General features: G+C 38.8%; 6 protein-coding genes and 1 long non-coding RNA gene across 8 annotated transcripts; 4 read left to right on the top strand and 3 right to left on the bottom strand.

The window, feature by feature from the left end:
• LOC18780470 (mitochondrial acidic protein MAM33) lies at positions 7,407-9,890 on the top strand. The gene is made up of 2 exons (XM_007211885.2): positions 7,407-8,069; positions 9,435-9,890. The coding sequence occupies exons 1-2, from the start codon at positions 7,546-7,548 to the stop codon at positions 9,616-9,618; spliced, it is 708 nt and encodes a 235-aa protein (XP_007211947.1). The 5' UTR covers positions 7,407-7,545; the 3' UTR covers positions 9,619-9,890.
• LOC109947620 lies at positions 36,536-39,027 on the top strand. Its single transcript, XR_002270396.1, has 2 exons — positions 36,536-36,788; positions 38,807-39,027. It is a non-coding gene; the product is annotated as an uncharacterized LOC109947620 (long non-coding RNA).
• Positions 40,487-42,973, top strand: LOC18779779. The gene is made up of 3 exons (XM_020558203.1): positions 40,487-40,822; positions 40,958-41,623; positions 41,726-42,973. Exons 2-3 carry the CDS (start codon positions 40,979-40,981, stop codon positions 42,758-42,760), a joined length of 1,680 nt encoding a protein of 559 aa, XP_020413792.1. The 5' UTR covers positions 40,487-40,822; positions 40,958-40,978; the 3' UTR covers positions 42,761-42,973.
• On the bottom strand, positions 44,712-49,370 carry LOC18779309 (premnaspirodiene oxygenase). The gene is made up of 2 exons (XM_007212645.2): positions 47,923-49,370; positions 44,712-45,630 (listed from the first exon to the last, which is right to left on the bottom strand). Exons 1-2 carry the CDS (start codon positions 48,889-48,891, stop codon positions 45,013-45,015), a joined length of 1,587 nt encoding a protein of 528 aa, XP_007212707.2. The 5' UTR covers positions 48,892-49,370; the 3' UTR covers positions 44,712-45,012.
• LOC18779457 (cytosolic 5'-nucleotidase 3) lies at positions 51,832-58,211 on the bottom strand. 2 transcript variants are annotated; one of them, XM_020556152.1, is made up of 10 exons: positions 58,065-58,211; positions 57,840-57,978; positions 57,483-57,543; positions 57,251-57,383; positions 56,902-57,025; positions 56,592-56,648; positions 56,396-56,492; positions 55,557-55,767; positions 53,391-53,451; positions 51,832-52,427 (listed from the first exon to the last, which is right to left on the bottom strand). In XM_020556152.1, the coding sequence occupies exons 1-10, from the start codon at positions 58,142-58,144 to the stop codon at positions 52,416-52,418; spliced, it is 975 nt and encodes a 324-aa protein (XP_020411741.1). In that variant the 5' UTR covers positions 58,145-58,211; the 3' UTR covers positions 51,832-52,415. The 2 variants fall into 2 exon arrangements, with proteins under 2 accessions (XP_020411741.1, XP_007211875.2); XM_007211813.2 differs by lacking the exon at positions 51,832-52,427 and adding an exon at positions 52,612-53,048.
• LOC109947127 lies at positions 63,824-64,638 on the top strand. Its single transcript, XM_020556615.1, has 2 exons — positions 63,824-63,972; positions 64,054-64,638. Exons 1-2 carry the CDS (start codon positions 63,841-63,843, stop codon positions 64,492-64,494), a joined length of 573 nt encoding a protein of 190 aa, XP_020412204.1. The 5' UTR covers positions 63,824-63,840; the 3' UTR covers positions 64,495-64,638.
• LOC109947311 lies at positions 64,817-67,759 on the bottom strand. The gene is made up of 2 exons (XM_020557251.1): positions 65,413-67,759; positions 64,817-65,295 (listed from the first exon to the last, which is right to left on the bottom strand). The coding sequence occupies exons 1-2, from the start codon at positions 67,757-67,759 to the stop codon at positions 64,817-64,819; spliced, it is 2,826 nt and encodes a 941-aa protein (XP_020412840.1).

Raw genomic sequence — 67,952 nt, 5'->3', positions numbered from 1 at the left:
GTGGTGAGGTGGTGATGAAGTGGAGGTCGTGGTGGGGATGGCAGTTGTGAAGGTAGAGATAGATGTGGTGATGGTGGAAGTGGTAGAGGTTGAGGATGAGGTGGTAGTGGCGCTAGCATGGTGGTGTTGGTATTTGTAGTGGAGGTGATGGTTGTTTTAGTGGTGGTGGCGGAGTATAAGGAGGATGATGGGGTGGAAGTGGTGGCAGTGGCAATGGCGGTGGAGGTGGTAAAGGTGGTGGTGGAGTTGGATGTTGACAACGGCGGAGCCAAGAATTTATGTGTTGGGGGGCCAACATATAAACCAAACAAGAGATTAAAAAATTTCAATTTTTCAACCTTAACGATGTTTAGAAAAATAAAAGGCAAAAAATAATTGTTTATTCAATTAGGTATCAAAATAACACTCGTCATTCTTTCATATCTCGAAAACCATCTATGATTGAGTCAATTAGGTACCAAGCTAGTAATTGATTTCAAATGAGAATCCCAACGAATATCACCAGCACGTTGTAATAAGGTGCCAATTTGGTTCGTTCCTTTCCCAATCTCGAGCTCATCAATTGCAATCATATGCTCAATTTTAGTAGCTTGAGCATTTTTTAGTTCATCATTACGCTTGCATGAAGCACCAACAATATTGACAATAGAAGTCAATTTAGTGAAAAAGTGGTGAACATGAATAAAAATTTGGGTAAAAGTCTACTTCCTATTTGATAAAATCCACACCCCCCAAACTCCACCCCCGACCCCCACCCTTAGGCCTTCACATACCTCCGTCACTGGATGCGGAAGTGGAGATGATGTCATTTAAAGAAATTAAGGATGATATTTTGGGAATTTTAAAAATGCTTTAAAGGCTTATCTCTGTTTTTTTAAAGCAACTTTGAAAAGCAACTCATAACCTGCTTTTAAAAGTTGCTGTCAAAAGACTACTGCTTTTAAAATAATCGAGATATTTTATTTTTACCAACACCTTCTTTTTTGTTATAAAATGAACGGGAATATATGCGAATATTGAGCTGCACGTAAAGTAGATGAGACACAGTATTTAACGAGGTTCGGCTATGCCTACATCCCCGGAGAGCAGCAGCAGTAACTTTTCCACTATGTAAAATAATAGGGCTACAACTTTGTGTTTACAATATGTATGGCTCACTCAATTTTCTCTCTTGGAGAATTTCTCTCTTGCTCTCTTTCCTCTCAACTCACTCACCTTCATTCTTCCTTCTCTTCCTCTTCTATATGTGTGAACTTCTCTTGATGGAGGTATCTATTTATAGGCCTAAGACATTGGTTGTTCACCTCACAAAATAATTGGTAGACAACATCATTAATATTCTTCAATCAACAACATCATTAATATTCTTCAATCAACAACATCATTAATATTCTTCAATCAATTGGGTAGTGGTTTGATTTGGTGGGTGTGTGATTAGGTTTGGTGGGTGTTAGTTGGCTATGTGGGCTTCACCTATTCTTCTTTACTTATTCTTCTTTACAACACTCCCCCTTGGAGACCACATGTCCCTAGATTGGTTGCCTCATTAAAACCTTGCTTGGAGAAAAACCCAATAAGGTAGAAAACTGATGGAAGGAAGAAAAAAAGTACAGCAATCTGTATAGCATACTTCTGGATGCTCCCCCTGATGTCTTCATGACTATCTTTTGGAGTGAGAATCTTTCGGAGTGAGTAGATGATATAGCCATTAATAATTCTCGTAGTTGAGTAAGTAAATATATTTCCAGTGAGCTATCTCTATGTAAATCATAGAAATTTTCAAAGTCCACGTTTCTAACAAAACTTGGGCTATTTGTAAGTTCACTTGAAAGAATATGCCCGTACATGGTGTTATGCGAAGATAGCATCAAATATACCTCATATCATCCCAAAATGATGGTGATGGAGTTGAGCCCTATCTGAAAAATATGATGTCCGGTCCAATATACTTCCGGAAAATCATTAAAGTGTCCAACGGATAATCCTCATAAAAATGCTTCAATACTTTCTTAGTATAAGCAAGAATCACGTTGGCATAATGCTCGATCCTTAAGTCGAGACAAATATTTCTTGAACTCTGCAGAAGCTTTAATGTGTTGCAATCACATTATAATCAATGTACTCACTGAGGTAATTTATGCATATTAATATTGAGTACTAATTTTGTGCTTCAAGCACATGTCCTTTAGGGACTTGCTTTATGCAATGTCAATCCTCTCAACGGATTTTGTTTAAAAGGGATTAAACTTTATGACACATTATATAGCTTTTACCCAGCTATTTATATATCTTTAGGAAATCGCTTCTGGCGATATGCTCCGTGCATTTAATAACCCTTAAAGATAATATGTTGGTCTCCGTAATTGTGTAATAAGAGGGGGCACAATTGAATCTGTAAATATGGAGAAAACCCAACATTCCTTGTTTCTGCCAAAAACAGTGTGTCATACAAAGTAGGTATATTCCCTTTTATTCCGAACACCCAAGTATAAATTTCAGTATTAACATCTTTTGGGGTTCGTACTGTGGGTTTGTTCTTTCACGTTCATTCTCATCTATAATGGAATTACCTCATTCCATTTTGGCCAATAATATTGTCGACATTTAATAATTGAACGTGGTTCCAATCAACACAGCCCATTGATGATTTGAGTAGCTACTCCAAAACCAAAAATTGTCATTCATCAATTCATGATCAAAAATTGTCATTCATCAATTCATGATCCCACCATTCTCATTTGCATGCGCATGCATCAATTATAAGCATTTCTTTGCTTTTGGGTTCCCAAGCCACTTCAGGGGGCTTTTATTATGTGAGAATGTGGATTATAACCTCCAATGGAGTGTTATTTTACATAGGGCGTGAAAAATCTCCATTTAGGGAGTTGGAACATTTAGAACCCATATATCTGTCATGCTGCAGGCATGCCACAGATTAATACATACATGTCAATTAATTTCTGGGACCTTAACCCATATTATGGCACTTTAACCCATATAATTTACTACGCATTAGGCGTGCATAATATCAATATTGACATGTCAAAGGATTGTCCTTTTGGGACTTCAATCCACATCATTTGCTACGCAACAGGCGTGCATAATATTGATCACTGCTATACCCATATTCTGTTCTTATGGGACTTTAATCTGTGCAGTGTATTATCAATGTATCCAACTTACAATCTGTAAAATTTGCATTAATAATTCATGGATACATACAAGCCATTCTTTTGGAACGGACTTATCTTTCAAGATAAAATATCAAATAAGTATATAAGCATAAAATAACACAAGTATTGCTTACGTCCTTAGGTGGGAGAAACTTTTCTCAAGTATCATTCAAGCTTGTATCGACCCAGTAAATGTAGCGCTTGATGATCTAGTTATATCCTGCAAGAGTAAAATTACAACTCTTTTCTCTGTCAAAAACAAATAACCCTCAGAGAGTTACAAAAAGAGAAAAAATGCAAAAAATTGTGATATTGATTGCAAGAGAAGGTAAGCAATCAGGGAAGGAAGCTGGTGGGAGCAACCAACAAGCTCTCATTTCTCCTAGTCTAGAAGGACCTCAGGAGATTAGAGCATAAGGTCGCCTTCACAGTTCCCGGATGTGGCGAAAACGTGATCAGGGATAGTCTCGCTTCCTGAATGGATGATCAGAGATAGTCTTGCTTCTCGGGCATATTAAGTACTCATTGATAAGAAAAATAAGTAGATATCGCATCACTAGGTATGGAGTAAACTGGATGTCTTCTACAAAGAAAATTTCGTTATTAACACATTTATACACAAATACAATGAATAGGTAGAACCGGTGAATTTCAAATTAACCATAGGAAAATTGCGAGATTCTCGGGATACTTTTGAAAAAGTAGCTCCGTGAAATCCGCAAAGCAAGATCGGCTTTTGACGAAAATAATACTTTGAAAACACCGAAAGTGCCGACAAACATTAATGGAGGCCATGTGAAGTTTTGGAATCTGGAAAAGAAAAAGAGAATATGGGGATCCGAAAAGATATTGGGATCCTGAAAAAAAAACCTGTAGCCATATTTCCTCCTATAGATATTGCCTTTGCAAAACTTGATTTGGAGCAACTGCGTTTCAACTTAACTTCCTTCATTTCCTGAAACTTTAGTTTTCTTAAGGCTTTCTTCGAAACCTTCTTAAAAATGGCTTCCTCTTCTTCCTGCCCAAATTATATCAATTTAAATGATACTCCCACAACAACCAGTGACGCCCAAGTTTGGCGTCCATCCTTTGTATCTAAAAATCGTCATCTCACAGTTAATGATTCTGTGATGATGAATGATGCTACTGCTGTCATAGTAGCTAGGAATTTCATTACTCCAATGGATGAAATGTTGTTGACAGGGAGATCAGAGGAAGAGGCTATTGATGACTCAATGGCCTTTAGCATTCAGAGTGCTGCTTCTGTTTCTAACATGGCTGATCGTTTGCGTGCCAGAGCAAACGAAGTTGAGAATTTAACAACTGAAAATTCGTCTCTCCAAAGAATGCTTCATGAGTCTCAACAGGAGGTTGAGAAACTTAAAGGAGAGAATAATGCCTTGTTGAAACTGGTGAGTTCGTACTCTGTTGATACACTGAGAAGGCTAGACATGCTGCAGGTCTCCAATGAAAGAATTTTGGGAGACCATGAGAGGCTCATGGCTAAGCTTAAGAGACGTCGTCCTCTTCCTTCAGAGGCTTCCGGAACATAATGTATTTTTATAGATTTTACAGGGCCTGCACCTTTATTGCAGGAAAAAAATCTATCTGTTGTATGTTCCTGTTATAATAATTGCGCACATTCTTAAACTTGCAATTGTGGTTTTTACGTCTTTTCAAAATGACGGTTTGGAACCTTGTGCCTTGTAGGTTCAAATAACCACATCGACTCTCCCGAATTTCATATTTCAATGTATGGAACTTTTGGCCTGTGCAAAACACAAAACTCAGAATTTATTCACCCTTTTCAAATGGACATGAAATATGAATTGAGTAAAAGCCACGCTAATATCTTATATATTTGGGTTCATGAGCTTCCGGCCCAGATATAACAAAATGTGAGGGGAGCCTCAATTCATCTTTCTCTTATGCCAAAGAAATATGTGGCGTACCACAATATGCAATAATACCTCAAGGGCTGTCCATTTAATTGTTGGAACTTCAGGTTCTCAACACTGTTAGATTTTGCACCTCAAGTCAAAATCACATGTTCTCATGGTATGGACATTCAATCCCCTTAGATTTTGAACTTCAGGCCAAAATCACATATTCTCATGGTATGGACATTTTTACAATTTTCTGTACATATTTCTGGACTTCAAGCTCTTACATAATTGTCCATGTTTTGAGGAACTTCTGGCATCTCATTTAATTGCTCATCCATGAGTTTAAGGAACTGTAGGTTCCCTTTTTTTTTTTTTTTTTTTTTTGAATAGTGATGGTTTACCCAAAATGATTAATATTTATGTATACGTCACTATTCATATATCCGGTATTATTCATCAAGTCATGAATACGTATCTATTCATGTGTACAATACATTTGCCAGTACAGTTATCATCCATGTGTACGGCATTATGAACCAATACGGTACTGTTACATCATTAAGGAACCCCAGGTCCTTATTTACATGTCAGGGATCAAGGACCCTCAAGTCCAATTACATGTTTACAAATATAGTACCGGAGAGACTGCCAGCTCTCATATTAACATCATCATCAAGGATCTTCAAGTCCTGATGTAATTGTATGATGAGGATCAAGGAACTTCTGGTCCTGATCTGCATACTGTAAAAACTCATCATACAGCACATTTAATCCATAAAATAAATTACTGGTAAATAAATTACTGGTATGGACGATAACCCCGCACCACACTTTAAATAAATGTAAATGTGCGGTAAATTAAATTCATAAAGTTAAGGTGCTTGTATGTGCATTAATTCTGCTCCATACATTTAAATAAAAGTAAAGGCGTGGACGATAAACCCGCACCACCCTTTTAAATAAATGTAAATGTGCGGTAAATTAAATTCTTAAATTAAATTGCTTGCTGTATGGACGTTAATCCCGCACCATACTTTAAATAAAATTAAATGTGCGGTAAAGTAAATGGTGCTTGTATGGGCACTAGTTCTGCTCCATACATTTAAATAAAAGTAAAGGCGTGGACGATAAACCCGCACCACCCTTTTAAATAAATGTAAATGTGCGGTAAATTAAATTCATAAATTAAATTGTTTGCTGTATGGACGTTAATCCCGCACCATACTTTAAATAAAATTAAATGTGCGGTAAAGTAAATGGTGCTTGTATGGGCACTAATTCTGCTCCATATATTTAAATAGAAGTAAAGGCGTGGACGATAAACCCGCACCACCCTTTTAAATAAATACTGTTGTATGGGTAATAAACCTACACCATACAGTAAATATAATATATTATATTACTTTAAGTAAAAGTAAATTTGCGGTAAAGTAAAGGCAATTATTGGTGGGTTCTCATCAACACCATGATCAAATAGTATAGCAGATAATATTATTATCGTTTGTGGAAGGCATCATGCTTGTCTCTTAAATCAAATGTTTTCCACCTGTAATCTGCACACAGTTGGTTTGCTCGCATATCTCTCTTACAGACCACAGCTCCTCCACTACTTTTCTTCCTTACATCAACATAAGGGTTAGTAGTATAGATAATAGTGCAACACAAAAATTATACCTGAGAGCTTCTCGTGCTGATAACGTGTTATAAAATGAACTGGAATATATGCGAATATTGAGCTGCACGTAAAGTAGATGAGACACAGTATTTAACGAGGTTCGGCTATGCCTACATCCCCGGAGAGCAGCAGCAGTAACTTTTCCACTATGTAAAATAATAGGGCTACAACTTTGTGTTTACAATATGTATGGCTCACTCAATTTTCTCTCTTGGAGAATTTCTCTCTTGCTCTATTTCCTCTCAACTCACTCACCTTCATTCTTCCTTCTCTTCCTCTTCTATATGTGTGAACTTCTCTTGATGGAGGTATCTATTTATAGGCCTAAGACATTGGTTGTTCACCTCACAAAATAATTGGTAGACAACATCATTAATATTCTTCAATCAACAACATCATTAATATTCTTCAATCAACAACATCATTAATATTCTTCAATCAATTGGGTAGTGGTTTGGTTTGGTGGGTGTGTGATTAGGTTTGGTGGGTGTTAGTTGGCTATGTGGGCTTCACCTATTCTTCTTTACTTATTCTTCTTTACAACATTTTTATATTTTTAAAAGACATTTTCTATTAAAAAGAGCTATACCAACATCTTAAACTGCAGAACTTGGCGTAAAAAAATAATAATAATAAACTTAAACGGGGCCTAAAACTGATAATTTCATGAACCTAAGGTAACATTTGTGATAAAAAAAACCGAAAAAACAAAAATGCTTATTTGCATTTGGCAGTGAGAAGAAAGAAACAGGGTTTAGAAGCAAAGCTTGTTATTCAGCAGAGCGAAGCTGGCAACGCTGCCCTAAACCAAATGTGGAGGAAAGCCATAGCAACAACAGCAAGAGGCGTCGGCGCACTCCACCACCCATGGCGCACGATAGCACACGGCCACTCAACCGCGGTCTCCCCCTCCGATGCCGTCAACTCCATCCTCCTCCGCTCCCTCAAAGAGCACTATCTCGACGTCACGAAAATGAACCCTCCTCCCAAAATAAACCCTCCGTCGCCGTTCACCGTCGTCCAGGGCTCGCTCGACGGCAACGGCCCGGCACTCAAGCGGACTTTCGGCGACGAAGAGATCACCATATCGGTGATGCGATTGGCCAATATTGTGCCCGGCGATGGCGGAGAAGACGACGGCGCTGACGATGGCGATGACATCAACCAGTTGTTCCTGCACGTCGACGTTTCGAAGCCCGGGCAGAAGGAGTCTCTGCATTTTCTTTGTGGGTTGTATCCGGACGCTTTGGGGATTCACTCTGTATCCATGCGCCCCAAAGCTGATGCTGCGAGCTCTGTTGAGGACGGTTCCTCCTATACTGGTCCTGTTTTTGAGTAAGCCATCTTCCTCTTCTTGTTCAATTTTGGCAATTTGGTTTTATATTTAGTGTTTGTGGTTGCATTTGCAGAAGACCAAACCTGGTAATTAGCCTTTGAAAAAAGAGAAGAGCTACTATTTTGTTGTGGGTAATCTTCAACATAATGTTCTTTTGCTAGAAAATTTGGAAAAGAGATTGTTATAGAGTGAATCATATTTGTGATATTTCAGTGAGATTGGAAGCATATACATATGGAACTAGGAGCCAGATTGTAAGAGTATAACAAACTTCATTTGTAGCCTAGGATTTTTCTTCTTCTTCTTTTTAATAGGGTCGATGTGCCTTATATTTTAAAAGCATAAAATCGTGTATTATGTTATGAAAAAGGATTCAATTATGTGGTAACTCTTCTCGAAAGAAAGTAAAAAATCATGTGGTAACTGTCTAATAGGACGGCAAATTGGACTGATACATAAACATGTGGAAATCTATGCAAGCAAATATTTACAGAAAAGGTTTCAGTTCCCAGCTAGGGTGAACCATATGGTGCTACTTTCCAATGAGTTTACTTGAAGTTGTTTCTTTTGTTATGTTTTGTTAAAGCTGCCATTATAAATGGCATCAGCTTGTGGGTCTCGGAAGCAATGCTTCTTTCTGAAATACAGATATGCTTCCCACACTGGGCATGCGTCATTGTTGTTCTGCCTTTGAATCTAATCTCCTTAATTCCCTTTTAACTGAAAGGCCAATCTTTTGGCCTCAATGTAGTATGTTTTTGATAAAAACCTATGTACTTTTGGTTATCATATAGACTAAAAATTATGTAGATACACAGGAAGAAGGAAATAGAATTAAAAAGAAAGGAAGAGAAGAGGATAGCATACATCATTGATCTCAGTGTTCTTCACTGTATAAAGTATGTGGATTTTTGTTATTAATACATTGAGATTGCCAGTCTTGAAAACATCTCTAGCTCAACAGTGACTATATTTTTGAGACTGGAGAGTTTGTTTTCTGAGGTTGTCATTCTTTTGGAAAGGTATACAGCTGAAGTTCAGATTATCCTTAAGAGTTATATGTTTGGCAGCTTCTTTCGTGGTAAAATGTTATCTAACGATTCTAAGCTTACATTATACCACTACGTTACTCCTAACAATGTCTAATTTATATTGTGTACTGTTGTTCTTGAGTCATCATACTGTCACATGCGTTTTCTTGGAATGATTCATCCCTCAGTGCTGCTCCTTAATGAGTCACTGAAGTATCTCGCCTTCTGTTTTGTAAATCATTTTGGCTCTTTAGAAATTAAATCTGTAATGTGCTCTGTTTTATGCATACGAAACTGATGCATATATGGCTTGAACTGTCCTCCAATTGGCAGAGATCTTGATGAAAAGATAAGGGATGCATTTCACAACTACATAGAAGAGCGGGGCGTGGGTGATAGTCTCTTTCCATTTCTTCGAGCATGGCTATACGTTAAGGATCATCGTAATCTTATGCGATGGTTCAAGTCAGTGGGAACGTTCATTAATGAAAACAAGACAGCAGTTAAGGATTCTTAGTTTCATAAGGTGGTTTAGAAAGAAGAAAAAAAGGTATTTAGCAGTTTCAGTGCCAGTTTGATCTCAACACTAATTTATCCTGACATGGTTGGTTAGTACAGGTTAAGTTATTATTATTATTTTTTTTTACAGGACAGGTTAAGTTCTTTGGTATTACTGTTTTGTAACCAACATGCTAATATATATGTTGCTGTGTTTGAATTAGAGATGTTATGCATATTATGTAATTCCAAATCCATCTCATATTCGATTTCCCTCGTTAAAAGAATTAATCTATATGTTACCGCAGTGTAAGTTGATTAGTATTTTGGTGTTATTCATTTCTGGTGGTTTCTCTTTAGTTTTTTTGAAATGGATTTTTGCACAAATGCCATGCGGAGTATAGGGGTTGTGAGCAAATACCACCAAGGAAAAAGTTTTAGCAATGTCACAGAGACTTTGCCACCGGTAGCAGTATGCCTCCTCTGATAAAATCCATTTTTCCGTTAAGGTGATTACATGGAATACATAATCCAGACATGCATGGCTTTTGAAAACAGAGCTCTGCACAAAAAACCAGTATAAGCAGAGAAAGAAATCCATGACAGAAAGTAGATAACACCATAGCCTCTTCTTCCTTGATATTTGCTGATGACTTGTTCATCCATAACACCTAATTCTCAGTAGCAACCCAGCTATTATTTCCCTACCAAGCTCAGACAATTCATCGGGAGATCAATTTAATAAGCCCTGACAATTCTCTCTAATGTTTCCAAAAAAAACCATACAAACAAGTCGTAAATGTTTTCTACAATCAAAGCTCGGGCCTGCGTTTTTATTCTAAAATCACCATCAGCTTGGACCTTGAAGTGGGCTGGGCTAGCCTGCCAGCCCTTAGCTGAAGAAGAAGAACACTGTAGAAGAAGATGGACTACAAAAGGAACAGCAAAAATGGCCCCCTTTTTATTTTGGGAGCTTCACTATTATACCTAAAATGGAGACTGAAATTATATAAAAAGTTCCCACATAGAATGCACTTTAGAAGCACACCCAAACCCCATTTACTACATAAAAAATGGGTGTTGAAGTTCCTATAAATTACATGATTGCCACTGATTAACTTAAAAAAAGCCCAACAAAAAAACATATTAAAAAAAAAAACTCGAACAATTTATTTTAAAAAAAAATTGCAAAACCCAAGCAGAGGCTCTTCATAGAAGTACATTGTTAAAACTATTTCATAGAACTATCTTGTTAATACTACTATATCATAGAAGTACATGTTAATACTCTGCCATAGAAGTACATTATTAATACTCTATCATAGAACTATCTTGTTAATACTCTATCATAGAAGTCCATTGTTAAACAGAAATGAGATCCATAACCTAAATAGTAACAAAAGATAAATCGATTGTCAAAGTTTAAAATACATTCCTCAAATGAACTAAATTCTGAAGAGAAACACATAATTGAAGCAAAAAATCAAAAATCCCAAGTCCAAACTAGACGACGACTCGGCGAAATACCCGTCTTCCTCCACAACTAAAGATGACGAGTCGCTGGTGTTGTGTAGTAATTTGGAACAATCGATGAGGTCCTTGTCTATCTTTTCTGCCGAGACGACTTGTGGAGATCAAGATCGAGATCGAGGTTCCTTTGTTATCACTGTAAAATTCCACCAAAATCTCAATTTCATACCTTCATCCACAAATCTACAAGCAAAAACAAAAAGATGAAGAAGAAAGTATAGGAGAACAAACTTGGAGAGATCGAGATGATCCGATTTGGCGAGCTGAGGCTTGGTCCCTTGAAAAAGTGTCAGAGCCAGCAATGGTGAGGAGACATAGACATCCATATAATCCAAAAAGTCTAAAGAGAAAGATGATTTCAAAACAAGAAATGGAAGAACAAAACTGAAAATTGGGGTTGAAGATGAAGATGAGAGACTGGAGCTTGTGAAATGAGTTCTGCTCTGACTTCAACGCTAGAAAAAGGGATTAAAGTTCCAATTTTATGTTAAAAGGGTAATAAAGGCATTTCATCTTATTAATTAAATTAAAAAATGTACAGCTGTCGATTTTTGAATTTTTTTGGGTATATTTATAGTTTTTAAATGGTATAGTGTTTCTTTATAATACTATGTCTAAGATTGGGTATATAACTAAATTTTGTATTTTATTTTTATATACAGTAGCCCCTTGACACATGCTCACGCATGTGCCAATTGGTTTTCTTTTTCTTTTTTATTTTATTTTTAGAATTAATAAAAGATAACAGGGTAGTTATGTTCCATAAAAGTAGGATCTATTATCTTATTTTGTTTTTAATTTTAATTTTTTTAATATTAAAAAATGTGATTTACCATATTATCCTCATTTAATTAATAATTTCAATTCTTAATGTTTAAATTAACAAAGGGCATTTTCTAATATTTTGAATGTTTCACCATTCTCTGCCTTTTGCTTTATATATATAGATAAAGTCTTTATGACTTTATTTATCCATAGAAAACAGCCCATGAACACAGAAAACTTAGTATCGAAATTGAAAGGAGTTAAGTATGAGTTTCCCCTAGGGATGGCAATGGCCTGGTTCTCGATTGGGTATGAAAATACCATTTCAATTACTGTTCTCCATCGGGGGCTACCTCCTAAACTCTCCCCAAATTCTCTGTTTTTTAATTTTAAAAAATATTTACCCCACATTATATCATTTGAATTTCAGCTTAAATTATCATTCAACGCAATTACATTCAATTGAATTATAAAATTCAATTGAATAACTCAAAATAATCTCAATTCAATTTGAGAAAACTAACTAATTATTATATTATATATTAATTAAAAATAAATATATTATTTATCAAGTTGGGTATGGAGATGGGAATAAAAATTCGGGAGTCCCCGTATTTGACCTTGATTTTCCCACAAAATCTCTCGCTATTAGGGTCAAGGAACTGATGGGGATATGGCCCGGCTGGGATTTATAGCATTCCTAGTTTGCCCCCTTTCCTTCAAACTTTGACCACCAAAAAAAAAAAAGGAGGGAAAAAATTGCTTGAGGAAGCTAAAATCCTACCAGCCGTTGGATCTCATTAATCAAAGCAACGATTACCAGTACAGTCTTGCATTGGAGAATTCCTGCAAAATAAAAATCCTCAAAAATCCTACCATGGATCAGGTGCATGAATGCGCCAATTATATGGGCCATTGGATGAGCTATTGTGGGATGTAGGGTAATCTACACCATTGATAGTGAGTGACCGGTTAAATGGGTAGCTCCAGGTAAAAGGAAACCAAAACAATAATATATATATAAAGAAATCTGAACAAAAGAAAAGAAAGTCCTCATGCGACTTCTCTCTCTTCTTCTTCTTGGCACTCACAGTCTTTGTTCCATTTAGCGACGGATCCAAGAATTTTTCAGCAGAGGTGCAATTTTTAAAAGCTAAGAGCTCAAAACCAAAAAAAGAAAAAAAAAAAAAGAGACAACTAAATATCCTTATCATTTAAACAATACTAATGTTATTAATAATTAATTAAAAAAATAACATTACAATTACAATTGTTTCCGACGAGGTTTCATATCATGAAAATATCGCATTGTATTTGCATTACTAATACAAGAAAAAATATCTTTCTCAATGTAAACAACCAAGCTATCACTCAACCATTGATTCCCCATTTTGTTACGCAATGGTGTTTTCACAATATTCATAGCTGAAAAAGCTCTCTTAACTGAAACTATTGCAACGGATAAAACTAAAGCCAATGTAAGAAGTAAATACACATAGTTGTATAATACACATAGTTGTATATTCTACTCCTTCTTGTATTCACCAATTTTTTTGAAGGAGGATTTGAACTAGCCGGATTATTTGAAGGAGGGTTGGAACTAGCGAGATTATTTGAAGGAGGGTTGGAACTAGAAGGATTATTTGAAGGAGGATTTGAACTACCCGGATTATTTGAAGGAGGATTTGAACTACCCGGATTATTTGAAGGAGGATTTATACTCTTTCTCTAAAAGTACCTTTCCATAACTGTACAATTAAAACAAAAATAAGGGTTTTATATCTATTACTATGACTAACTGACTATAATTTATCAATTAAATAAATCAATCAATATCAAATTATCAATTTAATATACAAATAAAAATTAATTATACCTCGAATAAAGTGTCACTTAGCCTGGTATTCACTCGAGTTTGCTACTGATCTTAATAATATAGAGAGAGAGCTAAAAAGAATAAACAAAATTGGAGTTTGCTCAAGAAAAAAAAATGCATTCGACTTACTTTGGATTTGCGTACTCAGGAAGGAAAAAAAACGCAAGATTCTTCTGATGCACACACACTTTGATGAAATTGGGTGATGTTAAATTGGTCTTTTATAAAGAGATTCCCAATCCTACTTAATTAAGGAATTCCCAAAACACAATTGAATAAAGAGAACCCAATTAAGTAAGGAAATAAAAACCATTTGAAAAGCCCACAAAAAGCCCACGTTTACAGCATCAGTTTCCGGTTTTTTTCCCATTTTTTTTAAATTTTAAAACCCTAGTCCAAAATGACGTCGTTTTGGCCAAGTTTTAAAAAAAAATTTAAAAAAAAAGAAAAAAAAAAGCACCGCGTTTTAAAAAAAGCTTGGTCCAAAATGACGTCGTTTTGGCCAAGCTTTGTTTAAAAAAAAAACATGCGCACAGCAGCGCCGCATGCAACACCAGTCACTTGTGCATTTCATCGAACACCTTCTGTGCGTCGCTGGTCTGAAGCAGAGGTGCAACTCCAGCACCTCTAATGGATATTTCCGGCAGCCGGAGGTGCAGGTGCACCTCCTTGCACCTGCACAGGTGCGCCACTGGTTCCAATGTTACTCTCTTCTTCAGTTGAGCTTCTTGGTTTGAACGGCAACTGGTGGATATCGATTAGTTGATCTTGAAGTCACTGTGAGTACAAAAAAAATGCCAATTTGTTTTGAGGGTTAATGGGTTTTGGTTTTGCTAAAAAGAAACCAATTGTAATTTGGGTTTTTTTACAGATAAGAAATCCAATTTGATTAATCTCAATATCTTTTTCTTCTTTGATGTTGGATAGTGTTGTTGAAAATTTGGTCTCATTCCAATATCATTAGATAGAATTTCTTAATTGCAATGATATTCTAAGCTTCGATATTGAGTTCATCTTCGTCGGAATTGTTATATTATACTGAAGTTTGGTATAATGGTTAGGCGTGCAATTACCAAATCGTAAGTGTTTTTTTTGCAAGTGGTGTACGTACTTGGCATGCAATTGGCAAGATTTTGCACTTTCAGAATGCAATTACCACCAACTGAGTAGTATGTTAGTGCAATTAGTGTAGTAAAAATGCCATGATATTTGTAGCCTTGCATTTTGGTAAAAGAAATGAAAGAAGTACTTTGATATGTCATTTTTTAATCCAATTACCAATTGTTTAGTCCGATTTTGCAATTAGTCTGTTTCAATTTTCATAATGTAAATACAATATGTGATTTGTGGATGCAATCGACGAACAGGTAGTTCGAATTGCATTATAGTCTTGCAATTGACAAAAGTTCGAATTGCATTACTAGTCTTGCAATTGAACAACAGCTTGTTCAAATTGCCTTATATTCTTGCAATTGACAAACATAACAGTCTCATTTGCATTCCAGTCGCGCTGTTGCCATTGATGTGTATCCATTTATTTTCATATTAATATCTTATTAATGACAAATTCTTCATAATTAATTGTATGTTTATACTTCTACTAAATGCAATTGATGTGTATCCATTTATTTTCATATTAATTAAACCATGAAAGACATATTGCCTATTTTCAGGAAATGATGCATAAGCAAGAAAAAACAATGGAAATCAGGGTCAAAGCTCCATACCTAACAATGAAAGTTATTTTGTGGAGGCTGAGTCACTAGAAGAAATAGAAAATGTCCCATTTTTGCGGTATTTGGACGACAGTATAGAAGAAATTACTGAGATTAGCGGACACTGTGAGTATGATGAGTTAAACTTCCGAAATATAAGCATTGTTGATTTAGAGGGGAGGGAGTTTGCAAAATTTGATGAAGCGGAAAGATTTTACTAGAACTATGCTCTTGCGATTGGTTTAGCATAAGAATAAGACGTTTGAGATGTAGCGAGGGTGTAGTTGTGATATGCAAACAATGGGTGTGCTCGAAAGAAGGGATAGATCAAAGAAATGGGCGAATAGAGAGGATATGGTTTGCATACCAAAGAAAGATACTAGAGAGAATTGTCACGCTGCATTTGCTGTAAAGTATTGTCCTAAAAGGGATACTTATATTGTGAATAAATTTGTAAATGAGCACAACCACCGACTTGCCCACTCACATGAGGTGCCTTTTATTCTCTCCCACTGGTGTGTTACGGAATCCGACATTGCACAATCTATTTCTTTGAGAAAAGCCTCTATTAAAACCAGTCAGACATAAGAGTATATGATTGACCAAGTAGGCAGATACATGAAACTGTAAGAATTTATATAACAGGTTGGATTTCGAGCGTTGACAAGTAGTATTGGATGGTGATGCACAAGCAGCAATAAGCTACATGAATGCCAAGGCAATAGCGGACCTATAATTTTTTTTTCATGTTTAGTATAGATGAGGAGAATAGATTTGCAAATTTGTTTTGGAGAGACTCTCAATCTCTACACGATTTTTGTTGCTTTGGGGATGTGTTGATATTTGATAGCACGTATAAGACCAACGTATATGACAAGTCTTTAGTGGTGTTTGTTGGTGTAAACAACCATAACGCGACTACAGTTTTTGGTTGTGCATTTCTTGTTGATAAGGCTACTGCTACATATTGTTGGGTGCTCAGAACTTTTTTGACTTCTATGAAGGATAAAAAGCCTGTATCTATTGTCAAGGAAGGGGATGAGGCAATGCGCGTAGTGATTGATGAAGTTTTTCCTGACGCACATCATCGTTTATGTTCATGGCACATCATGAGGAATGTGAACTCCAATGTGAATAACCCATAAATTGAAAGGGATTTTAGGTATTGAGTGCATGGTGGTTTGACACTAGTGGCGTTCGAACAATATTCGCAGCATATGATAGATACCTATGATCTAAAAGGCGATTGGATTGAGATGATGTACCGTAAACGAAAGCGATTAGATGAAGCGTATTGCTCGGGGCATTTCTTTGGTGGAAATACCACCACACAACGTGTTGAGGGTATGCATAAGAACTTGAATGATGGAATTGGTAAAGACATGAAGTTAGTGGAGTGTATTTCGCGAATTGAAAGATCTTTATTGAAGTTGAGAAATGAGAATGTGAAGGATGACTTATTCACACCCACTCATTCTTACGCACCTCCAATCTCTAGAGGAACATGCAGCTTCTATTTTCACTCACGACATTTACAAGCTGATAAGAAATGAGATAAATAAGGAGGCAAGGTTAATTCTCGTGCAACCCGTAAGAAACAATGACGATCCTCGTGTTTACAAATTTTCCAAATTTGGAAGACCCGATGAGAATTGGACTGTGGTGTACTACCGAAAAGATCAACATCTTTAGTGTTCATGCAAATTATTTGAACCAATGGAATTATGTGTTGTCATATGTTTGGAGTTATGAAATGTGATCATATGGACCAAATACTTCCGGCCTTAATAATGAAGAGATAGATAAAGGATGCAAGATGCGGGAGTGAATTTGTAATCAAGTCGGATGATGTCCCGAACAAAATTGTTCAGATGGCTAGGTTTGGGTCATTAAGCGCCAATTTTAACAAGCTTTATTTTTATGGGTTGCAGACAGAAGTCGGTTACAAGAGGCTAAAGGCTGAATTTGGGAGATTAAGTAATTTGGTTGAGAGATTGAAGGAGAAACATTAACAAACTAGTCTTAATCTAGGATGCCATAATAATGTTGTAAGAGATCTCGTAGTTGTTAAGGCAAAGTGGAAGCAAACAACGAGAAGTGAAGGCAAAAAGGCTCTGTAATGCGGAGAGTGCAAAGGTACTGGTCACAACAAAAGAAACTGTCCAAATCGCATTATTGATGATAGAGGTAAGCAGAAAATGAGTTATACAAGTGACGGGAGTGACTTTCTTTCTAGTTTTGGTCCACAAGATGATACGACTGTTGGGAATAGAACATTGCCTTCCTCATTGAGTGCCAGTAATGGGACTAAGACGTTGTCCCCTTCTCATATGGCTAAGTGTCTGGTGGCTCCACTTGTTACACCTTTGATGGTTTCGCCTTTGAGACACTCGAGTATAGTGTATCAGAATCACAATTTGACAAGCAAGGCTCGCCACCTAGAGATTGTAATAGATTTTAGGTTCCATTTTCACCCCAATAAAATGACATATATTGTAGTACTTCCACTATATATATGGTTTAGGTTTTATGTACGAAATATGCATTACAACCATATTGTTCATGTATTCCCCCAACTTTTGGCATGACACTTATAATTAGTGTTATTTTGTACCTATGCTAATGTTATATATATGACTTTTGATACATTAATATTTATATATCTTTTTCATGATATTTTCTTTAGCTTTGTAACACCTCGACTCCAAATTTCTCCCTTGTTTAAATTATTTAAGTGAAATTACAAATTTACCCCTAAGGTAGGGATATTTTGGTCATTTTCTTACCCGGAAAGAGTTTGAGGTAGTGACTGGTATTTTTGGGTAGGTCATACTGAGATGAGTCCGTAGACACGTGGTGGGCTCGAATCGGAGTTGTAACGAGAGAGATATGGTCAAGAGAAACTCAGTGGCACAACCGTAAATATTTGGAAGTGGGATTTTTTTATAAAAATCAGATTCTCTCTCTCTCTTTCTCTCGTGCTCTCTCTCTCTCTCTCTCTCTCTCTCTCTCCCCGACGGTCTCTCTCTCTCTCCTCGAATCTCCGGCCGTAGCTGCGGACGGGACTGGTGCCAAAAGGACCGGCTCGGCCTCGGCGTCAGGACCCGGCCCTTCCCCGACATCGGCCGCCGCTCTAGCCGCTGGAAAAAGACGATTTTTGCCTGGTTTTCACTCGAACTTTGCCGGCTCCGATCTCCCTCCTCCGGCCGCCATTTTTGGCGATCAAGGTATGGAAATTCATCCATTTTTCATAATCTAGCTGCCTGTTGGGTAGGATTGGATCGATTCTTAGCGTAGGTAATTCGATCTACGAATTGAAATTCGGCCGATTTTGGGATTGAGATTCCGGCCACCTCTGGTCAGTTTTTGGGGTAGGTTCAAGAACAAAAGTGGCTCCAAATAGGGTGTCATACCTAGGGTAGGAGTTTGGAGCTGTGGTTTTGAGATTTTCCGGAGATGCGTTATCGCTTTGGGCACCCAGCGTTGCCGGCGCATGTGGCGGTGCGTGGGCGAGGGTAGGGAAGTTGCACTGTGTATCGATGAGATCCTTAGGTTGTCACGAGTTCGTAAGATTTCTTGGATCTCAATTCGGACGTCGTTTGACTATTGAACAGATACCGCCTATTGCGCGTTATTCGGGTTCGATAGGTTGGGACCGTTGGATGGTCTTGAATTTAATATATGTTAATCTAGGTATTTCTAGGATCGTGTAGGAATTCACGGATCGTGAATCGGAGCCCCGGATGTTCCGATTTAATAGTTTTAATTTTATGTTTTATAATAACCGTCAGATCATGCAATTGTGAGCGATCCGACCGTCCGATCTGGACCAAACTTGCAGGACGAGTGTCCTATACCTTGTAGAACCCATAGGAACTTTCGGATCAGACTTTGGAGGTCGTGGGCCCCATGGGCCCGTTTGACCAAGGTTGGGGTAGTTTCACCCTTGGTTGACAGCGAGTCTTCCGGAGTAGTCTCACCTTCCCAGAAGAATTTAAGTGACCGTAGAGACAGGTCTTGGGTGTTAGATGAATCATGATGATTATGTGGGATTAGGATATTAATTTATTATTTTAAATTGGGGGATTAACGAGTGCTAAACTATTGTTGAGATTTACACAATATTAGAATTAATATATATATATATATATATGTATATGTTTGTAAAGGTATAAAAGAGAGTCTAGAATGTCAGTTTGAAGTGCTATACGCACTACCTTAGGCACCTCCCCGGATTTTGGTTACACTACAAGTACCACCCTGTGAAAGTTAGGTCCCACATGGCGTAGGTTATTCGGCGTGCGGACAGGCCTCATACGTGGCATTGGTAGTATCGGCGTATGGGGAGATTACGTGATAATATGTTGAGGTCGCACGTGGCGTAGGTTATCCGGCATGTCGACAGACCCCATACGTGGCATTGGTTGTACCGGCGTATGAGGAGACATTGTGATATGATGTTCAGGTCTCGCATGGCATAGGTTATCCGGCGTTGAGACAGACCCCATACGTGGTGTAGGTTGTACCAGCGTATGGGGAGATATTGTGATAGTATGTTGAGCTTGCACGTGGCGTAGGTTATCCGGCGTGTTGACAGGCCCCATACGTGGCATTGGTAGTACCGGCTTATGGGGAGATTATGTGATAATATGGTGAGGTCGCACGTGGCGTAGGTTATCCGGCGTGTTGACAGACCCCATACGTGGCGTTGGTAGTACCGGCGTATGGGGAGATATTGTGAATAACAGAGAGATGAATGAATGAATTGTATATGTTTGGAATCGGGTTTTAGTGGGAAGAACTACATGTGGCTTGATCCCTCAGTGAAGGTACGTAGGCAGCCTAAGGTTATTAGGTGCAGCCACGAACATAGATGTGATTGTGTTAGGAGGTTAAAACCTCGTATGTTAAAATCGAAAAAGTTAAATGATGCATGTTGAAATTTAGTAGTCATAATGCATATTTGAATTTATCGTTTGCCTTGTTTAAGGCATGAATTGATTTGTTAGTGTGCTTGGTAGTTTGTTGAAAATTATTGGAAGGCCGAAGACCGTTTATGTGAATTGCATGAAATTATTTTGTGCATGCTGCCCGTTGGGAATATTAAATGTGTTTTAATGCAGGTTAAACTTTTGGGAAATGTCCAATTTATAGGGGAGACTCTGTCAAAATTTCGGCAGAAAGTCTCGGTCTTTAGTAAGTGGGCCCGGCATCGGGGTGATGTCGGGAATTCCACAGGATTCGCCACGGGTTTCGGGAAATTCGAGTCGGGTCCTTTCAAGCTTAGTTTTTGCATGATTAGAATGATTAGATGCAATAAATTCCATTGTTTTTATTTTATTTTAATCTTTAGCTTAGGTACTTAATTATGAAGATACATGGAAAATAAGAAAAATCAAATGACAGAGGTCTGTTTGTTGGTATAATTTTGCAACATCAAATGAGAATTACATATTGTTTGTTTGTCGCTTTCATTGGCAACGACATGCTTACTATTTCCGACACATTTACACATTTATTTGTCGCTCTCGGAAATAGCTAATATTTGGCCGGAAATATTGACGCCACATTTATTTCCAACAAATCTCATGCGCATGGGAAATAGTTGTGTTTTTTCCGACGGCATCTTCACGTTGTTGAAAGTTATAGGCTATTTCCGAAGGCAACAAGTGGTCGTTGAAATTAATTTTTCTTTTATCGAGCGTAATTAGTTGGCTTCAGGTGGTATATGTACTTTCGAGGGCAATCATTAGTTCTCGCAAGATGATGTATATTTGCAAGGGGTCATAATTGCTATCGAAAATGATTGTCTATTACCGATGACATGTATTTGCTCTCATAAAAAGTTTAACGCTACAATTTTCCACCATTTTTTTTTAGATTTACCGAAATCTAAGCTTCTTGTTGTTATTAATATGATTACATGATATTATATTATGTACGTTTACTTTCTTTTGATTAACAAAGGGCTTCAAAGTTTGGCTATTTTTTAACATTGGATATATGAATACCATTAAGCAAGAGTTAGTTTGTGTTATATGTGCTTAACTTTTTTTTTTTTTTTTTGGTACTACTTACTAAGTTAAACTTAAATGACGTATAAGTTTTCCATTTTAAAGAAATTATAGGTATGCATATGTTATTTATTTATAATTTTTAAGACAACGTACATTAGAAAGCTTAGAAATTTAGTATTTATAATAAATTTTGATTGATGTTTATAAAAAATAGGATCTTATGTTAGTTGTTTTTCCTATAGTTCAACTTAATGCTTTAATTTCGTGTACATGCTAAGTTTTACTTTAGTTTAACAATAGTGTCATGCATATATATGGCTATAAAAATACTATGTTGAGAAATTCTGAATAAGGACATTCCTAAAATAAAGTATCATATGTCATAGCATGGAAAGAGAACATGTAACACCCGGTCCAAAAAAATATTATTCAATTGATTATTTATTTGTAAAATTTCAATTTTGCAACTTGGTAAGGGTATTTTTGTTACTTTTTATTCCAGAAAGATTTTGGAAATTTGAGTAATGCTGTTTTGTAGAGCTCGACGATACAAGTCTGTAGACAGGCGACACATCCAATTTCGAGTTGTAACGGTGGAGAAAATGTCTAGAAACAGAAAGGACGTAATGGGAATTTTGAAGATAAATTTTCTGGTGGTACAGTACCCGCTACAGTACCGAGCCTTTTCTTTTTCTCCCCTTTTCTTCTTCTTCTTCTTCCCCGCGATTTCTTCTCTCTCGCGTTTCTTTTGCAACAGTCACTATACAGTGACTGTTCGATTTCCCGGCCACTAATTGACTCCGTCGTGCATCAGTTGAACGCGCCACCTTCAGGAATTCTCCGATTTTTCCAAATTTTGGCCGGCAATTTTTTGAGCTTTTCCGGCGATTCCGGCTACCGTTTCCGTCGAGTGAGGTATGGTTCTTCATCATTTTTCCGTGATCTAGGTGTTTATGTAAGTGGTTTGGATTGATTTTGGAGTTTTAGAAGGCAACCAAAACACCCAAGTTTGGCCGGCGGTTTGGGCCGTGTTCGGGGTTGCTCCGGCCACTTTTTAGCCGGGGTCCGAGATAAAAAATTGTTTCCCTTGTTAGTCTGATCATGTTGGTATATATCTTGATTAGAGTTCTGATAATTTTTCCGGTGAGAAAAAAAATTGATCATGTTGGTGTAGGTCTTGACTATAGTTTTGATAATTTTTCCGTCGTCGGAAATTTCTCAAGACACCCAACATTGCCGGTGAAAGACCGTAGGGTTGAGATTCCCCAATACCTAGAGTTATGTTACCTAGGTGATGGCGTCATGTTTCCTGGACTTTGTTTCCTTGTATTAGGGACTCTTTGTCTCCTTTTGTTTGTATGTGTTGTACTCAGTATTATATTAATCAATGATATCCCACAACTCAACTAACCAAGTGTTGGAAGTTTGAAAGCAAATGTCCCACATTGGAGAAAACAAAAAAATTCCATATGCTTTATAAGCATGAAACCTTAACATCAATTAAATAAGGATTGGTGGGCTGATGGGCTTGGTAGTGAAGACTATCATGGTTGGCTTGCTTGATTAATATAAATATTTAAATAATCAAGACTTGGGCCTCGGGCCTTGGGGCTCTTGGGGTCTCTGGAAAATAAAAGAAATATACCTAGCCCGAAAATAAAATAATTATTTTTTATTTTTCGGATTTCTTTGGCAGAAGTACCACAAGTCCTAGGCCATAAGACGAATCTCTTTTTCTTTAAAAAAAACTATCTCATATTATTTTAAAGTTACCAACTGTATTGGAGAGAAGCACACCAACGTTCGCCAGAATTCAAGGATCCGGTGCTGGACCCTTGAATTATAGATAGTTGAATCCTGGGAGATAGACGCCTGTTGAACTTCAAGCACTGAGAAGAGGCGAAATTCTGTCTTTAGGACATTGCAAATACGCAAGCCTCTATCTTCAATAAAAGTCAGTATTCTGTACTTAATTTATATATTTGCACATTTATACAGATTTCATAATTTTGCTACTGTTTATATTTTAAGAATTGTGCAATAATATAGTGATCCTATAGCATACAACATTTACTGATTATTTTTCTAACAATCTAAAGACAGAATTCTTTAATGGAAGAATCTATAAGTGGCGTGAAGATGACTGATATAGTCAATGTCAGCGGCGTCAAAACTCATGTTAAGGAACCAGAGAAGTTCAAAGGGGTGGATTTCAAACGCTGGCAACAGAAAATGCTGTTTTACTTGACAACACTGAATTTGGCTCATGTAGTCAAAGAGGAAGTTCCTGTGGCAACAGAGAATCCGATACCTGCAGCCAAATTAAATGCTATTGATGCTTGGAAACATTCTGAGTTTCTCTGCAGGAATTATATTCTCAGTTCGTTGGATGATACCTTGTATGATGTTTATTCTTCATACAAGACTGCCAAGGAATTGTGGGAGTCTCTCGAAAAGAAGTACAGAACAGAGGTTGCTGGTACAAAGAAATTTGTCATTGGGAAATTTCTGAATTACAAAATGATAGACTCCAAGTCAGTGGTTAATCAAGTGGAAGAACTCCAGATCATTATGCATAAACTGCATAATGAAAACATGATCATGAACGAGAACTTTCAAGTGGGTTCGATCATAGAGAAGTTGCCTCCTTCCTGGAATGATTTCAAGATCTATCTGAAGCACAAGAAATCTGACATGACCCTGGATGATTTGGTTCTGAAACTAAGAGTTGAACAGGATCACAGAATTATTGCGAAAGTGGATGGTGCTTCCTCTGAAGCCAAAGTCAACATTGTTGAAGGCAAAGTCTCTGCTGGAAAGCCAAAATACAATTCCCAGAAAATTAAAGGCAAGTCCTATTTCAAAATAGCACCAAACAGCAAGAATTTTAAGAAAATAAAAGGGAGTTGCTGGGTGTGTGGAAAAGCTGGACACAAGGCACAAGATTGTCGCCACAAGAAAGATGGAGTTTCTGCCAAGTCTGCCAATAATCAAGCAAATGTAACTGAAGATGTTTTGGCTGCTGTCGTGTCTGAAACGAATATGGTTTTAGATACAAAAGATTGGTGGATTGATACTGGTGCAACCAAGCACATATGTGGCGACAAGAGCATGTTCTCTACATACCAAGAAATTTCTGGTGGAGAACAACTCTATATGGGAAATTCCTCAACTGCTGCCATTGCTGGAAAAGGAAAGGTGCTGCTGAAATTTACCTCTGGGAAGGAACTAGCCCTTCTAGATGTACTTCATGTCCCTGATATTAGGAAGAACTTAGTGTCTGGTCCATTGCTCAGTAATAAGGGCTTTAAACTAGTATTCGAATCAGACAAGTTTGTTCTCACTAAAGGGGGAATGTTTGTGGGAAAGGGTTATTTGGCTGAGGGTTTGTTCAAACTTAATGTATTGGCTACAAATGCTATTAATAAAATAAATAAGGCTTCTGTTTATATTGTTGAGTCTTGTGATATTTGGCATGCTAGATTAGGACATGTTAATTTCCGTTGTTTAGATAGAATGATCAATTTAAGGTTGCTGCCAAACTTTAAAATTGATCACAACAATAAATGTGAAATATGCACAGAATCAAAATTTGCAAGGCAAAGTTTCAAATCTGTTTTTGGAAGATCTAATGAGTTGCTGGGTTTGATTCATTCAGATCTTTGTGATTTTAAATCAACACCAACTCGTGGAGGAAAGAATTATTATATTACTTTCATTGATGATTGCAGTAAATTTTGCTATGGCTATATGATAAATAGCAAGGATGAGGCTTTGAATATGTTCAAGACATATAAAGCTGAAGTTGAAAATCAATTAGAGAGAAAAATTAAAGCTCTAAGATCTGATAGAGGAGGAGAGTATGAGTCTATAGCCTTCTCTGAATTTTGTGCTCAACATGGAATAGTTCATCAAACAACGGCTCCATATACACCTCAACAAAATGGTGTTGCTGAAAGAAAAAATCGAACTTTCAAGGACATGATCAACTCCATGTTGAATAGTTCAGGGCTTCCACACAATCTGTGGGGTGAAGCCTTATTTACTGCAAATACAATCTTGAACAAAATTCCACATAAGAAGACTAATAAGCCTCCTTATGAAGTGTGGAAAGGTAGAATTCCTACATATAAAACCCTCAAAGTGTGGGGTTGCCTTGCAAAAGTTCAAGTACCCTTGCCAAAACGAGTTAAACTTGGACCAAAAACAGTAGATTGTGCATTCATTGGTTTTGCAAATAATAGTGCAGCCTATAGGTTCTTAGTGGTTAAATCAGAAATTCCTGATATTCATGTTAATACTATCATAGAATCTGTAGATGCAGAATTTTTTGAACATATTTATCCCTACAAAGAAAATAGGTCCTGTCCAACTAGAAAAAGATCACTTGAACCAACTCAAAGTGACATTCCTTCTTCATCAGGGGTTCATGAGAATGAAATGGAACCAAGAAGAGGAAGTAGAACGAAAATCCCAAGAAATTTTGGACCTGATTTTCTCACCTTCTTGTCAGAAGCTGAACCACAAACATACAAGGAAGCGATGACTTCAAGTGAGGCTACTTTTTGGAAGGAAGCAATTAAAAGTGAGATGGATTCCATTTTACAAAATAATACCTGGCAATTGGTTGATTTACCACCTGGTAATAAACCAATTGGTCATAAATGGATATTCAAAAAGAAATTGAAGGCTGATGGTTCTATAGACAAATATAAGGCACGTCTAGTAGCAAAAGGCTATAGACAAAAAGAAGGGCTGGATTACTTTGATACATATTCACCTGTATCAAGAATCTCATCTATAAGAATATTAATTTCCATAGCAGCCATACATAAATTGGAGATACATCAAATGGATGTTAAAACTGCCTTTTTGAATGGAGAATTAGATGAAGAAGTCTATATGGAACAACCAGAAGGGTTTGTGGTTAAAGGACAAGAAAAGAAAGTGTGCAAATTAATTAAGTCATTGTATGGACTTAAACAAGCACCAAAAATGTGGCATGAAAAATTTGATCACGTTATGCTGTCAAATGGTTTTAAGATCAATGAGAGTGACAAATGCGTATATGTAAAGAGTTTCAAGAACTCATGTGTCATAGTATGTTTATATGTTGATGACATGCTCATAATGGGTACTAGCAAAGATATCATTAATTCTACAAAGAAAATGTTGTGTTCAAGTTTTGATATGAAGGACCTGGGACTTGCAGATATCATACTTGGAATTAGAGTTCAAAGAACCAAACAAGGTTATTTTTTGACTCAGTCCCATTATGCAGAAAAAATACTTAGAAAATTTGGTCACTTTGATGATCCATCCGTTGTGACCCCTTTTGATCCATCAGTTCATCTAGCTAAAAATAATGGATATGCAGTATCTCAGCTAGAATATTCACAAGTGATTGGAAGCTTAATGTATATGATGAATAGTACAAGGCCTGATTTAGCTTATGCAGTGAGCAGGCTTAGTCGATATACTAGTAATCCATCTGATGATCATTGGAAGGCTTTGATTAGAGTGCTACAATTTATTAAAGGCACAATAAATTATGGATTGCATTACACAAGTTACCCACCAGTTTTAGAAGGATATAGTGATGCAAACTGGATTTCTGGTGAAAGTGAAACGAAATCCACTAGTGGCTATGTTTTTGTATGTGGAGGGGCAGCAGTAGCTTGGAAGTCAACCAAGCAAACGTGTATAGCACGGTCAACTATGGAATCAGAATTCATAGCTTTGGACAAGGCTGCTGAAGAAGCAGAATGGCTTCGAAACTTTATGGAAGATATACCGTTATTGCCTAAACCAATAACTGCAGTATGTATTCATTATGATAATATGGCAGCTATTGCAAGAGCCAAAAATAAGATATACAATGGCACATCAAGGCATATAAGGCGAAGACATAGCACAATTAGACAGTTGCTCAAAGATGGAATAATCTCATTAGATTATGTAAAGTCAAAGGAAAACATAGCTGATCCTTTGACAAAAGGCCTACCTAGAGAGCAAATTAAATATGCGTCGAGGGGAATGGGTTTAATGTCAATTTCATAATGAGCTAACCTAATGGAACCCTAACCTAGCTGATTGGAGATCCCATGGTCTAGGTTCAATAGGCAAACTGGTTGGGAATGGCTCAAGGTATGAACACACTATTTACTCATTCCTATGATCAAAGTGTGTTGTCTGCAGAAGTTTTTAGGGTATGTTTTATACAAAACATTTAATGACGTTAATATTTTGATATTCAAAAGAAGTATGGCAGAATACTTTTAATTAACGTTACCTATATAGGAGTAAATGTGGGGTCGCATTTATGAGAATTACATGACTACATTCTCTAAAGCTCCTATGAGACCGGGATTTGTTCAAGACCAAAATGAATACAACCGCATGAACTTAAGTGTGTAAAGATTTAATACATGTGTGGCGTGTTGTTTCGGTTTACTACAAAACAATGAACAGTTCAAGGCTATGATTTCCACTGATTCATTAAGTAGATCCGATACGTCTACACTAGGGAAAGTTCAAGTCCAAAAGACACTTTTCCTGATGTGTATTTTATCTAATTTCTTCTCCAGTTTTTGAGTTTGCATGTTTTATTTTCAAAAACAAATTTGCATTTCAAATGTGGGGTATTGTTGGAAGTTTGAAAGCAAATGTCCCACATTGGAGAAAACAAAAAAATTCCATATGCTTTATAAGCATGAAACCTTAACATCAATTAAATAAGGATTGGTGGGCTGATGGGCTTGGTAGTGAAGACTATCATGGTTGACTTGCTTGATTAATATAAATATTTAAATAATCAAGACTTGGGCCTTGGGCCTTGGGGCTCTTGGGGTCTCTGGAAAATAAAAGAAATATACCTAGCCCGAAAATAAAATAATTATTTTTTATTTTTCGGATTTCTTTGGCAGAAGTTAAATTCAAACCAGAAAGACTTATCTTTTTGTTTGAATTTGAACAGGTATAACGGATACTAACTGCTATTTTGAAGGGGTGTAATTCTATTATAAAACCACAAGTCCTAGGCCATAAGACGAATCTCTTTTTCTTTAAAAAAAACTATCTCATATTATTTTAAAGTTACCAACTGTATTGGAGAGAAGCACACCAACGTTCGCCAGAATTCAAGGATCCCGTGCTGGACCCTTGAATTATAGATAGTTGAATCCTGGGAGATAGACGCCTGTTGAACTTCAAGCACTGAGAAGAGGCGAAATTCTGTCTTTAGGACATTGCAAATACGCAAGCCTCTATCTTCAATAAAAGTCAGTATTCTGTACTTAATTTATATATTTGCACATTTATACAGATTTCATAATTTTGCTACTGTTTATATTTTAAGAATTGTGCAATAATATAGTGATCCTATAGCATACAACATTTACTGATTATTTTTCTAACACCAAGTGAATGTGGCTTTGCTCATAATCTTTCATGGTATCAGAGCCTCTGGCTAACGCCAACTAGCAATCCCTTCTCTGCCAACATTGAGAGTCATTGGCACTCCTCACCCGTAATGGGTGTTTGTTTCTCCTCTCCTCTATAATCAACATATTTTTCTTTCTACCTTAGCCGTTTACGCAGCTTCTTTTATCACTGCATTTTTCCTCATTTTCTTTCCCTTCCAGTATTTTTGAAAAAAAAAATGTCATTACCTTGTTTATGTTAAATTTCATCTCTTTTATCTGTATGGGCAATAAGTCCCTTGGCCATGATGGCCTGATCTGTTTCCTAGGGATAGTACGTCCGTTGATCACTATGATCTCTTTCCTCTGTGAGCTTCGTCACCGCTCACCGAGCCGTCGCTTTCCACCGCGAGCCTTGTCACCGGTCGCCGAGCCTTCTCCAGCAGGCGTTTGTCTTTGTCCCTGCCGAGCTACACTGCTGCTGTTGCCTTGCACAGCCGCCATCTATCCTTCTTTTGGCTCGATTGGCCACTTATCTCTGCTAACACCAAGCAGCCCCCCCATTTCTACGTTTTGAGCAACCTCTCTGTTTCTCTCTTTGCTCTCTAACGAACTCTCCTTTCAAATATCTCTCTTTCCAACCCCTCTCTTTGTATGAGCTCTTCTCTGTGTTTGAGTTTCTTTCATTTGGGTTTCTCTTCCCTGTTTGCTATGGGACAGTGGTTTTCCTTTCTTTTCTTTCTATTTTTCCTATGAGCTGACCTCCCGGTTTCTTCTCTCAATTTTTTTTTTTCCTCTTTCTTTTCTGGTCTCTGTACACCCGTGACACCACTTTTCTTTATTCTTCTTTTTCGGAGCCACTTCTTTTCTTCCACTCATTTTAAAATTTGCAACATGCTCCCTTTCCCATGCTTAACAGCTCGCCTTTTTTTTTTTTTTTTTCCCCTTTCCTTTGTGACAAGCTCTCTCTGTTTGTTTTTTTTTCTTCTGTTGCCCACTTGCTGGATGTCTTTCCCCCTCTCCTCTGGTATGTTACTGGGGTATTCACTTCTTTTCTTTATTGATTTTATAGTCTAACCTTTGCCTTTGCCAGGTCATTGGCTATCTCCTCAGCCCTTTTTATTCTCTTTGCCTCGTGGCCACTTCCATTTCCTTATTCCTACTCCCTTTTTTATTTTATGCTTTCTTTTCTCAGCACTTTGTGTTCTCTCTCATGTGCTCCTCTGGCACTACGCTCCTTTTCTGATCCCTTTTTCCTTTCTTTTATTATCTTCCTCCCACAGGCAGCTACACATTCTCTCTTCATGTTGTTGTTGCACAGCAAGCAACCGCTTTCTTCTTTTTCTTATTTGCCTGACGGCCCTTTTTCTTTTCTTTGTCATATTTTTCCGCTTTACACCTGATGCCTCTTCCATGCTCAATCACATGCTCTTATTTTTTTCCATACTCAATCGCATGTTCTCTTTCTTCCTCATGCTTAATCGCATATCCTCTTTTCCATGCTTAACCGCATGTTCGTGACTTGTTGGGTTTCTTCCCCTTATATATCGTCCTCCTTTGAGGCCTTTTTGTTTTTTTTTTTTTTTTCATGGTACAGCTGTATGTTGTCATCCTCCTTTTAGGCTTTTCACATATCTTGTCCTCCTCCGAGGCTTTTTCTTCATGGTATAGCCGTTTGCTGCCATCTTCACCAGCATGTTATGCTCAATGGGTTTCTTTACTCCACTACAACAGCTGTATGTTGCCACCTTCGCCAGTATGTTGTGTTCGCAGTGCTGATGGATTGTTGCCTTCCTACTTTGGACTACCAGTTTGTTCTTCAAATCTTGACTCAAGTGTATCGTCGGATTTGCCAGTTGTGTTAGATAAGTGTCATCCTCCACCCTTTGATATCTCTATCTTTACTTCTATTTGAATTTTTGTGTTTAGTTTCCAAGTTTCATGTGCTTACTCGCCCTGTCAGCTTGCGGGGTTGTGATTCCCCAATACCTAGAGTTAATGTTACCTAGGTGATGGACCTGATAGTCCAGACTCATGTTTCCTGGACTTTGTTTCCTTGTCTTAGGGACTCTTTGTCTCCTTTTGTTTATATGTGCTGTACTGAGTTTTATATAAATCAATGATATCCCACAACTCAACTAACCAAGTGAGTGTGGCTTTGCTCATAAGCTTTCAGCCGGCGGCAGGAAATTGTTCCTCTTGTTAGTCTGAACGTGTTGGTATAGGTCTCGCTCGGAGTTGTTGATATTTCCTTACGTTTACCCAAGAAATCTATTGCATGATGTTTTGACATTATTTTCTAAAACGGAGTGAGTTATTTATGTTGAATATAAATTATATATTCTACATGATGAGTTTCACAAGCCTATTTTGTTTTGTTTTTATTTTTTACATATTGCCTATTTTGTTAATAGGTTGAGGTTTTTGTTATTTTGGTTAGATTTTACTTATTTTATTAATTGGTTAAAGTATTTATGTGTGTCTTTAGTTTTTCTTAATATAATTGTTGTTATATATATATATAAATATATTTTTGCTTAATTAAAATAATGGGTTAAACACAGGAGGGTATGGGGAGGGAGCACTTGGCTAACAAGGCAACTTCCCAAGCACGTTGCAAACGCAAGGGTAAGACGACTACTGGGGTGCCCCCTCAAAAGCAAAGGGAAACAGCATCAGTTCTATTGTAACCACTAAGCAAGGGCACGGTTCCCGACCAAAACACAAATGCCATGCAGATCACCCATTGTTCTGGGTGAGAAGATACATACACAAGAACCACAGCGAATTCGATCCCGTGGTACATGTCAAAATTACTGACCATTTATCTTACAGGGTAGATATTGGTAATAATTGTCAGCTCATTTAATTAGTTTTTGTTTTTATGTTTTGTTTTGTAAGCATCATTTTGCTTTTAACGTTCAATTAATCCAACTGCGTGCTAAGTAAATCCTTGGCAATTTGATTGATTGTTGGTATTATGTTTAGTTTTTCTCAACTTGTTTTGTGCATTCCACTTAAGCAATTAGATTTCACATATTCAATTACCTGCTTTCAGTCTGCCAATTGGATATTTTTAAATCCAATTGCATTTCAAGTTTGTTGAGTATGCATAATTTTGTTTTTATGTTCCATTAATTCAAGTGCATGCTAAGTAAGTAAATCCTTGACAATTTAATTGAGTGTTGGGAGTATGTTTAATTTTTCTCAACTTGTTTTTGTGCATTCCACTTATGCAATTAGATTTGACATATTTAATTTGACAGGACCCGACCCAATTTCCGCTTTGGAATCCGAGCCGAATCCTGTGCGTGTCCGACACCTGGCGAATGCCGGGCACGAATGACCTTTTTACCCTTTTCTTATACAAATTTCTTAAAATTTACTTTCGACTTCTGCCGAAAAATCCGGCAGAGTCTACCCTGTATTTTGACCAAACACAAAGTCTTCCACCTGTCAAACAGTCTCAAAAATCCTACCAGTTCCTTATGTTCAACAAGATCTCAGAGCATTTCTATACAAATTTACAGGATTTACAAAGAGTTACAACGAACTCCTACACTTTGGTGGTGGGTCGGAAGCTAGGATGATGGCCCGAGTGGTTTCCTTCGTACTTCTACGGCCTGGGGGGCGCAAAACATTAAAAGTGTGAGTGGACCAAAATAGAGTTCTCAAACAGTGTATGAACATAATAACCCCCACTGTAAAAAAACAATGATAATCATAAAACTGAATATGTAAACTGCACTGAATTAGGGTAAATTCAAGCATTCACATAAATATATACATCTATATATATATCCAGATGTAGGATATGCTCAATACCAAGGAAATATTGAGTAAAATCACTGAAATCAATATTTGCATAAAAGCACTGAAATTTCTTTAAAACTACCACCTAGGTGTACCCCTGTAAAACTGTCAAATCCTCTGTAAATCCGTCAATTCCCCTGGCAGGTCTCGGCGACACATAGTGTATCCGAACCGCAAACTGGCAGGATTCAGGAGACCGTAGTCAGCCTGATCCGCAATCCTGGCACTCACGGTCCGGGCGTCCCCAAAACTCGTGAGGCAAATGTCAAGTGCACTGACGTAACTGAAAGTAAACTGGATGTCTGTAGACATCATCATATCCGAAGGCAACATAACCCGAAGGCAATCTGGATGTCCGTAGACATCGTCTTATTTGACGGCAACCTGTTTCTGTAACCGGGTACCCACAGTGGTTTAAGAAAATATTAACTATTTCTGAAAGATCTGATGAATAACTGAATCTTTATTCAATCTATAACTGTGCTGCCCTTTTTATCTGATAGAAAACTCAAACTCTGCTTTCTATAATTCATGGTGGTCTAAAATAATTATCTTGGATAAAATCTGACATCCTCTGTATTCTGATAAAATCTGAGCTAGATATTTCTGAATCATAAATCTCAAGGTCTGTTGTCCAAATAACTTTAGCAAAATCAGCTAAGCAATGTATAGAAGGAATCTTTAATTTCATAGGAATAAATCACACTGAATAAAACTGATTCAGAAAGTCATATAAAAAAAAGAAAGGTCCACTCACAGCTGGTCCGAGCTAGCTGGACCTCTTGAAGGTCCCTCCTGTGGTTCAGTTTGGCCTCTGATGCCTGTTTAACCATGAATATTCAATTACTAAACTGCTCAATAAAAACATTAAATTAAATACCCTGACCCCCGGCTCCTAGAAATGCGTGCTCTCATTGTAAAGTCAACTCTATGCCCACTGTAGCATTTCAGATAATTAGAATGGCCTTAAAAGACCGGAAACCTTACCAAGCGATAAACTGTTAGACCGGCTGATCCGGAACCCCGTGGGGTCCACGATCTCCGATGGCCGATCTGGGATTCTCTAGAGGTTCCTCACTGTGTAAAGTTGGATAACACTTATCCTGCGTTTGGTGTATGCTTGGACTAGGACTATAATTTTTTTATTTTTTCAAAAATATCTATATATATGTATATATGTATTTTATAATATATATAATATATGTGTATATACATGTATATAAGTGTATTATAATAATATTATATATTTTAAATAATATAAACGTACATACATATATATAAGTGTATATAGGTGTATATATGTATATTATAATATACATGGGTATAATACATATACATATATTTATATATATGTATGTATATTATAATATATAATATATATGGGTATGTTATAATAATAATAATAATAATATACATGTATATACGTGTATATATGTATATTATATATGTATGTATATATACATATATATTATATCAGCTCCGATCTCTTGGACCACAGGAGTCCAAGAGATTATGGTCACTCGTCGTTGGATGTAACATCCAATGGTTCAAAAAAGTTTTTTAAAAGAAGTGCAAAAGTGAGTGAACCGTTGAATTTACATCCAACGGTGAGTGACCACATTCTTTTGGACTCCTGTGGTCCAAGAGATTGGGACTGTATATTATATATATTATAAAATACATATGTATATATAATATATGTATATATATTATATATTATAATATACATATATATACGTATATACATGTATATAATATATGTGTATATAGGTGTATCTATATATTATAATATATACATGGGTATAATATATATACATATACATATGTATATTATAATAGATAATATATATGGGTATGTTATAATAATAATATACATGTATATACGTGTATATATGTATATTATAATATATATACATATAGTATAAATATATAATGTATATGTGTATATACATGTGTATATGTATATTATAATACATACATGGGTATAATATATACACATATATGTATATATACTTATATATATGTATTATAATAATAATATATATTACATATATACATGTATGCTATTATTATAATATTAATATGCATGTGTATATGGGTATATTATAATAATAATATACGTGTATATATCTATATGTATTTATATATTATATATGTATATATGTGTTTATACAGTCCCGATCTCTTGGACCACAGGAGTCCAAGAGATTTGTGGTCACTCACCGTTGGATGTAAATTCAACGGTTCACTCAATCTTGAACTCCTTTTACGAAACTTTTTTGAACCATTAGATTAATATCCAACGGTGAGTGACCACAATCTCTTGGACTCCTGTGGTCCAAGAGATCAGGACTGTGTGTTTATATATATACATGTATATATGTGTATATATGTACATTAATATATAATATAATATATATTACATATATACATGTATACATGTATGCTATTATTACAATATTAATATGTATGTGTATATGAGTATATTATAATAATAATATATGTGTATATATCTATATGTATTTATATATACAGAGAGCTTCCATTGAGGGATCCCTCAAATAAGCTTATTTGAGGGATACCCCTTGTAGGCCCCACTCTGGATTGTATTTCACTAATCCAAACCTTCTATTTTGTAGATACTCATTCAAAGATCATCTCTACAAAAACTCACTTGAATCCGATATCATTTGACCACTCAATGAAGTTATTGAAATTTTAGCATTTTCTTGAAGCACCGTGTTCATTGATTTTGTAAGACACAATTGGATGTCGAAATGGTTTCCGATTTGTCTAATTTTTTGTAAGGATGATCTATGAATGAAGACCTAAAAAATAGATGGTTTGGATCATTGGGAAAAAAATTGTAGGGTACCCTAAAAGGCGTCCCTCAAATAAAATTATTTGAGGGATCCCTCAATAGAAGGGGACTGTTTATATATATATTATATATGTATATATGTATATATATATATATAAAGTCCCGATCTCTTGGACCACAGGAGTCCAAGAGATTGTGGTCACCCACCGTTGGATATTAATCCAATGGTTCAAAAAAGTTTTTAAAAAGGAGTGCAAGAGTGAGTGAACCGTTGAATTTACATCCAACGGTGAGTGACCACAAATCTCTTAGGGGTCGTTTGGTACACAGGCTTGACTTGGACTGGCTTGGACTAAATTTAGTACCATGTTTGTTTCATTTAATTCTAGTCTTAGATGGGATTGCTAATACCGGGCCCACCAAAAACATCTCCTTAGGAGGGGACTACTAATCCCATGTAGAAAGGGAGGATTAGCTAGTCCTATGTTTACCAATGTATGAGATCCATATATTATATTGTAATACTAATAACATATATTACTATTATTATTATTATTACATACACATATACTATAATATACATATATACATGTATATACACATATACAAGTATATATATATATACACATATATACATATATAATATATATAAATATAATATAATAACCCAAAATAAAATATCTAAAAAGTAACAAAATATCTAAAAAGTAGGATTAATATCTTCTAGCAAAAAGACAATTTTGCCCTCGCATTATTTAATAGGGAAAAAGTTGACTTTTTGATCGAGAAAGAATTTGGTAATTCCGCTTGCGTCGTTGCGTAGAGCACGGCAAAACGAGTCCGTAGACACGGAGTAGACTCGAATCGGAGTTGTAACGAAGAAAATACGATCAAAATACAGAGAAGGGCAAAACGGTAATTTGTGAAAAAGTCAGATTTTTGTCTCTTCTCTCTCTCCTCCCCCGTCAGTTTTCTCTCTCTCCTCTCTCTCCTCCCGCGCGATTCTCCCCCGACCTCCGCCTCTTCTCATCGACACCCCGGCCACCACAGGCCGGCTTGATCTCCGCCGTGGGTACCTTCGGGACCGTGACATCCTCGCCGTTCTTCCCCGACCCGCCGCCGACCTGGGGAAGCCCGTAACTGGCCGAAATCTGCCATTTTTGCCGATTTTCCAGTTCGAAATTTGAGCTCCTCGTTCTCCCTCAATTCTCCACCAAATCGATCGAGTAAGGTATGGTTTCTCATCTATGTTTCGTGTTCTAACTGATGGATGTATGGGTTTTGATCGATTTTGGCTCTAGAACGTTCGATTTTCAACTTGAAAATCGGCCGAAATTTCGGCCGCCGTGATCGGCCATTTCCGGTCACTTTTTGGGGTATGCCCAAGAACAAAAGTGACTCCAAATGGGGTGTTTTACCTAGGATAGGAGTTTGGAGTCTTGGTTTCGAGTTTTTCCGGAAACCCATAATCGCTTTGGACACCCAATCTGCCCGCTCGTGTGGCGGCGCGTGGGAGAGGGTGGTGAAGTGACTCTGTGTAGTTTTGTGATCCTCGTGTTGTCACGAGCGCGTAGGATTTCGCGGATCTCGATTTGGAGTCCGTTTGAGCCCCGAACGGATTTTCCATATCGCGCGATCCTTGGTTGCAATGTCGTCAAATCGTTGGATTGCATTCAATTCTGGATATGTCGTACTACATGATTTCAGGATCGTGTAGGATTCGACGGATTGCGAATCGGAGTCCTGGATACTCCGAAATCGCGAACCTTGGGGCTAGGGTTTGGATTTTAAGCGATAACGCGATGTTGGTCAATCCGACCGTCCGTTTCGGACCAAATTCGCGGAACATGGTTCCTTCTCTATGAGGCACCTTCAGAGAAGCCCAGATTGGCCATCGGAGATCGTGGACCCCACGAGTCCCGGATCGGCCGGTCTGGTAATTTATCGCTTAGTGAGGCTTCGAGTCTCTTATGGCCGTTCTAATTGTCTGAAAGGTTAAAGTGGGCATAGGAGTAACTCTAAAATGTGTGCACGCATTTCTAGGAGCCGGGGACAGGGTGTTAAATTTAAATTCTTTTATTGATCTGTTTTATTAATTTAATCTTTATGGGTAATCAGGCACCAGAGAACCAACGGAATCACAGGAGGGACCTTTAAGAGGTCCAGCTAGCTCGGACCAGCAATGAGTGGACTTTCTTTCATGAATGATTTTATACAAATGAGTTATATAAATGATTTATATACATGAGTTTACATAAATGATTTTATATTAATTTTATATAAATAAGCTTTTATAAATAAGTTTAGCTGAATAAGTTTTATGAACTGTTTCTTTCGAGCATGATTTGTACTGTTAAATACTTTGATTTACATGAGGCTTAGTTACTGAAGCTCCAGTAATATAAAAAGTTGAGTTTGAGGTTCGAATCAGATGAGATAGCAGCAGAATTGAGATTGCAGTTATTAATCAGATTTTTCTAAAATTATTTATTTTTGGAAAACCACCATGTACCCGCTCTTTATTTGGTGATTACCCTCAGACGGACCGATGTCTACAGACATCCAGTCTGTTTACAATTCGGTCAGTGCACTTGACATTGCCTCACGAGTTTCGGGGACGCTCGGACCGTGAGTGCTAGGATTTGCGGCTCGGCAGACTTGGTGTCCCGAGACCTGCCAAGATTTGCGGCTCGGCAGACTTGGTGTCCCGAGACCTGCCAGGATTTATGGCTCGGCTGACTCTGTGTCCCCGAGACTTGCCAGGATTGCGGATCAGGCGGACTACGGTCCCCTGTATCTTGTCAGAGCGGCTCGAATTGACTTGGTGTCATCGAGACCTACCGGCGAATCAGGCTGACCATAGTCCCCTGATTTCGCCAGTTTGCGGCTCAGTTAGACTTTGTGTCGCCCGAGACCTGCCAGGGGATTTGACGGATTTTACAGGGGTACAATTAGGTGGTAGTTTCAAAGGATTTTGAGCTCTTTTATGCAGTTATTATTTTCACTCATTATATATCATCTTCTTCGATATTCACGCATGTGTTATATCCATATATCCTTGTTCAGTTATACGAGTATCTATACAAATATATTTATCTATGTTTATTGGAATATCTCGAGTTGAATTATAATCATGCGTTAGATTTTCTATCCCTATGTATTTCAAAACGGGGGTTATTATGTTCTAAATTGCTTTCAAGAACCTTATTTTTGTCCACTCACAAATTTAAACTTGTTTTTCGCCCCCAGGCCGTAGAAGTGCGCAGGATCCACCACCGGGCCATTCCTAGCTTTCGCGCCACCAAGTAAGGTAGAGTTTGTGGAAAAGTCCTTGAAACCCTGTAAACTTTAGAAAATGCTCTGATATCTAGTTTAGTGGAAAACTGGAGCTGGTGAATACTTGGTTATTCTATTCTGGCAGTTGGTGTGGATTTATTTAATTGTTTAACAGGTGGAAGATTTTGGGTTTAGTCAAAATACAGGGGAGACTCTGCCGAAATTTCGGCAGAAGTCCAGGGAAAGTTTTCATAGTAACTGTAGCAGGAAGGGTAAAATGGTCATTTGTGCCCGTCAGTTGCCAGATGTCGGACACGCACAGGGCTTGGTTCGAATTCCAAAGTGGAATTGGGATCGGGTCCTGTCACTAAATTTAGTCCAAGCTAATCCAAGCCAAGCCTGTGTACCAAACGACCCCTGATAGTATTGGATGGAATGTTATTTTTGCCATTACATGTTGGCAGCCACTGAGTTCACAACCCATCCCCAACAGCCACCGAAGCCACGACCCATGGAGGGACATGGAAAATGGAGATAGACTTCCCCAAACCATTTATCCAAATCCAATTCTTTAATTCTCATATTCCTAAGTTCCGATTCATCCTCCCTTTTCCTAATAAGTAAACATATTATCATAAAAGAAAAGAAATATGTGGAAAGTATGAAAATGCAGTCTGTCAATTTTTGAGGAAGTAATTTTAACGATTTTGGTGATCCATATATTATCAAGATTTGGAGAATCCAGAGATTCTAGGAATATCAATAAAAGCGAAAGAATTTGACCTGAATTAGCGGGAACAGATACCAGAGGTAACAGTAGAAATATGCACTAGTTGAAGGACACCTTGTGCAATTCCACTTGAATTCTAAGTAGAAAAAGAGACGTTGGTTCTTAGGACTGCCGGCATCTCTCTCTCTCTCACTCTCCCTATAGTTATTTTGTCCATTCCACAGACGGCAAATTCCAACTATAGAAGTGCATTTAAATTCGAACTCCATTGCACTTCTTTTATCTGTCTCTTTCAGTTTCTGCCAATTTCCTTCATCCCAATCCTAAAAAAATTCAAAACCTTTTTCCAATTCTTATCTCGAAACCCCATTTTATATTTCAAATTTCAATCTCTGTTTAATCTTCATTACCCATTTCTTTAAATTTCTAATTCTACCACCCAAGGTAGACTCTTTTTGTTTATATCCATTTGTCATGTTTTAGCCTAATCCTTGGTATATATTGGCATCCAAGTAGGCAATGGTGGTGAAGATGATGAGGTGGCCACCATGGCCACCAATTTCCACCAAGAAATTTGAGGTAGTGATTGTTGTAGGCAGGCTTGAGGGATTGGATAAAACTCAATTTGAGGGTGAGAGAAGAGCTTTGGTTGAGGTTAAATGGAAGGGCCAGAAGGGTAAGGCTTTGGGGTCTTTGAGACGATCTGTTAAGAGGAATTTCACCAAAGAAGGTGAAATTAGAGATGATGGGGTGGTAGAATTGCAAGAGGAGTTTAGGAGTTTGTGCAGTTTTTCTGGTTGTAAAGAGGGTATGTTTTACCCTTGGGAGCTTTCATTTACAGTCTTCAATGTGAGTCTCTCTGCCTTTCAATTCATCTTCTTGTTTTTTTTCTTCTTTTGTTCTCTTTTTTTTTGGTAGCAGCAGGAAAATCTTTTGTAGCTCGGTTGTCTCTTTTTTTCTCTATTCTTTTTGAGATTGATCATATTGTGATGTTGTAATTGTTTGTTTATACGATTCTTTTGTTTAAGGTTTGTCAATTAACTTTTGCCTCATCCATCATGTGATTTCTTGATGATGTCAATGATTTTGTTTTAATGAATTAGGCTGAAAACAAAGGATTGAGGAACAGAGTCGGTGTTTATGGAACTGCATCATTGAACCTAGCGCAGTATGCTTCGGTGTCTGAGCAAAAGGAACTTGGGCTCAACATTCCTCTGAATGTTCTTGTTGTGGCCTCAGAGTCTAAGGCATCACTTTCTGTATGTACTGCCTATGTTTAAATGAATTATTCTATGTTCATCACCTTTTGTCACGTAACTTTGCCAGGTTAGGTTCTTTTTGCCTTTTCTAAATTTGAATAATATGTCTTATGTTAAGTTCCTTGATAACCGCAGATATCTCTGAGCATATTGGAAATGAGAGCCACTCAAGAACTTTCTGAGACAGTGCCGGGATCAATGCCTTCTGACGAAGCTATTTCCACAGAAAAGGATGAGTTGTCTCCTCTTAAAGCAGGACTGAGAAAGGTGAAAATCCTTAGAGATTATGTTTCATTTGGTAAATCAAAGAAGGCATGCGTCGAGCAAGATAGCAGTGATAGCAGGAGTTCTGCTAGAAGTGAGGATGCTGCATCCAACTATCCATTTGACACAGATTCACTTGATGATGATGGGCGGGAGGAATCAGAGTGGAGTAAGGAGGACTCCAGTGTCAGGCAGTCAATTAGTTATGAAACGCTAGCCTATGCAAACTTTGCTGGTGGCTTGTTTTACTCCAATACTAATAGTAATGGCCAAGATGACTTTTGGGTCCACTATAGCAACCGTAAATTAGATATAGGTGGCTTGCATGTTGACAACTCCAGTGCACCAGTCTGTCGGCCAAACTCGTGGCAGAGTTCCAAGGGAAGAATCCTACAATGGAAGAAGAGGAAATTGAGCTTCAGATCTCCTAAAGCCAAAGGGGAGTCTCTTCTGAAGAAACATTATGGAGACGAGGGTGGAGATGATATTGATTTTGATCGCAGGCAGCTTAGTTCCTCTGATGAATCCAGTTTTGGGGTACGTAATGCAACGTCTCACTGTTGTTTTCTGTACATGTTTTTGCTTGTCTTCATTTCTGTATTGATTTTTTAAAACCCTTTTTTCTTTTTACTTTGAAAGTCACATCACACAGAAAGTTCCATTTCTGAATTCGGAGACGAGAATTTTTCTGTTGGCATTTGGGAGCATAAGGAAGTGATAAGCCGTGATAGACATATGAAGCTTCAAACTCAAGTATTTTTTGCTTCAATTGATCAGCGGAGTGAACGTGCTGCTGGAGAGAGTGCATGCACGGCCTTGGTTGCAGTCATTACAGATTGGTTGAAATCCAACAGAAATGAGATGCCTGTCAAGTGTGAATTTGATAGTCTCATTAGAGATGGATCATCAGAGTGGAGAACTCTCTGTGATAACGAGGCCTACATAGAGCGTTTCAATGATAAGCACTTTGATCTTGAGACCATCCTTCAAGCTAAAATTCGTCCACTGTCTGTAGTTCCAGAGAAGTCTTTCGTAGGATTCTTCCATCCTGAAGAACTAGGAAACAAGGATTCTGACTTCCTTCAGGGTGCCATGTCCTTCGATAGCATATGGGATGAGATCAGTCGTTCTGCATCAGAATGTGCATGCAATAGTGAACTTCTGGTCTACATTGTGAGTTGGAACGACCATTTCTTCATACTAAAGGTAGAGCAGGATGCTTTTTACATAATTGACACATTAGGGGAGAGGTTGTATGAAGGTTGCAACCAGGCCTATATCCTGAAATTTGACAAAGACACAACAATCCAAAGATTACCAAGTGAGGCTAAAGCATCAAATGAGAAATCTGGAAATCAGGTACGACCAAACAACTGTAAGGAAACTAAAGCTGAAGGGGCTCCTGTATTGAGCCAGAAAGATTTGGAAAATAGTGATGTGGAAGAGGAGGTTGTATGCAAAGGCAAAGAAGCTTGCAAAGAGTATATTAAAAGCTTTTTGGTTGCTATCCCTATAAGGGAATTGCTGGCGGATCTTAAGAAGGGTTTGATGGCATCAACACCTCTTCATCATCGTCTACAAATTGAATTCCATTGTACCAAGCTCTTGCAGTCAATGGATGAATATTCTGCAAAAGAAACAGCAGCTGCTGCACCAGCAATGGCAGTTGCATAATCACTTTACATAGTTTCCAGCAATCGTTAATACCTTGAGGTTTTTTTTAATGAATTTAGAATGAGAGCAGCTCAATGTAAATGGAGAACTGATAACACATTATTTCTTTGTTTATTATTATTAGCAATAACTCCTCATGTACAAGAACATTAGTGCTAAGTAATAAACGTTTTTCTAATATTGCATATACTGATGAAGGTGCATACAAAGTAAGAGGCTTGCAGCACAAGGGGTTAAGAGCATTAAACCCTGCATCCGAGGTCTTAGGTTCAATTTTGTTCTTTCCCTTGAATGCTTGTCGCACCTCAGATTGTGCCTTCTCCATTACTCTCGGGTTTCTTAGTAGCTCTGACATTGCCCATTCGATTGTTTTTGCTGAAGATTCACTGCCTGCAGAGTAAATGTCATGAAAAACATGGTGAAGTTACAATGGATTATACTGTTGTACGATAAAAAGGTTTTATTGTTCGACTGTATACAGATCTTACCATGGTGACCGTTTTGATTTGATTGGTTGTGAGATGAAACTCAGGCTTATTAGCTTGCTCATAATTAAGCAGCGTGTCCACCAGATCTTGCTCATCACCATTGGTGTTGTTACTAGCTTTTCTCTTCATCTTATGTTCAGTGACAAAATCTTCAAGAATCTTGTAAATTTTTTTCTGAATTTTCAGCAATGCAGGCTTTGCCCCACTCATGAAACAAAGGAATGCAAGGGAAGGGTACAAATCAGAGATGTTAAAGCCTCCAACAAGAGGTATGATTTCCGAACCAATGTCGTAAACTCATGCTGATATTTGCACTTGTTACCAAATGCTGCCCTGGAAATTACTACGTCCCTCAGATGAGGCAATCAATTCAATCAAATCCCAGACCTCCTCTTCCCTTATCAATCTGAATGACCGAACACGGTTGACACTAAAGAGCTCCATCATAGTTATCTTTCGTAAATGTCTCCAATATTCATTGTAGGGAGAGAACACCAAGCTTAAATGATCATAGGTGATTATTTGAACAGCATACACTTCAGATCACAGCATGATGTGGTAGTTTCACCATGACAAGTGATCTCATTTATCTTTAAAACCTCTTTTGCTTCCAGCGATGAAATAGCGACAGCACAAGTTTACCCAGTTGTAGTTTCATGACAGGACCATGTTTCTTGCACAAGTTGGTCACAGCATGATGTGGTAGAGCACCAATCAACTGGTGTAAGTTCCCTAAATGTGCAGCTATTTTGGCCCTGCAGGCAACTTGCCTTGGACTTTGGATTTCTTCCAATGTCAGAACCAATATTAAGAAGAGAAGAGAAGCTAAGAAGAGAGTAAAGGATGGCAATTGGAGCAGCTGGTGTTGAAATATAATCCTGCAGCAGATTTCTTAGAGCTGAAGCTATCCTCTATTTTTTCTGTTTTTGGTCAGTCTATTTAAATGATGTAATGAGAACCATTAGATCATAGTCTAGGTGGATTCTCTAGCTTAGATTTGCTATGACATGTGTAAGCATCTAATAGGATGACAGCTGTAATTCTGTTAGAAGAGAATCACATTTCTCTCCTGGCACTCACACTATGTAAGCTGCAGTTTTGCAGAAATCAATACAACAGTGCATTTTTTCTTATTTTCCTCTTCATTCTCTCTAGCTAAATGCTCTAGAAGAGCTCCTCTTCCTATTCTGAGAAAGAGATAAGCTCAGAATGATAACAGCTGGGATATTGAAAAGTCCATTGACAAATTTGTCTTCAAGTTTTTATTGGAAAGAACTCCAACTCTGTTGTGGATGCTAGCTAGATGTGGTTATTGTTCTATATACAGATATAGAATTAGTAAAATACAAGCGGCTTTGCAATTATTAACCTTAAAAAATTAACTCGCTTACTCCACAATTTGGCTTCTGCAACCGATCATCAATTTGATTTCTTAATTCTAAGTTGATACTTTGGACAAGATAAAGGAACAAAATGATAAATTTTAGAGGGATAAGTGGAGGTCTGTACTAAACGAGAAAGACTTCCTTGCCACGGGGATAACACTATTTTGCTATCCCCGACCAATAGCGCTATGACACTTTGATAACACTTCCACATAGTGTAGCGTTATTGGTCGGAGATAGCAAAACAGTTCTATCCCCGTTGCAATTAAGTTTTTCTCGTACTGAACCAACAAACTGCTGCCTAAGAGAGTTGCAAGTTAAATTCATTATAAGATTACATCATTCTTCTATTTATTACATCATTCTTTTAGATAGTGTCTCATTTGTTGAAAGGAATATAAGTAGTGGCAATCAAATGCAAATTGTTCTTTCTTCTAGCCGTCATTCCAAAATTCTCAGCCATGTCGAGGGCTTCTAGTTTAGTCCCATTTGGAAGGTTCCAGTTAAAGTGGTACAATAGTTGAGCAAGTCCAAGCTCAATGTTTGAAGTAGCAAATGAGATGCCTGGACAAATCCTCCTACCTGCACCAAATGGAAGCAATTCAAAATTGTTGCCTTTAAAGTCAATGGAAGAACCTTGAAAGCGCTCTGGTTGAAAGCTTTCAGGATCAGCCCAAAGTTTTGGATCTCTCCCTATTGCATAGGCATTGATGAGGATTTTGGCCTTGGCTGGTATTGTATATCCACCAATTTCACATCTTTCCCTTGCCTCTCTCGGGATTAAAGGAGCCGGAGGGCGGAACCGAAAAGTTTCTTTCATGACTAATTTCAAGTAATGTAGCTTTTGAACATCTTCCTCTTCGATTTTGTTTTTTCCTTCGAATACTTGTCGCACCTCCAATTGCGCCTTCTCCATTACTCTAGGGTTTTTCAGAAGCTCTGACATTGCCCATTCCATTGTGGTTGCTGAAGTCTCACTTCCTGCTGAAAAAATATCCTGAAATCATTGTGAAGTTGCAATGAATTATATAACTGTACAATAATATTAGGTTTTGTTAGTATAAATTAAAAAGTTAATTAATAATTCATCACAAAAAGTAACTTAATTAAGTACAAAAAGCATTAGGGCTTTTGCATTTTTAGAGTTTTATTTGTATTGTTATGGTTCGGTTTTTTTCAAGCTTTATCTTTTTTTCTTTTTTTTTAGTTCTGAGTTTGCACTCTTAGTTGGGATGCCTATGCAAGAGTTTCTTCGATCTTGCGCGATCGTTAGTGGAGGAGCCCAGATTGTCTTAATTTCAATGTTAGATCGCTCTGATATTGTAATGGCTCTTCGTAATTTAATGGCTTATTTGACTGAATTATGAATGCAATTCTAGAATTTCTAAAAGAGTACAATAGCATAACAATAGAGCTTTCCTTTCAAACCTTGTTAACAACATCATCCATATGCTTGTATATGTTTCCTTTCCCAACAAGAAAACCTTTTTGGAAATTAATAATTGCTAAAGTACTCTGTTTTAAAATATGAAATTGCTAATTAACAAATCATAGATTTTGCCACTATGAAAATGAGGAAATTCGATTTAAAGCTAGGGAAATTAGCATACGTACCTACATTTTTCTTTCAACAAAAAGTGAGATAACAGGTGGCAGTTGACGCATGCATACCACAATGTGAAAATGGATAAAATGGATCCTCCACTAATAAAGACCAGACACTGTGTTCTTGTTTTTTTAGAAATGAAATCCATTCATAGAATCAAAGTAGCGTACATAGAACAACACGAAACAGTGGCCTCGTTAAAACTTTCTTGAGGGACAAACTTCAGGGTAGGCAAGAGCATAGACGGAGCCATAGTGGAGCATTGGGGTAAAAAAGGACCCCATGGAGGCCATGGAAATAGGCTTGAAGGTCCTCATGAGCCGATTGTGTGACCCCATGGGACGCCTCCAGCTGCTTAACCATTTGCCTGAGAGGAGGAGTGCTGCGCAGCGTGAGGAAGAAGAAGAAGAAGAAACGTTGGCTTCTTTTTAAAATAAAATAAAAAAATTCCTGGGCAAAACCATGTCATTTTGGCCCAATAATTTTTTTAAAAATAACATGGCGAAAACAACGTCGTTTTGGACCAGGCGTCTTAAAAATAACAAAATATTTATAAAAAAAACCAATCAGTTATCTCCACCCCACCCCCTAAACAGAAACCTTAACCCGATACCCAACCAATCCCAAACCCTAACCCCCCAATCTCTCCCCCCACAAACCCTTAACCCCATATCCTCTCCTCTATTGCCCGCCTGTTGCCTCCGTGTCTACCACCTGCTATGTGTGCCCCATTATTGTTGTGAAATTTCACAAAGTAAGTTCTAAAATCCTAAGCCTAAATTAATGTTATGTGCTATATATATAGTGTAATTAATTGAATTGAAATTAAATTTATGGCTTAATTATATTGTTTTGATTAATTGATTATATTGGTTTGAGTTTTAGATTTTTTGTGGTTAATTGGTGTGTTATTTAATTAATGTGAGTTATTATTTGGATTATTTTATGTGCCGCTGATGTATTGCCACTGTCGTCGAAGTTATGCCACCGTCCACTACATGTTGTGGTACCACTATTATTATGATATTTCTGATTTCAAGTAAGTTCTAAATCCTAATATCAAAATAAGGATGATGCATGTTGTTGATTAGGTGGTTGTGGTTTTTTTTTTTTTTTTTTTTTGGTTAATTGGCATAAGTTTCGTTTGAAATTTTACAGGGTTCGGATCATGGATCCGTCACTGCGAAAGAGTACTATACACATGTCATAGACTAACAAAAGAGTTCAAACAATCACGTAGGACCAATGCTAGAGCAAGATAAAATAAAACAGCAAACTGACACATAAACCTTCGACGCAAAGACCTGCGATGAGAACACTACAACACAATCCAACTGTCAAAAGAGTCTTGCTATGAAATCATAATCCTTTCTACAGTCACAAGACAGTGAGAACATCCGACAGAGAACACAATACGCCAAGAAGAAAAAAAAACAACCATTAAGCACACCGTTTCCAAACACCTTGTTCTTGTTTAATAATTTTTAGGCTCACTAGAGCTTGTGTGAGTGTATTAGATGGTTTGGTATGTTTTAGGCAACTTAGGAGTTTAAAAATACAAGAGATATTGGGGTAGGGATTCAAACACAAGAACTCAGATGCATAAATAATTGCTCTTAACGACTCGAGGCACAAGCCCACTACCCAATAAAAACAATTATTGCTGGAGTGAAGAGATGGTACCATAGTGACGGCTTTGATTTGATCGGTTGTGAGATGAAACTCATGCTTATTGGCCTCCTCATAATTCAGAAGCGTGTCAAGCAGATCTTCCTCATCTTCACCAAGCCTACCAAAGCTTTTTCTACTAGCTTCTCTTTTCATCTTATGCTCCCTCACAATATCTTGAAGAATCTCGTCAATTTTTTTCTGAATTTTCATCAATGCAGGCTGCATCCCACTCATGGAACGAAGAAATGTAAGAGAAGGGTACAAGTCAGCGATGTTAAAGCCTCCAGCAAGAAGTATAATTTCCCCAAGCAATAATGTAAACTCATGTTGGTATTTGCACTTATTACCAAATGCTGCCCTAGAAACAACATCATTTGTCATGGTGTATATCTTGTCACTCAAATTTATGGTATGTCCCTCGGAGAAGGCGATGAACTCGACAAGATTCCACACCTCCTGTTCCCTTATCGATCTGAACGATCGGACACGGTTAGCGCTTAAGAGCTCCATCACAGATATCTTTCGCAGTTGTCTCCAGTACTCATTGTAAGGAGCAAACACGATGCTTGAATGATCGTATGCCATTATTTCAACTGCATACACTTCTGGCCTTTGCGCAAAGCTGATCTCGCACGTCTTCAAGACCTCTTTGGCTGCTTCAGGCGATGAAATGATCACGGCAAAAAGTTCCCCCAGTTGCAGTTTCATGACAGGACCATGTTTGTTGCACAAGTCGGTGACAGCATGATGTGGTAGGGCACCAATCAACTGGTGCAAGTTCCCTATAATAGGCAGCTGCTTTGGCCCAGGAGGCAACTTGCTCAGGCCTTTGGCTTGAGATTTCTTCCAGTATTTGAAAATCATCAATAAGAAGAAAAGAGAAGCTAAGAAGACAGAAAAGGATGGCAATTGGAGCATCTTGGATATGGAAGAATCCACTGACAAATTTGTACTCAAGTTTTGTTTGGTAAAGAACTGCATTTCTTGTGTGGATGCTTAGATGTGTGCTCATGGTTCTATATACATAACCGTTTAATTGGGATATAAATTAAAAGCTAAAAGTCACTTTTGGTCCCTATAGTTTGGCACTTCAACCACTTTTGACCTTGTAGTTTTACTTTCGTCACTTTTGACAATGTAGTTTCATATTTGTAGAAATTGAAGGACAAAATTAAATTTCTGTTAATTTTTTTAAAAGGAGCAACCACTTGCCACTCACGTGGAGGGGCAATTTTCTCAAACCAAAACCCCATACTAAAAGCTGGTCTCTACCTCTTCTCTAGGGCCCGAAAATGGGCAACCAAAATCTCAAAACCTTCCCTCCTTCACTATCCCAAATTCCCAGCACCAAACCAATCTCTATCTCCTCCATCCCTTTCTCTCCCTACAGATTCAATCTTCCAAATAACTAATGTCAACTCCCTCCACCATTCTCCACCTCACACCCACCACCACTTAGCAACTATAGCAACTAAGCAATTGAAGGAGATAGTGGCTCCTTTGAAAATGAAGTACAAAAGTGTAAAACCAAACAGTTATTGTTTCGATGGTTGGAGGGCTTTGTTGGTGTCATGTATTTTTAGTTATGGTTTGTTGGTGTCATGTATTTTTAGTTATGGTTTTCTTTGGCTTTGGCTTTAGTTGCTATCGCCTGGTGGTTCTGTTTTGTATTTATGCACAATCGTTTATTTTTGTCTTGTTTCCTCCTTTGGCCTTTCTGGGGCTTTTCTAATGAAATATCTTTCTATAAAATTAAAAAAAAAAAACCCAAGAATTTAGTATTTTTCTATTATGATTGTTATTTCACAATGAACATTTGAGTGTGTATTTTTCTTTTTTGGTCAAATCTGGTTGCATTATACCCAAAACAGGGTCTTACACTCGCAGAAAAAAAAGCGTGATGGCTGATAACAAAAGAAGAATTCAAGGCCTGTAACAGTATAGCAAAAGAAGAAAGTTCACAAAATATTGGCCAACAACTAGAAACTATTAAACTACAGTCAAGGCCAACTTCAGTTCACAAAATATTGGCCGACAAGCAATTTCATTTGACTTGGAAATTTTCTTATTTGTTGCTTTTTCTGGTGGGTTCCATCAGGCTCTTGAACCTCCCATTTGCCTCGATAGTGGAGGCCTAATGCTCACTCCAATATGAACTTGCACCTCTCATTTGCATATTAAGAGTTGGTCTTGGATTCATTGATCTTGCACCCCAATTTGTCTTTGATTCACAGAACTTGATGAATGGGTGAGTGGGTGTAAGAGGAGTTAGTCTTGAAGTGGCAGCATGATTATCACTTTCATATATTTCTTTATCTGATTCATCACCACTGTCTTGAAGATCTCTTACTCTCCTCCCACCATCAGCGTCAGTCTTCTTCTCTATCCTCTTCATCATCAACATTGACAGGTACCTCTATCCTATCTTCATTGCCAATACGACGTCCATACACAGGCACCTCTATTGTTCCCACGTTGTCATTACCCACTTCTTGTCGGAAATTTGTGAAGCTTGATTGAAAAAATCATCAAAATATTCATCTGGAACCTCATCAAATCTCTGATATAAGGAAATTCTGGAGGGCCAGCATGTGAAAAATCAACGCTATGAGATTGAAAATATTGCTTTACTTTATGTGAATCAAAGCATTCAAAGCTATTAAATAACAAATGGCATGCATATTGCTTTGCTTTATGCAAATAGAGGACCTTTGTGTTTCCTAAAGGCTTTTCTACTGGTTCAAACATGCATGGGACCACTCCCAATACGTACACAATATTTTATAAAATTTTCAACCACCATCTCAAATAGTAACTGTCAAAGCAACAAAGCAATAACTTTCCAAACCCAAAGTTACAGAACAAAACAAGGCTATTGGAACAAAAAAAAAAAAAAACTATAAAACAAGGCTACAAAAGAATGGAATAAACAAAAGAGTTGGAACCCACTTATATGCATTGAAAAGTCGAATAAAAGTTGAAAATAATTTCGAATAGAAAACCGAACCTTCAAAGATTTTGAGTTCACCTGAATTATTGAAGCCTTCATTGACTTCACCTCTCTTCTTCACCATCGTTGTTGCTTTTTTACGGAAACAACAACCGATTGAAGTTCTGCTAGTCTTTTCGCACCCTCTTGTTGCACTCAATCGAAAACCTAGATGAATTTTACTAAATTTTTTAGATCCCTAATCCTAATATGCTTCAAAATGGGCAAATTCGCGCGTCCTGGAGAAGAGGTAGGGACGAGCTTTTACATGGGGCTTTGGGCTGACAAAATTGCCCCTCCATGTGAGGGGCACGTGGTGGCTCCATTAAAGAAATTGACGGAAATTTTAACATGTCCTTGAATTGCAATAAATATGACACTATATGGTCAAAAGTGACGAAATTAAAACTATAAATAAATATATCATTCCGAAATTATTTCACTAAAAGACAAAAGAACTCAAATCAAGGGGGCCAAAATAAGTTGTATGCTTCCAGAGCAACACTTCAGCCAAAAAGCTTACGCACTAGAAGAATTTCAAGTACCTAGTACGAAAAAATGTAGCAGTATGCCAAAGCATAAGTACTGTTTCCCTTGCTATTTCTTAGTCCTCCATATTTCAAACTGTAACACTACAATCAATTCAACATGAGTGATGAAAATTTAACATCCAAATTTTTCGGTATATCCATTTTCTAATGAAGTATTTTTAGTTATGGTTTTCTTTGGCTTTGGCTTTAGTTGTCATCGCCTAGTGGTTCTGTTTTGTATTTATGCACGATCGTTTATTTTTGTCTTGTTTTCCTCCTTTGGCCTTTGTGGGGCTTTTCTAATGAAGTATTTTTCTATAAAATAAAAAACCAAGAATTTAGTATTTTTCTATTATGATGGTTGAATCTGATTGCTCTTTCACAATGAACATTTGGGTGTGTTTTTTTTTTTTGTGGGTCAAATCTGATTGCATTATACCCAAAACAGGGTCTTACACTTGCAGAAAAAAAAAAAAAGCACGGCTGATAACAGAAGAAGAATTCAAGGCCTGTTACAGTATAGCAAAGGAAGAAAGTTCACAAAATATTGGCCAACAACTAAACTATTAAACTACAGTAAAGGCCAACTTCAGTTCACAAAATATTGGCCGACAAGCAATTTCAGTTGACTTGGAAATTTTCTTATTTGTTGCTTTTACGGGTGGGTTCCATCGGGCTCTTGAACCTCCCATTTGCCTCGATAGTGGAGGCCTAATGGTAACTCCAATATGAACTTGCACCTCCCATTTGCATATTAAGAGTTGGTCTTGGATTCATTGATCTTGCACCCCAATTTGTCTTTGATTCACAGAACTTGATGAATTTCCAATACGCATAGAAAACTGAACCGTTAAAGATTTTGAGTTCACCTGAATTATTGAAGCCTCCATTGACGCCACCTCTATTCTTCACCATCGTTGTTGCTTCTTTACGAAAACAACAACCGATTGAAGTTTTGCTAGTCTTTTTGCACCCTCTTGTTGCACTCAATCGAAAACCTAGACAAATTTCATTAAAATTTTAAGAGCACTAATCCTAATATGCTTCAAAATGGGCAAATTTGCGCCATGGAGAAGAGGTAGAGATGAGCTTTTGTGTGGGGCTTTGGGCCGACAAAATTGCCCCTCCACATGAGGGGCACGTGGTGGCTCCATTAAAGAAATTGACGGAAATTTTAACATGTCCTTGAATTCTTTGGTATATCCATTTTCTTTAAGCTCCAGAGGCATGCATTTTGTGGACAAATGTTTCAGCTCAAAAGTAGTGCAGATATACAGATGTTAGCTCCCAATGCAGAGCTTAGAACATCAAGAGAGCGAAAGATTATAGAAATATGCTTCTTGTTGTCTAAAATTGACCAACAATCAAATATATTTCTTCTATTCCTAGGAAAAGAAGAAAAGCGGCCACATGTTGGAAAACCTTTTGCCGATGAAAGGAACACTTTACCAAATCTATCTATGGATGCTAATCAAAGAAAGCAGACAGGAGCTCCGAAGGATTTATTTTTGGCGAATGAGCTTCCAAGTATTTAATAGTAAGAGATTTACAACTCAATGACCCTCACTTGGACAGAGTTGTGAAACAAGCTTTACAACTCCCCACATGGGTGCATCATTCTGCAAGAGGCCATGCAACAAGTTAAGTATCGTCATCTAGTTCTATCCTAGTAATACTCACATTTTATTCCCACATCTTCAAATTTTTTCAAACGCTCCTGCTATATTTCCCTCTTTAGATAATTCATTATCAAAATATTTAGTAAGTAGGAAATCCTGTCAGCTTTGGCCAAAGACAATGAATTGTTCAGGGTTTGAATGATGAACAGGTCAACTATCCAAGGACAAAGATAATCTAACAATGCCAAATAGATAAACATACAAGCATAGTAACCTCATTAATCCTATGGAAACCAAAAATAGTCAAAGCAACCACACAACCTTTCAAGGCATTCAACTCACCAGGTAAACAACGTCAAAGGCTTTGCGGTAGCTATCAAGAGAATTCTCAACATTGTCATTCCTGGAACAGCAGTTAACATGGTTCAGCAACTAAATCAATTTATGGATCATCGTAACTCTTTGTCTGGCTAGTTTATCAGATTTGAAAAATAAACTATGGGGATGTGCAAATGTAACTTATTTGTTCATTATCTTTCCATTAAAATAAAACAATTAACTTTAACTTCTTGGGCACTTAATGAACAAATTCAGCTGCCTCTAATTGTTGGTTGCAATGTAACAATATTATAAGTTCTAAAAGTAAAATAGAGGTGGCACTTAGTTTGGCCAAAATAGCTATCATCCGGCTTACTTTTCCACAGAACTAAAAACTGCATTTTGCAGGCAATGCAGAACATAACTAAGATAAGAAAGACCCATCATGAAATAAAATAAAAGATACAAAGCTAACTACCATGATCAAGCAGACTAAACAAAACAGAATAATCGAACAAGACAAATAAAAAAACAAAGTAAATTCCCAAGCTAACAAGAACCGCAAGCCATGTTGGCAACTGGCCCCACTTAATCTTGGAAAGCCATCTAGATGTTCTTGCATCATCAAACCAAATGAACTAGTATCTCCAAATACTTGGCTCTATCTTTCTTTAATGGGTTAATTCATCATAATTCCCTCTTTCCTTGCCTTACCATTTCAGTCACTTGGTCATCCAAGTCATCCCTTTCAATGCTACTTTTGAACAATTTATGAGTCCAATATTATATCGATGCTCTTTTGTTTTTTAAATATATATTTTTTCTTCACAGTTATTGAAAAATCAGTTCCCCTTACTTCTTGAACTATATTATTCATGTAACAACCGTGAGAATTAGAAAATGAGGATTATGTAACAACAAGGGCGGAACCCGAAATTTTACAAGGGGGGCCTAATATTTTGTTAACCAAAAAAAAAAAAAAACAAAAACGACCCAAGGCCAGGTAAATTAAAACTTTTTGGATTTGAAAGAATAAATTAACACGATTAAAACCAGAAAAATATGGCTTTCGTGTACTCTACTGTAAAAGTGAGCCAGTTGGAATGGGCTAAAATGTCAAAAAACTGAAATTATATGCTGTAAAGGATTGTTGAAAAACCCATCTCTTGAAAACCGAAAAATGGATAATCCCCCGGGTTAACCAGGTTTTGATCCACCATACCAGTTTGACTTTCTCTTCAAGCAAGCCACTCATATTTAATGTTGATAGCATATTAATCCTTACAACTAACCCTGTTTATTATGTTTCCTGTTCTGCTAAAGTATGAAAAGTTTTACATTCAGTCATCTCATATATATATTTAAATGTTTAAACTGTACCTGACTGACCACAAAAAAAATCTATTTCAGGCTTTTAATTGCGACTTTAATTAAAAATACCATTACGTAAAGATAAGAAACAAAAGAAAACAAACAAAGGAAAACAAATGCGGAATATAGGATTATTGTGTGAGTGTGCATCTCACTTGCCCTGTTTATAATGTGACAAAAGGTGAACAAGCATAACATTTGCGCTGTTTATATTTAACAAAATGTGACCATGAATATGTAAAGAATTTGCCCTTTTCCCCCTTTTTAAACCATCTAAACTGACTATGGTAGAGTTGCTAAAACATATAAGAAAAACGTAGAAAACGGAACTGCTTCTCAATAGCAAGCATATTAAATTTTAGAACAACAAAACGTTTGGAAATGAAGCATCCATGCCAGGGAATTTAAAACATGATGCAGTGCAGAAGCAGGATATAGAACATCAAATGACTCCAGTAAAACAGTTCTTAATATTGGGATTACAGAAATCAAAATTTAAAGAATATTTATGACATTAGTGTTTAGCTATACAGCACTTTGGAAACAGCCTGAACTCATAAGCATTGACAATAATGTTTCACAAGTAACTAATTAAATACAGTTTTACTCCAAATTCTATGCAGATTTAGAACAATATATTCTGAAATGAAGAATATATTGCCAAGAGATATCCATTTCGCATTCTACTTGCTATTGAAGAAGTTGCTTGAAAGATAAGTTAACACGAGTACTGAATTATGAAAAAAGTTACTCTTAGATTCATAACTTGTCAATTCTATGATATATATTAAGTATGCAATACAATAAATTATAACTTACAGAAATCCCGCAGAAATTCTGTTCTCATAGTTCAAGCCATCAGACATTCCCAGGTCACCAATGTGATCACCCAGAAGCAGCACATTTCTTCTCGTCTTGACCGAGGCATTCTCATAAGTAGGCGCATCTATATTATCACCTAATCGATCGTGAAGGGGAGCAGCCATATCCAGAGCGTGCTCATTTTTATTCAGACTATGAATCGTCTTCCCTGTAAAATCAAGTAAAAAAAATAAAAATAAAAAATCAGAGTACGAACATATACTACCGCGTTGTCAAGAATGGAACTCATAGTAGTAAGGGGCTTGAACCAAACCAAAAAAAATATTGGGACAAAATTACCATATAAGAGTGCACAGGCACCATTAACTTATGAAGTACCCAGCTTTCATTTAATACCGAAATAACTCACCGGAATTAAAACAAAACTCCACCAAATAATTACTTCTATTTGCATACATCACTTTTTTGTGTCGAGGAAAAAATGATAAAGTTATTTAAACAAATGAAAGATACAAGAAAAGTGGAAATTGTACGTTAGTGCCATTTTCCAATGGCCTTAGAGCCTAGTAGCAAAGTAGCATAAGCCAGCCCTCTTATAAATGCAAGGATGTGTTTCAAGTCCTAGGTTTTGAACCAGCTAAGGTTTGGAGAGGGGATGCCTACCCATATTGTCAGCCTTGACACTGGACCAAAAAACAAACAAAACAAACAAACAAGTTTTAAATAAACACAAAACATATTTTCTTCAGAACAACTTGTTTCTGATATAGCATAGTAGGACACTATCTTTATAATTTCTCTTTATAGTGTGAAAACAATTCAGCATTAGTGGATACCTTGAAAAGATACAAGGTGACCGTTATTATCGAATACCATCCGATTTGAGACTATCTTCACATTTTTGAAAAGTCTGTGAATCTTCTGCCTAAGGACCTGGAACAATGAGAAGAAAAGGCACTAATGCAAAGAAAGTTGCAAAATAGACCTAGAAATTTAAAATGGCAAGAAATATGGCCACAAAACTTAACTAACCTCCTCTATGATATCAGCAAGTCCAGCAGAAAATATAAGAATGGGAATGTCTCTTTCCTGCAAAAGTGGGTGGAGGGAAACAGTAATGATATAGCTTAATGAAAATAAGTTTTTCTCTGTTTTCCACTTAAAAAAGGAAGGAAAAAAATTACACTGAGTTAGTTTTAGGACGTTGCATCAGAGAACAAATGACCAAATTACGAATAAAGTCAAACATTAAACAGATCAAAATCTTCAATGGATTCTTTCTATCCCAGGACACATATGTAGCCAGTTACTCACATAATTATTGCAGCAAAATTAAACTTACCTCCAAAAACTCAAATAGTTCAACAACACCCTCCCTAAAAGCAATTGTGGAGTCAGCGACAGATTGCCTTATTCCATCATAGGTAAGGCCTCCCTCAATTAAGAGACCATGAGTTTTTGTCCACCTGTATCCATGCAATCAGTATTAATGTGATCTGAAATCCAATTATTGGACTAAGGTTTATAGCTCCTTGGACTGAGGTAACATTGTTATAGCTCCATATGAACATGAACTATCGTAATAAAAAATAGACTAACAGAGGCTACCCAGAAGCATATAACAACACAAGAATTCATTTTGATTCAATCCCTGGCAGTGTCCTTAAGATTCAATTAAGTAGGCGAAATACCATTCTTCCATAAGCTTAGCTTTCTCTTCAATTGGAATTGTTGGGGAGAATTCTAACGGATGATAATGTTCATATAATTCCTGCCTTTTCTTATCATATTCCGTATCCTCCTGTTGCACAAGACCATGACTGCCTACTCTTGTTATCAATGAATATAAAAAATAAAATAAATAAATCTTTCAAATTGATAGTGATAACAGAGAATAAAGTTCAAAGACCACAAAACACTTACTTTGTCCCCGACAACCATTGACCTGGTACTTTGTTAGTGTGGCATCAAAATCTGCTATTACCTGACATGAAATTACATAAACAAATTCCCTCTAGAAACAACAATGGAATCTTCACATTCAAAAAAAAAAAAAAATTCAATGGAAGAAAACTGCTCTCAATTATCTTACTTTGTCGCTATTTAAAACACAACACACAAAATTTGAGCAAAAATTTCCAACCTAAAAAACCCAAAAAACTTTAAATAAGAAAAATAATGAATCTTTTTCTGGTCGAAGAAAAATAAAGAATTGGGTATCAAACATATGCTGCACAAGAATTGAAAAAGAAAAAAACAAAGGGAATGTAGGTGGGCAACCTGGAGTTTGGCGGGACCGGCATTACAAATAGTAGCCATTTTTTTAACCAAGAGCTCAGAGTCACCCACAACGGCCTCACAAGAAGCATGGCTTTCCATGTGGGTCTGGTTTCTGAATCTACCGCTACAAAACCAAGCCCTGCAAACAAAATGCAGAACCCAAAACTGTATAAATAAGCATATAAACAAACACGTAGAGGCCAAGAGATTTGGCATGCGAGGAACCTGCAAATTAGGTGGGGTGGAATGGAGCGATGGGTGCGTATGGTGGTGCCGAGGAGGATGCTGTGGAGACGATAACTCATTTGAGAGTGTGTTTGTATATCAGATTCTTGTTTATTTGGTTACCAAAAAATCACACACTTATCACTGTTTCTGTTTCTGTTTCTGGATGAGCAGTAAATAATATTTTGGGAGTTTTAGTAGTACACTCAAAATTGGGACTGAAATTATAAATAATTAAAAAATATTAAAAATCCCACATGTAATGTACTTAAAAACCATTTATTACATAAAAAATGAGTGTTGAAGTTCCTAGAAATTGCATGACTACCATTTATTAACTTAAAACAAGCCCAGCAAGCCCGAAGTGCATTGCTAATACCATATCATACAAGCACATTCTTAATCTCATGTCATAGAAGTATATTGTTAATACCATTTCATAGAAGTATATTGTTAATATCATTTCATACAAAAAAACTCACAAAAAAAAACCCAAAAAAGCCCAGCAAGACATCCGATATCCTTTGCAGAAACCACCTCCAATTGTCCACAGTTTCATCAGAAAGAATAGCAAAGGCAAAAGGAAATACCTCTACAAGAAAAAAAAAATGCACTGTTAATACTATGTCATAGAACTATCTTCCTAGTAAAAATCACATTATGCATATCATAAACTTCAAGTGCACAGCTATATATAGAGCAAAATATAGAGCATGGTTTATTACTGAAAATCTGTTAATACTATGTCATAGAAGTATACTGTTAATACTACGTCATAAAACTATCTTCCTAGTAAAAATCACATTATGCATATCATAAACTTCAAGTGCATAGCTATATATAGAGCAAAATATAGAGCATGGTTTGTTACTGAAAAATCTGTTAATACTATGTCATAGAAGTACACTGTTAATACTATGTCATAGAAATCCTCAATTGCAGGGTATGAATAGTATAACAACTATTCATACCACTTATTGGAAGTTAACAACTACATCATTTCATTTGCATAATAAGTACTATAAAGAATCCAAACAGTACCAAACATCAAAACCAAGTCAACACTAAACAGTGTTTTACTCATTAAAATCACAAAGAACCTAGATCACCTAGAATCTAAATCCAAGAACACTAATTATCAAATTTCTTTTTTTTTGTTCAATTTATTTTAGAAAAGAAAATGAAGATGTAGTGGCAAGATGCCACACCAACAATACAGATATATAGTTTAAGTTCTTGTATGCAAAATCATTGTTAGCTAACTCATAGTGGAAAACTGGATGGAAAAAAGCATACACTCTCTGCCTTTCTCCTTAATAATACTAAAAACTCATGAGGATCTTTTGGCCACTAACCTATTCACATCATCATCAATTTATCAATTTGGACAAATTTGACAGAAAAAGTAGTAATTCCTTTTGCTAATCCTTCAACTTTACAAGTAAATGTAAATCCATTTTATAATTCCAGTTTGATACAGCTTGTTGATGCTCAAAATGGCCCGGCCAATATTGAGTCCAACTTAGTGATTAGATGTGCTGAGTCTTCAGCAGAGAAGAGGGCTGAGGCCCTTGGTGAAATGGGTTGGTGAGAGACCTGTAGAAGGTAAAAAGAGGAGAAGCGATCGTCAAGCTTCGGACACCGGTGTGGTGCCGGCCGAAGGCTCTCCGATGCCTAAGTCAGTTACGAGTAGTAATTCTGGCAGAGTAACAGTAAAAGTGGGAGAGTAGTTCCTCTTTTACCTGGGTACTGTTCCCTATTTATAGGGAAGTGAAAGTGGGAGCTTTGCACAAAGTTCCAATGTGGGACTTTGTGCAAGCCGTTGTGGTGGCGACACGTGTCCCGGAGATTAGGTTTGGCAGCTGAGAGCTTCGGCAGGTGTCTGGCACCTCGGAAGTATGTCTTCCTTCGGCATGGGAGAAGGCGTGGCTGCCTTGGTGCTAGTCGCTTTGATGCTGGGTCTGCTCGGTTCATTATGGTGTAAACAGTAGTCCCCCAAGTTCGCGGTCGAGAAGTAACTTCTGGGTTGGGAACTTGTGAGTTTTTGTAATTGTAACCGAGCATTCCAGCTTCATTGGGAGCCGCAGGGCACTCCCTAGTCCCCCAAGTTGGCAAGCTAGGAGTTGCGTCAACACATGGTAGCTGGGTACCTGGGTACTTGGGCATGTTGCAGATAGGATGGGAGCTGGGTCCCTAGGGGAGCAAGGCCTTCGAAGGAGCCGGGTCCTTTGAAAATTTTGGAGAGAAACGGATTCTTCCACAATGTGTCCATGGCCCTTGCCGTTCGGCAAGGGTCTAGCTCCCTTTTTTTTTTTTTTTTTTTTTTTTTTTTTTTTTTTTGAAATGGCCGGGCCATCTGGAAATTTTGGACTTCCCCACAAATGCTCCATGGCCCTTGCCGTTCGGCAAGGGTCTAGCTCCCTTTTTTTTTTTTTTTTTTTTTTGAATGGCCGGGCCATTTGGAAATTTTGGCCCTCTCCGCAAAAATTTCATGGCCCTTGCCGTTCGGCAAGGGTCTAGCCACAATTGTTTTTGTGTTGTTGGATGGCTTGGGAGCTAGGCCATTTTGGATTGGGTCTTCGGCAAGGGGCTGGGATTGGGCTCAAAGTGGGCTTCGGCATGTACTTGAGGCCAGCCAAGGGTAAGGGCTCAAAGTAGTAGCTGGGCTTTGGCAAGTGTAAGGGCTAGGGTTTGGAATTGTGAGGAGTAAAAATATCATCTAGTTGCTCTTGCCGTTCGGCAGGTTTGAGTGAGGTATAAAGTTGAGCAAGGTTTGAGTGAGTAGTCATGCAAGGGGAAGTCTCCTTCGGCAGGTAGTTGCGAGCAAGGGTGAGGCCAAGTTTTGGAGTAGAAAGATCTTGGAGTTTGCTAGGTCTTGCCGTTCGGCAAGTTGGGTGGGAGGGATTTTGCTGCTGGCACACGGGTGTGGCTAGACCTTGCCGTTCGGCCAGTTGATTGGGAGTTGTTTCGGCAAGGCGGCAGCAAGGCTGTGCAGCTGTTTCGGCAAGACAGCAGCACGGGATTAGAGCCTTCGGCAAGGCAGCAGCTAGGCTGTGCAGCGGGGAGGTGCTTCGGCAGCAGGTGGCTGGCAGGGTTTCGGCGCGGTTGTGGCAGGCTGCTGCTGTCCGAGTGGGTGAAATTGCAGCCGACTGATCTTGCCGTTCGGCAAGTTACTTGGCCTCGGCTGGCAGGTGTCTCTGGGCAGGTTCAGCAGCTTCGGCAATACTGTTCTGGGCAGGTTCTGCAGGTTCAGCAGGTGCAGCAGCTTCGGCAAGAGGACCTTGGCGGTGCAGCTGTGCTTCGGCAGGGCTTGGTGTTTCGGCAAAGGGGCAGCCGAGATCAAGTTGAAGTTGCAACAGCTCTTGCCGTTCGGTAGGGGCCTTGGCGCCGTTGGGCCGTTGTGAGCTTGGATCGAAAAATAGCTGGGTGTGTAGAGTATTGTGGCCGAAAAGGTGAGTCTCCCATTTGTTTTTTTCCGGGCCTTGCCGTTCGGCAAGCCCATCTATAATATGTGGTAGTAACGGCTTGGGTGTCTTGATCGATTTAGGCTTAGCCTTGTAGTAGGATTGGGCCTATGAGGTAGGCTAGCAAACTTGGAATTTTGAGGGCTCCATTTTGTGTTTGCACGGGCCTTGCCGTTCGGCAAGGCCCCTAAATTTCTCACAATTGTTTATGTTTCTTGCTTGTATATTTGAAAATTGAATTTCAAATTGTGTGTAGGTACAAGGGATTTAGGAGGGAATATGAAAGGGTGCTAGGGTTTGCTCGTGAAACGAGGCGTGGTACCCTTAGTTGGCTATTTAATAGGAACTTGGGTGGTGAAGGCATCACACTTGGCTTGAGTTGAGAAAATTGTGAGAATTTGAGGAGGAGGAGAAGAGATTTCCGGCGAAGGTTTTGTGGTGGTGCTTGTGGCGGAGGTGATTTCCGGCGACTTGTACGTGGTGGTACGAACAAGGTTAGACCTTATTTCGCTAGAACTTTTGAATTGAAATGTCTTGTTTTGCATGAACATGTTGAAGGTTAGGAAGAACACATTGAATATGAGCATGAACATGATGAACATGTTGAACATATGTATGAACATGTAGAATTCTTGCCTGGCATGAAGATTTGGCAAATTTTTGTTGTTGTGGTTCGATCCTCTCTGCATGTGCATTTAGTTCCTTTTTCTTGTTTTTCCATATTTGTAGATGTCTGAAAGTTCTGATAGGGAAAGTCTTGACCCCCCTGCCTTCGGCGGGGATGATACTGAGAGTCAAGAGCCGAGTCAATATATATGTTCTGAAGAGGAAAGTTCAGAGACAGAGGGTATGGTGGAAGGAACCATAGAAAGTAGGATGATAGGGCCTGGGGGTGAGAGGGCTGAGCCATCGGGAGACTCTGGGTCGGCTGCATATAGGGAGATGCAGAGAAATTATATAGAGTTAGAGGCTATAGCAAATCGGGTTCTAGCCTTGCCTCAGACGCAAGAAGTGGGTTCGAGCAACCAGGCATCACCATCAGGGTCTGTGGGTATAGCAGTGGCTTCGGTGTCAGAGGGATTAGACATCCGGGTTGGTGTCCCGTTGCCGAGGCGGAATACACTTACAGAAGCGAAATTGGCCCAGCTACGAACAGATTTTTGTGTGCCAGCCTATGTGGGCTTGAGGTTACCCACGGAGGCTGATGTAGTCAGATATCCCTCGGATGGCTCCGTGATGATTTTTACAGATATGTATCGGCATGGTTTCAGACTACCGTTTCATCCGTGGGTTCAGATGATGTTGGCCAAGTTGGGGTATGCACCGGGGCAGTATAATCCCAACTTTTGGATTCTTCTTCATGGGGTGTATATCGCCTGGTGGTTGGCTGGGTTAGGGGAGCCAACGTTTGAGCAGTTCATGTACCTGTACTCGATTTCGAAGCAACAGGGGAATTTTGGCTGGGTACAGGCCAATTGCCTAAAGGCGAAGGAGAGGGGCTATTTTATTGGACACAAGCCCACAACGCAAAAGTCCTGGAGGAACAGGTGGTGCTTGGCCTATGGGGACTGGGAATGTCCTCCAGGGAAGAGCGTTGTCCAGCACATTCCTACCCACTTCCAGTCTATAGGTCCTTGCCCCATCCCTTAAGATTGTCCAATGCCTGATTGTGTTGTTTTGGCTCCTATTTTTGGTTCTGTACTTCCTCTGTGCCAGTGTAAATGGCTAAGTAGTTTTTAACTCTTGATGCAGGTTCAGTGAAGTGGGGCCCTATCTCCAAGGAGCAAGAAGACGAAGTTGAGTGGGTGAGGGCGCAGCTATCAGAGACTGAGCGTGAGTGCGGGAACCTAGTCATGCAGAAGAATTTGTTTGAGTCCGGACTGCTGCAAGGAAGTAAGTACCTGGGTTATCTTTTTGTTGTGTGCTGAGCCTTTGTAAGTTTGAGTAATAGAATTGCTTTGTTTGTTTTGACAGTGGCTGGCATCATAAGGGGGAGCACGAAGGTGGCCGTAGACATTGATGAGGCCGAGATGCAGAAGCGGCTGAGGGAGTCTCGGGCCAAGAAAGCTGAGAAAAGTGCTGGGAAACGACCCAGGGATGATGATGAGGGTCGGGTCGCGGATGTGCTGGGGAAGAGGAAGGCTTTGGAGGAGGCTCATCAGCATGTGATGGGGTCAGGGCCGAGGCTTCCGCCCTTTGATCTGCAGGCACCGCCGAAGCTACCCTTCGGCATGGAGGACGTGTTCGCTGAAGGGGTAGAGAAGGTAGACTTCGGCAGGCTATGCCAGCAGAAGAAGGAGGTCAACCTGGCTATGCACCGGCAGGAGGTGCCCTTAGTGAACGTCTTCCTGGAAGGCGTGAAGAGCGACCCTGAGGCTCTGGCGAGGACTCCAGCTTCTTCCTTCATCGACCGGGCCCAAAAGACGATCCTCACCTCTGCCTATGTAAGTGTTTAGGCCCTTTTTGAATGTATTTGTGTTGGATTATTTTTGTGTAGATTGACTAACATGGTTTTGGTTTTGCAGGCCTTTGGCGAGATGTACGTCAGCATGGCCAAGGCTGACAAGGAGATCCAGAGGCTGAAGAGGCGGGATGAGCTAGCCAAGAGCAAAATGGCAGAGGCGCAGGAGGCCATCCGAGAGAAGAACACCTTGCTGGTTCAGAAGGCGGCCCTGGCCAAGGAGGTGGAGGAGCTGAAGAGATCTAGGGCCGAGGAGGTGGCTGCTGCCCGAGCCGAGGCGATTGAGTCCTTCCGATCCTCAGAGGAGCTGAAGAGCTATATCATGGACCGACTGGTTGATGAGCAGCTTCGCTGGGAAGATAGGTTGGTTAGGTTCAACCCCTCACTGGAGATTAACTTTGACACCAGTGGCGAGCCTCCTGCACAGACCCCTCCTGCTGATGCTAGCGCCCCGACACCAGAGGCTGAGCCAGCCACTGAGGATGCTCCGTCGACCGAGTCCTGAAGGCGTTGCCTTCGTGATGTGTTATAGCTATTTTGTATTTTAGTGATTGTGTTGGAACACTTGTTTGTTTATTTTGGTTATGTATGAACATTTGTCCTTGCCTGGAGCAAGGCTGTTTTTATTTATGATATGAACTTAGCTTGATATCAATTGTGGTAAGAATGATAACAATGTGAGTTCATGAGAATGGGCCTGAGTCAGGCATTTCATTGAAATATATGCCGAAAGGCAGAAGGTACAAGTGGTCTAGGGTCTAGATACCTTACGTCTAACTTACAGTAAATAATCAAGACCAAAGTATTGTCCTAGGGTCTAGATATGTTTACTTGTAATAGTACTTGAGGTGGTCAGCATTCCACGGGTGAGGCAGCGTCTTGCCTGTGGAATCACGAAGCTGATAAGTGCCGGGGCGGCAGATTTTGATAATCTCGTAAGGACCTTCCCATGTAGGGCCGAGGGTACCTTCGTTGGGATTTTTGGTAGCCAAGGAAACCTTGCGCATGACCCAGTCCCCCATTTTGAAAGCACGGGGCTTGACTCGGGAGTCATAGTATTTGGCGATGCGTTGCTTGTACGCGGCATTGCGCATGCTCGATTGGTCCCGAAGTTCGTCAATGAAGTCGAGGTTGAGGGCCAACTGCTCGTCATTGGCCGTGGCATCGTAAGTGGAGGTTCGGTATGTGGGCTGGCCAATCTCTACCGGAGCCACGGCCTCGGTTCCAAATGATAGGGAGAACGGCGTTTCACCCGTGGATGTGCGGAAGGTGGTGCGGTAGGACCAGAGTACTTCTGGGAGTAGTTCTGGCCAGCAGCCCTTGGCTTTGTCAAGTTTTGTCTTGAGGGTCTTCTTGATAATTTTGTTCACGGCTTCGACCTGGCCATTGGACTGAGGATGGGCTGGGGAGGCGAAACACAGACGAATCTTGAGGTTGGAACAAAATTGTTTGAATTTGGCGTTGTCAAATTGCCGGCCATTGTCGGTGACGATGGAGTTGGGGATGCCGAAGCGACATACAATGTTTTGCCACACAAAGGATTCGATGCGAGCCGCAGTGATGGTGGCCAAGGCCTCGGCCTCAGCCCACTTGGTGAAGTAGTCTACGGCCACAACAGCATACTTGACTTGGCCCTTGCCCTCTGGCATCGGTCCGATGAGATCCAGTCCCCATTGGGCAAATGGCCAAGGACTGACCATGGCCGTCAGTGGTTCTGCCGGGAGTTGTGGAATGTTGGCGAATCTCTGACATTTGTCGCATTTTTGGGTGAAGGCCTGGGCGTCAGTGTGGAGTGAAGGCCAGAAGTATCCTTGGCGGATTGCCTTATGAGCTAACGAGCGTGCGCCCGAGTGGTTGCCGCAGATGCCTTCATGGATTTCTCGGAGGACATAGTGACCCTCCTCTGGAGTCAGGCATCGGAGGTAAGGAAGGCTGAAACCCCGCTTGTATAAGGAGCCGTTAATGATCAGGTAACGGGCAGAGCGATGGCGAACGCGTCGTGCTTCTGCCGGATTAGCCGGTAGTGTTTGGTTTTGTAAGAATTGGAGGATGGGGTCCATCCATGTAGGGCTGTGATCAATAGTGCAGATGAGTGGGGCTTGTGTGCTGGGCTGGGCCAAAAACTCGATGTGGATGTGGCGGCCCAGTCCTTGCTCCAAGGCTGATGCCAACCTGGCTAGTGCATCCGCATGGCTATTCTCGGAGCGCGGCACCTGCCTGATAGAGTGGGCTTGGAAGTTTGCCAGCAAGTGCCGAGCGTGCTGGAGGTAGGCCGTCATAGAGGCATCCTTAGCCGTGAAGTCCTGGTTGACCTGGTGGACCACAAGTTGTGAATCGCTGAATATCTGAATTTGCCTGGCGTCCATCTCTTTGGCTAATCGAAGACCAGCTAAGAGTGCTTCATATTCGGCCTCATTGTTGGAGGCTTGGAATTTGAAGCGAAGGGCGTACTCGAGGGCAACCTTGTCTGGGGAGATGAGAACGAGGCCGGCCCCACAGCCCTGGGCATTAGAAGAGCCGTCTACGAATAAGGTCCACAGGGGCTGGGTTAGGTCGAGATTGCCTTCGGTGGGGGTTTGGTCCTGGCTGGGAGGGGGGTTGGGTTCGGTTATGAGCTGGGTAGCTGCGGAAGCTTGGGGATCCGTGAATTCGGATAGGAAGTCAGCAACGGCCTGGCCCCTCATAGCCGGGCGGGGTTTGTAGTGAATATCAAACTCGCCCAGTTCAATGGCCCATTTGACCAGCCTCCCAGAGGTTTCTGGGTTCTGCAACACCTGTCGGAGCGGTTGATTGGTTAAGACATGGATGGTGTGAGCTTGGAAATATGGTCGGAGGCGTCTTGCCGAGACGACCAGGGCGAATGCCAATTTTTCGATGTCCGGGTAACGAACTTCGGCATCTTGCAATGCTTTACTAACATAATGCACTGGGTGCTCCGCGTGATCTTTTGATCGGATGAGCACAGAGCTAACAGCCGAAGCTGAGATGGAGAGATAAATCACGAGGATGTCTTCGTGCTCAGGGGTTGACAATAAAGGGGCCCGGCCCATATACTCTTTGAGCTCGCTGAAAGCCGTGTCGCATTCAGCAGTCCAGGTGATGTTTCTTTTGCTGCCTTTAAGGGTCTTGAAGAATGGGGCGCAGCGGTCAGTGGCTTTGGAGATAAATCTGGTCAGGGCTGCGACACGCCCTGTAAGGCTTTGGATATCCTTGACCGTCTTAGGTATTGTCATATCTAAGATGGCCTGGATCTTTTCTGGATTGGCCTCAATGCCCCTCTGGCTGATCATGAAGCCAAGGAATTTTCCGGAAGCCACCCCGAATGCACATTTGGTGGGGTTAAGCCTCATTTTGTATTGCTTCAGGATGGTGAACATGGCAGAGAGGTTGGGGATGTGCTGGTCAGCCGTGCGACTCTTGACTAGCATGTCATCGACATAGACCTCCATGGTATTGCCAATCAGGGGGGCAAAGAGCTGATTCACCAGACGCTGATAAGTAGCCCCGGCGTTTTTGAGGCCGAAGGGCATCACCTTATAGCAGTAGAGGCCGCGGTCCGTAATGAAAGAGGTGTGGGCCTGATCTTCGGGGTGCATGAAGATCTGGTTGTAACCTGAATAAGCATCCATGAAGCTAAGGAGGGCGTGGCCGGCTGTGGCGTCGACTAGCTGGTCAATGCGGGGTAGCGGGAAGCTGTCCTTTGGGCATGCCCGATTAAGGTTGGTGTAGTCGACACACATGCGCCAACCCTTTCTTGGCTTGCGGACCATCACGACATTGGCCAGCCATGTGGGATAGTCAACCTCCCTGATGAATCAGATACTACTCAATCGATCCACCTCCGCCTTCATAGCCTCATAGCGCTCGGGATCATAGGCTCGACGCTTCTGTCGGACTGGTCGGACGGCAGGATTGACGCTAAGCCTATGAGATATGATGTCTGGTGATATGCCAGGCATGTCA

The sequence above is a fragment of the Prunus persica genome, chromosome G2 (assembly GCF_000346465.2).
Source record: "Prunus persica cultivar Lovell chromosome G2, Prunus_persica_NCBIv2, whole genome shotgun sequence".
NCBI lineage: Eukaryota > Viridiplantae > Streptophyta > Magnoliopsida > Rosales > Rosaceae > Prunus > Prunus persica.
This window is presented reverse-complemented; position numbering and strand designations above follow the sequence as displayed.

Coding starts and splice junctions, on each gene's coding strand:
- LOC18780470 (XM_007211885.2), top strand. CDS start 7,546: ATGTGGAGGAAAGCCATAGCAACAACAGCAAGAGGCGTCGGCGCACTC. Junction 8,070..9,434: donor TATACTGGTCCTGTTTTTGA/GTAAGCCATCTT, acceptor TCCAATTGGCAG/AGATCTTGATGAAAAGATAA.
- LOC18779779 (XM_020558203.1), top strand. CDS start 40,979: ATGAGAGCCACTCAAGAACTTTCTGAGACAGTGCCGGGATCAATGCCT. Junction 41,624..41,725: donor CTGATGAATCCAGTTTTGGG/GTACGTAATGCA, acceptor TTACTTTGAAAG/TCACATCACACAGAAAGTTC.
- LOC18779309 (XM_007212645.2), bottom strand. CDS start 48,891: ATGCAGTTCTTTACCAAACAAAACTTGAGTACAAATTTGTCAGTGGAT. Junction 45,631..47,922: donor AAATCAAAGCCGTCACTATG/GTACCATCTCTT, acceptor CAATGATTTCAG/GATATTTTTTCAGCAGGAAG.
- LOC18779457 (XM_007211813.2), bottom strand. CDS start 58,144: ATGAGTTATCGTCTCCACAGCATCCTCCTCGGCACCACCATACGCACC. Junction 57,544..57,839: donor CCGGTCCCGCCAAACTCCAG/GTTGCCCACCTA, acceptor ATTTCATGTCAG/GTAATAGCAGATTTTGATGC. Junction 57,384..57,482: donor CAATGGTTGTCGGGGACAAA/GTAAGTGTTTTG, acceptor TAACAAGAGTAG/GCAGTCATGGTCTTGTGCAA.
- LOC109947127 (XM_020556615.1), top strand. CDS start 63,841: ATGCACCGGCAGGAGGTGCCCTTAGTGAACGTCTTCCTGGAAGGCGTG. Junction 63,973..64,053: donor CGATCCTCACCTCTGCCTAT/GTAAGTGTTTAG, acceptor TTGGTTTTGCAG/GCCTTTGGCGAGATGTACGT.
- LOC109947311 (XM_020557251.1), bottom strand. CDS start 67,759: ATGGTCCGCAAGCCAAGAAAGGGTTGGCGCATGTGTGTCGACTACACC. Junction 65,296..65,412: donor TTGTTCCAACCTCAAGATTC/GTCTGTGTTTCG, acceptor GCTGCTGGCCAG/AACTACTCCCAGAAGTACTC.